At 37.2% G+C, this 62076-nt stretch overlaps 1 protein-coding gene across 1 annotated transcript; it reads left to right on the top strand.

Moving 5' to 3' along the window:
- Positions 1-2430: 2430 nt before the first annotated feature.
- On the top strand, positions 2431-58446 carry LOC129265141 (E3 ubiquitin-protein ligase UBR5-like). Its single transcript, XM_064104057.1, has 50 exons — positions 2431-2492; positions 4223-4267; positions 5165-5246; positions 5943-6025; positions 6405-6539; positions 6962-7199; positions 7701-7935; positions 9182-9396; positions 10343-10465; positions 11225-11335; positions 12231-12388; positions 13911-14022; positions 14631-15018; positions 16283-16413; positions 17865-17981; positions 18401-18512; positions 19086-19240; positions 20805-21002; positions 22334-22415; positions 23239-23367; positions 27810-27942; positions 28753-28922; positions 29490-29712; positions 30130-30436; positions 31107-31198; positions 32109-32255; positions 32736-32842; positions 33246-33369; positions 34297-34420; positions 35011-35168; positions 35640-35805; positions 36258-36437; positions 36995-37118; positions 40076-40225; positions 40559-40760; positions 41453-41586; positions 42723-42976; positions 45156-45903; positions 46358-46621; positions 47070-47928; positions 48119-48329; positions 48956-49211; positions 49474-49724; positions 50358-50488; positions 51160-51405; positions 51975-52059; positions 52689-52955; positions 53498-53651; positions 53948-54048; positions 54930-58446. The coding sequence occupies exons 1-50, from the start codon at positions 2431-2433 to the stop codon at positions 55140-55142; spliced, it is 9492 nt and encodes a 3163-aa protein (XP_063960127.1). The 3' UTR covers positions 55143-58446.
- The last annotated feature ends 3630 nt before the right edge of the window (positions 58447-62076 follow it).

Genomic DNA, 62076 nt, shown 5'->3' on the forward strand with positions numbered 1-62076 from the left:
TTTCATTCTCCTTTAAGTTCGTAGCGAATGAAATTAATATTCATTTATGGATGTGTCTACTGTGATTGTGGCTGCATAATATTTATGGCGATTGGAAAATCCACCTTGGGTCGGGAGAGGTACGTGATTCAATAGATTTCGATAGAAGTACACATTCAACAAAGTGGAATTGGCAATTCATTCACAGATATTCGTTTCAAGTACGAATTATTGAAGTTGATATGTGTGAACGTTTTAGAGGATATCGGATATGTATATCGTTTTTTCACGTCCACAATGAGTTGCTAGTATAATTTGAATATCGTTGGATGAATTTTTCAAGTTCACTTATGTCTTTATTGTTTTATATCGGAATTGTGTTTTTAATATATGAGTTATATCTTGGCAACGTCGTTAGCCTAATTATACTGCGAGTGGATGATATTTATGAAATGAGTTGGAATGTGAACGAGACGCCCCAAAGCCGATGGCACGTGATCTAATTAGTATTCACTTTCTGGGTTGAGCCAATCATTGTGCTTGAAAACGGGTTTCCCCGAATTCCCGCCCTTGGAACGTGTCCCACGTGTGTGACCTGTTAACCTGTTGTTTGAGTGCGAATCAGCTGATTTCGTGACCTCAAAAACTCTTCATGGTGTTGACGCTGGATGGGGGCTATAAAATTAAGAGGATCTTTCTCTTTTATTCATTTTTAATAAACTGTTCGTGATTTTCAAACTACACCTATAGTGATATTGTGATGCAATTTATTGAATCACGTACCTCGATCATCCCACTCATGGTGCAAGAAAATATTTTTTTAATTCACCAAAATATACATGTAAGAAAGATTATTCGGCCGTCATCATCGGTAGAAGTATAGACACGTCTATAAAAATGTATTCGCTTTGAATATTGACTTCTTCACCAATCCCACACACACGATCTCAACATCCCCTTGTTATTGTCCACGTCACGACCCCTCCCCTATCGCTCTCTCCCTTCGACCATCATACAACCCCACCCCTCTTCCTCTCTTTCACACACGCTGTATTTGTAGGCCTACATAATGTATTATGTAAAAATATAAATCTTATTTCCTGTCAATTAACCTATACTTTCAAAACATTTTAAATCGCAGTTAAGAAAAACAAATTCGTAATATTACAGTATAATGAATGACTAAAAATATTTCTCACGCTCGTGATGAGCACATTCATTATTTTATAGGTGAGTAACGAACAATACAAAGGAACACAGCAATAATTGACAGTGATAAAAGAATCTCGATTGGAAATTATTAGTATAAACATCATCAACAGAAGTCTTATGAGAGTTATAGTTTCAGTGAGTATCGAATAAACCAAACAAAAAACCATGCAAATTATATAAGTTGGGGACCCCGTCTCATGAATACCGATGCCCATTATTTGGAAGCCTCGGAAGAAAACTTCCGAGGCTTCCAAATAATACCTCCGTCACATTTGCTCTACGGCGAGTCGAAAACAGCCGTTTTATTCATTTTTATTCAAACCACGGTAACCACCTATATTCAGCTGGTACAAAAAATGTTTTCGACTCGCCGTACGGCCGCCGTAGAACAAATGTGACCGAGGTATAAAGTCGGAACAATCTTTGGATTTAGTAAGGGCGTGACGCAGCGCAAGCTCAAAGGGCTACGCATGCGGTCCGTAGATGCAAGCTCAAAGGGCTACGCATGCGGTCCGTAGATGCAGTCGGTCATTGACATAAGAAACAACACGCATTCACAAAATTAATCGCACTTTCTAAGGATGTAGCGATATCGATCTGAACATTGGAAAGTATGGAGTTAATTTATCGATGTAAATAGTCTATAAACTGTAAGTATAAAATGAGATTGACTTCAATTTTTAAGTTATCAGTAATTGCCTTTCTGCTTCAATCGCAATTCGCGCAACCGTTACGGCTGTGTGGTCGGAGAAGCATTAAATAGACTTAAAATGTGGTGCATTTAGCAGCAATCTAAGCTCGTCGATATTGATATTTTCGACAGCTACCGCGCTTTGCGCGGGAGGGGGGACACCCCCCTCCCGAACCCTCCCCCCCGTGCGTGCTTCGCACGCACCGAGGGCGCTGCGCGGCTTGCGTCGCTTCGCGCCGCCAAGCGTCAGAGTGAACCTGGCGAGAACGTTGTGTGTATTGCATTTCGTACTTGTGCTGACATCCCGCCCATAGGGTGGGAATTAGTGGGAATGTATGTGCAGTATTTGTAGTGCTTTTGCACCGAATTTGTCATTGGGAAACCCCCTCACTAGGCCATACCCATCATAATATAGCAAGTTCGATACTGAGGTGTGGCTTCTCAGGACTGATTCAGAGGATTCGCGTACAAGTTAACTATTATGACAATATGGGCGTATTTGTTAGTGCTTTTGGAATGGTTATTGGGCGTGGCTGTGATCACATACAATGTATAATGAGCAAACTGAGCTCACCCGACTCAGTGCGTCCAGCACAGCGCCTATAGAGACGTACGTGCACATCAGCCCAACACATCTGAATTGTGCGCGGTCGCCGCGGCTTAGTCGTCATTGTGTGTCATGAAAGAGATACGATCTTTGGAATTCGTTAATTTTAGCATAATTTTCATTTGATATCTTGCACTTTGTTTTCAAAAATCTAAGTTTACAGTCATGTACTTTTGATAATCGAATGTTTCAAATCAGTAATCATCATCTGGCGAACATTCGATTAGTGTAAAAAGTAACATTCGAGTGCCGATTGTTGGCAAACTGATCGAATGCTTCGATGGATCGAATTTTACTCCCAGGCCTATTACCCATTAACTATTTGTTAAATAATATTTTCATGATGTACATGTAATTCAATTTTTTGATATTGTCAAACAAAATTTTATTCCTATTTAAACATTAATTGGCTTTTGTAGCCTATCAGTGATCTGGTGAAGAGTCTCTCTTATTGTAAAATCTTAAAAAAGGGAATGAAAATATATTTAATTTGATGGAATACAAAAATAATGATTGAATGACATCTCGGACTCTTGCTTATAAATCACTGTTATATAACTGTTTTGTGGAAATAGGGAGTTTATAAAAAATGTATTTTTATTCACATCTGATTTTGATGAAATGTATGTTAAGGGCTATTCCACGGTTACCCACGTTACATTTGGAGACACCTTGACTCATACTTGGAGCTGTAACTCCATTATTATTGACAGGAACTAAACATCTCTTTATCACAACAAAGTACACAGTCTGACTATCCTTCGTACAAAAACAAAACGTGGGAAATTTTATTATGCTCCTGTCAAATCTTTGAAATGTGTCGGTTACTCATGTTACATTATTTGGACATGCATAAAATGAAAAGTCGACGTAAGTGAAAAGTGTCCTCATACAAGGCTTTTATGAAAGTTGATTATATCCATTTCAAAGAAGTATATTAGGGAGACAAACTTTGTATATAATTCAAAAATAAAGAGCACATGGTTTTTACTAGGGGTGCAGATAAAGTGGTTACTCACATTACGGTTACGTTACATTTTGTCCATGTATGGTCAACAACATAAATGTCACTAAAAATTCAATAATGTGTGTAAGATTCATGTTTCTGTTTCTGTAATAATATGAGTAGGATTTCAGACACCAGTTTGTGTTTAAAGGTAACATTCTGAATAAGTTTCCTCCTCTCTTTTTATACTTATTGGTCAGTATATTGGTAATGTATTCACTAAACTGTACGAGATCTGGCTTGGGCTGTGTAAATCAAAAAATGTAAAACAAATGCATTCCATTTCTTGCCTCAAGACCTCAACATCAATTAAAGAACCAGCAATAAGTATAAGTAAGGCAAACACAATTAAAATGTACAGTTCAGATGGGCAGTATATCGAATTTGAATTTTTAAGCTAATGTCCACCAACCTATGGAATTGCCCTTAAGCTTGTTGGATTTGTTCTCTCTTTGTTAAAATAAGCTTGTTATTTCCAACTTGGGTAAACTTCTTTTAAGTGTAAAAGTCTTTTTTTTTCATTTGGAAAAATACTAAGATATTTGACATGATTGCAAACTGTAACAAAATACATTTATACATAGCTCTAAATAAAAAATACACTGTATATGAAAAACTAATAGCCAAAACATTATGCCTGACTTATTGGAGACAATTAAAGAAAAGAGGGGATATAAGTGATTGCATTTTTAATGCTCTTTGTTTCTTATTTCTTTAAATTTAACAGATTGAGAGAGTTATCTGAGAAACTGTACAGGCAACCAGCACCATGGTAAGTGTCTGTGTGATCCCCTTTTCAGGGCTAAAATTAATCCAAGGCCAACAAGGATATTGCCTTTTGGATGCCCTTTTGATTGGCGTCGAAGCCCTTCTCATTGACATTGGCCTTAGATATTTTTGGTGCCCTTTTTTTCTCGGCTGCATAGCAGAGTGACGGAAAAAAAATTACATGTGGGCTGGGGCGATTTCGCCTCGGAAATGCTCACAAGAGCCCTGGAAATCCCCATTCCTTGCAATGTTAAAGCTTATCCAATGTTTGCAGATTTAGGCAGTAAGTTGTGAAAAGTAGCCTAAAAAACAACAACAAATTTTTGCCTGAGAATGAGACATGCATCGCTTTTCCAACATAATATTTCATTAGAGGAAAAAACAAAACAGTAAAATTGTCTCTGAGTTATGAATTTCAGACATAGGCCTACATAACATTTAGATTTTTAGCAAAATTTGTTGAAATTTGATAAAGTTCTGTAGACATTAATATTAATAATGAGTTTGATGCAGTGGTACTGATTAAAAAAAAGAAGCACAGAGAATAAATGGTATTCACATTGTGCACAGCTGTGTGGGGAATTGGTTGTTTGGATGCTTCTAGTGCTTCATAGAAATTGATGATATGTGATCATTTATTGTTTTTCCTTATAAGGCCACCAGAAAAAATTAATGGAATATCAAATCTCTCAAAGACCTTTTGACGAGAGTATGACAATAAAAAAAAAAAAAATTAGTTTCATGCCAATTTTCCCTTATCTATCAATCTGACAACTATTGAAAAGTTGGGCTCTACTGTTAGTACCATTTTATTATATTGGAGATGTCAAATAGCTGCCTGCCATGACTCAGTGTGATGAACAGTGATAAATGTGATCCATCCCATCTTTCATTTTTACAGTGCTTCAGGAGTTTTACCCCTGAAAAACCTTCCAGTGAAAAGCATAACTGTTGGACCAAATCATGCAGCTTTTCTTCTTGAGGTAAGACTGCGGTTTCATACAGCATTAAGGATTTGTCATTCTCTGTCAGTTACCATTATCACCTGCCAGACATTCATATTTCTCTGCCAATCAAAACCAAAGGCTTCACAGAAAGGATCAGATTTGATAACTTAGGGCTTGCTAGCTTGAATTGATTAATGATGATGATGATGATTGATGATGATGATGATAATGCTGCTGCTTCTAATGATTGTTTTACAAATGGTGATGATGATGTTATCAATGATGGTGATGTGTGGTGTAGGTGATAGTAAATTTGGCTATGAGGATGTTGGTGAGGGTATTGATGATAGTGATGATGCTGGTGGTGGTGGTAGTGATGATGATGATGAAGGTGATGATGGTATTGATGATGATATGGGAAAGGTTCATCGTGGTGAAGGATTGAGTAGAAGAAATAACCAGTTGTCTCATGATGTGTCAAACGTAGTCGGAAAGCGATTGTATGGATGATGATAGTAATAATATTGTTGATGATGATATTGATGATGAGGATATTGATGATAGTGATGATGATGGTGTACAAATAGCTGATAGTGATTTTGGCTGTGATGTTGGTGATAGTAGTGGCAGGGGTGATGATAAGGATGATGGCGTTATTGATGATGATGATGATGATTATATGTATTGGTCATGATACGTATTAACCTACAACTCTATAATTCCTTCACATAGGATGGTCGTGTATGTCGTATGGGATTCTCAATCAACCCTGAGAAAGTCGACAGTGGTCCAACTAAGAATGAAAGCTCCAAAAGGTAAGATCCCTTTCAGTATGATTGATTTCTATTCATATCAATGAGATATGTTTCCACTCAATTAATTGGGCAAATTATTCAATTGAATCGCATGTACCGGTAACCATAAATGTGATTAAGTTGTTTCTTTTACTGTTACAACAAATAATATCAATTGTTCAGTTGTATAATGTTTTTTTTTTAACCGTGTGCACACAGACAGTTTTACATACATGATGCTATTTTTAGTGTTGGGTAGGTGGGCTTTGATCAGGGAAAGCATATTATGCATGCATTTGTAAAATTCTTATTGATAGTTATGCATGCAAATTATATTACAGGGTGTATGAAAAGATGCCCCATGTAAGATATACTACTCATTTTGATTTTTTTTTTATAGCAGCAAGAAGAGCTGGGCCTCCTCTGCTCAGTTATCTTCCGCTCGTTCTTCATCATCATCATCATCGTCGAGGCCTACTAATCCTCTTAACCCTTGGCTCATCAATGCCGATGAACCTTCTGGAGTTTCGTCTAGGTGAGAAATTAAAATATTATTTTATATATTTTACGCATGGATAGAAAACCAATTCATGTAGAACTAAAAATTTACTTTAGGTAGACACTTTCAAGATATCTGTGACTGAAAAATCATCATTTAATTTCACTGCTTGAAGATCTTGATTGCACATGTAGCTCATGTAATATAAGGAATAGAATTGGGAGGTTGTTTCTGGTCACTTTATTTATTCACTTTGTGAAGCACTGAATGATGCTTTTCAGATGCAATTTTTCAGGGCTTGATATTTACAATACATCACAGACGCAGGTAATAAATGGGACCTTCCAGCGAAGATTTTTAAAAGTCAAATCAACGTTTACCAATACCTTTTGAGATGTATCCCTCTTGAACACTTGTTGAACATAATCTATGTCAAATTATATCTTTATTTTTTATAGTAAATGGTCCTCTAATTGCCGTACCCCATCCAATCGCACAACATCAAACAACAACTCCAGTGCTTCCCGTAATCGAGGGCGTGTCATCCGTGCTCACTCTCGAGGTCGTGGTGGGGTGATAGTGGGTACCAGGCCAGTTGTCCCAGCATCTGTTGTCCCTGAAGAACTGGTGTCCCAGGCACAGGTAGTCCTACAGGGCAAGAGCAGGTCGGTCATCATCAGGGAGCTCCAAAGGACTGTAAGTACTGTAGGACAAATTCTAATGCAACACAGAAAATGTGCTATACCCGTTAAAATTTCCAGAAGATAATTATCTTTCCTGGTCGATAGTACACATGAATTCCACTCTTTGTTGTGAATATTCTGTTCATTTTTTTTCTCTCCTACATGTTATTACATAGAGGAGCATTGCTGAAATTTGATTTTGAATTGATTACAGTATTTATAGAAATGTACAAATAATCCATCATTGTTGCATCTAATTTCAGTTACTTGGTTTAAAATATCTGATAAAATTTGACTAATTCCAGTTGCTTTACCTTAAATGTAGTCACTGTGGGGCGTTTTTTTTATGGTAAGTTTATTTGACAGTTTTATCCTGCAGCAGCCCTTGCATTGATATCATATTATTAAGCACTTTAGGAAACCTTGTTTTAATATCTTCATGTTAATGATGCATACATTTATATGTTCATCTATGATACAATTCATGCATTGTTCCCCCAATGTCTTTGAATAGAACCTGGATGTCAACCTGGCAGTCAACAACCTGTTGAGCCGTGATGATGAAGATGGTGAAGATCCTGAGGAGAATGACACCTATCTGTCTGGTGGTGATGACCTTGTCTCACTCTTGGATGGTGGTATCCACTCGGATCATCCAAGCGTCATCATTGATGCTGACGCCATGTTCTCGGAGGAGTTCTTGGGCCTACCGCCATCGAGGTCCAGAGCTAGAGGCTCCAGCAGTAGAGGTAACTTAATTGTTCTTATGTGGTAATTTTGCCGGGATCCGTGTTGTAAATATTTATTTTCTTATAGGTCCTAGGTCTTCCTCCATCAGAACAAGAGACTATGGCAGTAAAGGTACAAGAAAAAGATCAGTGTGTTCAGCACTTAACAACTGCAGGGAAAGACATTTCATAAAATATCTTCTGTCTTGTGTAAATTTTCACTGGTAAATTGTTGCAATGCAAGTTTGCTAATAAGGATCATTTATTCAAATCCAATGGTATATTGTCTCACCTGCATAGCAGAGTGAGACTATAGGCGCCGCTTTTCCGACGGCGACGGCGGCGGCGGCGTCAACACCAAATCTTAACCTGAGGTTAAGTTTTTGAAATGACAGCATAACTTAGAAAGTATATGGACCTAGTTCATGAAACTTGGCCATAAGGTTAATCAAGTATTACTGAACATCCTGCCTGAGTTTCATGTCACATGACCAAGGTCAAAGGTCATTTAGGGTCAATGAACTTAGACCATGTTGGGGGGAATCAACATCAAAATCTTAACCTAAGGTTAAGTTTTTGAAATGTCATCATAACTTAGAAAATATATGGACCTAGTTCATGAAACTTATACATAAGGTTAATCAAGTATCACTAAACATCCTGCATGAGTTTCACGTCACATGACCAAGGTCAAAGGTCATTTAGGGTCAACGAACTTTGGCCGAATTGGGGGTATCTGTTGAATTACCATCATAACTTTGAAAGTTTATGGATCTGATTCAGAAAACTTGGACATAATAGTAATCAAGTATTACTGAACACCCTGTGCAAGTTTCAGGTCACATGATCAAGGTCAAAGGTCATTTAGGGTCAATGAACTTTGGCCAAATTGGGGTATTTGTTGAATTACAGCCATAAATTTGAAAGTGTGTTGGTCTAGTTCATAAAACTTGGACATAAGAGTAATCAAGTATCACTGAACATCCTGTGCGAGTTTCAGGTCACATGATCAAGGTCAAAGGTCATGTAAGGTCAAAGAACTTTGGCCACGTTGGGGGTATTTGTTGAATTGCCATCATATCTCTATAAGTGTATTGGTCTAGTTCATAAAACGTGGAAATAAGAGTAACCAAGTATCACTGAACATCTTGTGCGAGTTATAGTAGTTTTCAAAATCAGCACTGCTGCTATATTGAATCGCGTGATGCAGGTGAGACGGCCAGAGGCATTCCACTTGTTTGCTTTTATCTTGCATATGTACATGTAGATCGTGATCGTGATGCTGAGCGAGATCCACTGCTGCGTAGCCGGGAGCGGCGCTGGCCCGAGATTGTACTCCGAGACACTGGATCAGGAGCTAGTAACATGAAGGCTGGTAGCTCTGAGGCAGCAGGAACATCAGATAGCAGACGTGGGGGAGCTGCAGGGCACAGCCAGAACCCTGTGGTTATTGGAGAGGATCTAGAATGGTGGTCAGAAAAGGTAGGATAGCTAATAGTATCTGACCTTCCCCCTCCCCTTTAAAAACTTATTTTAAAATTGACATTGCATCACATAAAAACAATGACAAATTGGAAGTAATTGAAATCAAAAACCTGTACTTACAGCAAGTAATGACTTCACAAGAAACTGAAGAAAGTGTTTGAAATTTTCACCATATCATGATAGATCTAGGTCTGGTTTAAAAACTATTTTAATATCCTGAGCATGTACATGTAAGCATCAGTTATTTGTGTCCTAAATCTGTCAGAGATGAAGCATGTTTTTTTAAATTTTCATATGCACTTATGACTTCACATTTTTTTAATGATATAACAAGGTATGTTTGAGCTTCACAAGTTCAAATTGTATTCATTCGTTTTTTCCCAAAGTAATGTAATTCAGAACTTGATATGTAAATGTGTTTATTAATTTCTCTTTGTATATATATATGTTTAATCGTTTTATGATTTCTGTATACAGTGTATACTGAATCATTTATTTTTATTATTATTTATTTATTTTTATTTTTATTTGTTTATTTTTTATTCATTTTATATATATATATATTGTTTATTTCTTTATTTTATCTTATTTTTTATTCATAAAATTTACTTATAAAAGGGGGCCTTCACCCTACAAGCTCTGCTTTTTAGTTGGTCTCCTTCCCTTTTCGATTTTCATGGTATTATTGTATTATAAAAAAATGATTTAAATGTTATATTTTGTAAATATGTATATTGAGCTATCATTGTAAATGTAAAAAGATTGAAAGAGAAAATAAATGAATTGAATTGAATTGATAGTAGTGTTCAATTAAGAATCAAATAATTAAAACTTGATTGATATTCTTCACTGCTATCTGTTGATAGTGGTAATTAATGAATTTAATTTGATCATGGAATGCATGCAATTAACATGCTTTACTGTTTTTATCTTGTATAATTAGGGTGAAGAAACACCTCGATTTGTAAGCATTGGTGCCATGTATTCTGAGCTGATAGCTGTGGGTCAGAATGGCCTTATGTACCAATGGAAGTGGTCGGATCCAGAACCATACAAGAATCCAGAGGTAAATCCATTCCCAGTTTTTCAAGAGACTTAATTTTTTTTTTTTCATTCCATATTACAATATATTTGATGAATTCAGTGTTACGTGGATAAAGTATCATTTAGAGATATTAAAGATACAATCATTCTTATAACCAGGGCCCGGTTCATAATAGTTTTTATTACTTGGAAGGTACAGGCAACTGTCATAAGCTACTGAAAATATACAACGTGAATGGACGGGAGCTTACTTGCAATAGAATTCCAGTATACATTCATTCTTGACCGAATCTTTAGTATTGCCATGTAACTTTGTACAAACCTACTTGACCCAAACTGAAAGGTTAACATGATTCAGACTGGATGGGGAGATAGGTGTTTCTATTTTGTTACGAACTAGCGTACATCCGAGTTCATCTGTCTCCACCCAAATTTGTCAAACGCGTTCAATAATAGTCTGTAACATGCATGAATCGTACATAGACTTCATTTGTAACAAACCCTACTTAAATCTCTTAAATAGAACTGTTGTCTGTCAGTATTTGGAAGAAACCAGGGTGGTGTTTCATGAAGCTGTTCGTAAAGTTACGCACAACTTTACACACGACTGAAACCTGTTCTTAGGCGCTAAATCAGTTACATAGGGATATCATTTAGCACAAGAAAGGGTCACTAGTCATGCGTAAAGTCATTCATAACTTACAAACAGCTTTATGAAACGGGGGCCCCAATTCAATGTCTTTGAGTCTTTTTTCCATTCCTCATTTATTTCTGTGAATAGAACACTGGAGTACATCATCCTAAGGTTCCATTCCTGGGTCTGGTAGGGGAGAAGATTTCCCAGATAGCCACCTGCTTTGAGAAATCAGCAATCCTGACCGAGTCTGGAAAGGTAAGGGATTCCAAGTATCATAGATTAACCTCTTTGAGACTGAGTATGCATATATGCAGGCTGGAGTCTATGGAAATGAAGTGTTATAGCAAACTCATTCAGTCTCCAAGAGTAAAATGTGTTTTTTATTACCTTCGTCAGTAAACAGTTGGTCTACTTCTCAGATAGTATAATACAGCAGTTGCTGCTTCCGTTTGGTCTCCTGTCAATTTGGTCTAATTGCCACTTGGTATAGACTACACTTTGTCTAATATCCACTTATCTAATTTTTATTTAGTCTAATGCCCAGTTGGTCTAAGCTCCACTCCGTCTATCCATTAGTTTTTACTTTCTTGAATAAAAAACTGGTTCAGAAGCAGTTCAACTAACCATAGACTAAGTGGTTTTTAGACCAAGTGGAAATCAGACTAATTGGAAAATGCGCTAAATATGGCTATTAGACCAGTTGGTTAGTAGACGAACTGGTTGTTGATGAAGTGGGATTAGACCAAACTAAAAGGAGAAGGAGAGGGTGCAGACCGATTGGCAACTTGCTGAAAATACGATCATGATGAGTCTATTCATAGAACACAAATAATATATTACTGAATCTGTGAAGATACTGAGAAAATAAGATATAGTATGTAGAATGATAACGCATTTGGGATAAGTCCGAAGACTTCAAACATGGAGGTTATTGTCAAATTCCCTGTACCCATCATCTCCAGTGATCTTGCGGAGAAGGGTCCCTCATAAATGGCATATTTGTAATTTGAAAATGTGAAATTCTCAGATTGAAATTATCTTAGAATTCCTCCCATCTTTCTTCAAAATATTCCATATCTGAGCAGAGATAAACTAGTAAAATTAAGCTGTTAGCTAGTTAGCTATTCACATATTTTCTTCTATCAAACAGGTTGCAACTATGATTGATGAGACCCTATCACCTATTGCATCTAGACTTGAACATCCAGCCACTGTGTATCAAGAGTTTGCTTGTGACAAAATTGTTTCCATCCATACCTGTGCTTTATACACCTGCACCTGGATGGAATCTGGACACATCTTCTGGTGGTAAGTCTATGGGCTCTTATCATGCACTTTATAATTTTGCATGATATTTTGCTTGCGATCATGATGAAGATGACAATTTGGTTTACAAGTACAATTTTATGGTATCAGAGCTTGATATTGTGTCAAAGCTCTTTGGAAATGTAATTTATTGTACCTTTTATTGACCTTTTAATGTCCTTTGCCTGTAACTGCATATTCTTAAAAGTTTGGACCCTGTAGTTGCAGCAAACCAGAATGCCATGATGAAGTCTTTAAAATCAAGGTTCATTGTCACCATATCATGGGAAATGCAGATCTGGGCCCCGTCTTACAAAGAGTTACGATTGATCCAATCAATCATAACTCTATGGAAATCCATCAGTGTCGTAATTTTTTCTACCAGAAATTTGCACAATGTCCTTGGTAAACAAAGAGAAGCACATTGAATTTTAAAGAAAACATGGAATGCATGAATATAAATCATAGTTCGAAAATATTTTGAACAAACATGCAGTGATAGATGTTGATGTTGCTGGCCATCCATGGTTGTGATTGATCAGATCAATCGCAACTTGGCCCCAGGTTTATTTTCATAAATGTAACCCTGAAAAAAAGGTCACCATTTGTGTTTGACCTAATGATGTCCTTTGCCTGTCACTACTTATTTTTCAGCCTGGTTAGTCCTAAAGACTGGGTTAACCCTAACTCTCCCGGGGTATTTTGATTCTTGTCCTTCCCGGGGGGGGGCCATTATGGCCCCCCCCTTAAGATCTCGACCGCCGATCGCGCGAGCGACGCAAAAATTTGCACGCTGGTAGTGTGCGATGTAATCTACAAGGCTGTATGGTAAAATTTTCCAAAATAATGAGATTTTATTTTATATGAATTAATTATGCAAATTTATGCATAAATCATACTTTTTGCTCTAATTCACTAAATAAAGCTTCTAGAATGCTAATTTTTGGTAAAAATATTCTTTGTAGCATTCTTAACAATCGCAATTAAAAAAAACTTCAGTTTGGAAATTAATTTCTTATGTATTTTATTGTTTTATGAATTTGTTATGTATTTCTTTGTTTTTTTACTTTTTGTTTTTTATTGTTTTTTCAATGGAAATTGTTCCAGACTTAATTCTGATCATAAACAAGGCTAAAATTAATTAAGTTTAATCAGTAAAAGTAGAAATAATGATACATTTATGAATTTTGGCTAAATACACAATTTGCATTGGATTTGTAAATGAAATCACGTTTATGAGCAATTTTGGGTCTGACATGCACTTACATAATGTTGCGTAATGTCGTAACCGTGTACTCGGGCGTCACAAATTTGGGCTCAAAATTTGCGCGAGACTTGAAAGTAAAAAGTCAGTGAGCGGCGAGGTCAAAAAATTTTGCGCAGCAGATATATCGCGAAAATTGTCGAGGGGGGGGGGCCATAATGGCCCCCCCCCCCCGGGAGAATTAGGGTTAACTCATGATTTTGGGTTTGTGGAAAACATTCAATTTGGTTGCAAATAATTTTTTTTCTTCTCTCTCTTCAGGGGTGTGCTCCCGTTAGCACTGAGGAGTAAGGTCTTGGAGAAGGCTAGAGATAGAGCCAGAGCGAAGAAACGTGAAGCTATGGCATCAGCTTTATTAACTGCTGGAACACAGGTAATTGCACTTCGTCCTTTCCCCATTCTCCATCTTTCCCTCTCCTTATCTTCCTTTCTAAATCATTGCTTGCTTTATATCATAATCTGCCATGGTCTCTGAAAACCCACCCACTATATTCCAAGTACATACATACATGTACAAACCCCCTTCTTCCTCTTTCTGGCTTTATCTTGATGTTCATTCTCTATCTGTTCTTTCTCTAATCATGTCTCTGTTCTTCTCTTTCTATATTTTGTGTTTGTTTATATCAGTATTATTGTGGCATTTTTTTTAAATTCTTCATGTGACGTAAAGATAATAGTTTGACTACACAGGCTTTGGTATTAAAGATTTGGTTGCTATTTTTTTTAAAATCAAAGTTAACATTTATTTTGTTTCTAATGATGGCTTGGGATTTTTCTTTTTACAATTACATTTTTCAAAATATTTTGCACGGTAACATAAGAAAGCATATATGCAATGATTATTATGAGTACTACAAGAAAGAAGGTTTTAGCCCTGGAAGATAGTGGGTAATAATTTTCTGACTCACAAGTTTCTTCACCCCTCAACCCAAACTGTCAGGATGTATTTATTCTTGTCTATGGTATTATTGGCTTTTGTAGGTTTGTTTACGTAGTTGCCCCATGTACCATTGTGGTGCATTGGCCTTCAACGTGAAGAGTGCCCCACCGCGCGTTGGTCAGTTGATGGACACTGCCTGGCACCTGACCGACACCTGCAGGTTCCGTATACGTCGTTCTTCCCTGGACCTGAGTGACGCTGCCACCACCGGTGGATCTTCTACTAGTGGCGCTTCCACCCTAGCTGGCCTCCCTCAGGCAAGCCGAGATACCAAGGATGAGACAAAGGGAGATGGGGGTAAAGCTGATGCTCGAGGGGATGCTAAGACTGATGCCAATAGGTTAGACGTGAAGCAAGAAATGGGACCGCCGCCTTCACCTGCTTCTACTAGCAGTGATGTATCCATCGTGTCAAGTCCTGCAGCTCATAGTAAGTTTCAAGAAATAATCTTCAATCCAATTTTTTATTATTCACTTTTTACTCACAACACTTTGGGTCTGTTTCATAAACTTGTTATGATAATAAGTTTAATTCTATAGTTTAAAACTAACATCTTTTGCTGTAATTGGCTGATAGTACATGTAAAGAAATTGTGCATTTGTTATTGTAATAGAACAAGTCTCTATGAAACAGGACCCTGATGACCGTTCCTCACATCACCTAAGCAATGGTTGATTTGTGATTTTATGTCATCAGAGATTAATTCTCTTATTTGCTGTTCTTTCTACCACCCCTTTCCATCCTCTCTCTATTCCAGGGTTGATTGAAAGAGGTTGGTTCTTGGAGCAGTAGATAAGGAGTTGCACCACTTCACCCAAATTCACATTTTGACTCGCGTGGAGTTGAATTTCTTTGTGAACTTTGGTTTTGCACGTGCAAACATTTCTGTTGTCAAGTTTTTCTCTACACTGTACCATGTTAGCATAATAACTTGAAAATAGTAATTAATTACATCTGTATACCTCATGAGTATTATACCAAGTGAGTCAGAACATGATTTATAAACTAAGAAAGTACCAATTTAATGAAAAACGAGTCATGATCGGAAAACTATTATTATATTTCCTGACAGTATATATTCTACCAAATAATTTGATCCCAGTTTTACGGGATGTACGTCTATGATTGGATGGTAAAAAAGTATTCATTATTATGATGTAGAATTTGATTGAAGGCATGTCTGAAGTGAACATAAGTAATTAATCCAGATGTTCTTGATGTCATAATACAACTTTAGTTGCAACAAACTTCATTGCAATTATGAGAATTTAATACTAAAAACAACATGCTGTATAGAGTTCATCTGGGAACTTTATTGGAATGATTTACAACAATTGTGAATATCTAACTACTGTAAAAAATAAACAAACGATCATTCAGAAAACATAAGCAAACAACCAAAACTTGTTAGTATCGGTACTTATTTTCTATGTATGTAGGAGTGACACATTAAAAATGTGAGCAAGATGTAACCCTATACCTGGGGGGCGTTTCATGAAAGGACTTGTCGGACGTTTTATCCGACAAGTCCCATTTTATCCGACAGTTACCATAGTAACAGTACCTCTCAGCCAATCAACATCAGAGAAAGATGTCAGATCTGACAACTTGTCGGATGAAAATGTTGATGAAACGCTCCCCAGAAAATCTTTTGGCAATGTATTCTACGTCTAAACCCCATTTCTGTCTTTAGGGAGAGGGTCAAAGCGCCCTTTGTCATCTCCAGCTAGAGAGGTAGAGAAGAATGATATAGAGGTTTGGGCTCTGACCGATGTTGTGTTTGTAGAGGATATACGCTCTGCTCCTATTGGAAAGGTGTTGAAGGTAAGAAGTGTATTGCAATGCAATCAGCTTATAATTAGAGCTTACATTATACAAATAATGAATTGTTTATTTTTACAGAGTGCAATGGACAGAATACTTCATGATTGCACGAATGAAAAAACATTTATTTGGTTTATATGACACCTAAAAATTTTGAAATTTATGAATTTTGATGCAAAACCTATGTTCAAAACATGGTCATGCATTGCGAGTTCGGTCTGGTGATTGTTACGTCATTACAACATGCGCACTGCAGCTGCAGTCTCGGTGCGCGCGTGCAATGGACAAAATCGTATGGATCCAAAATTGCACGGTTGATGACGTCATTGCAAAATGGGCTGAATGAATGATGCCAAACAACTTATCAAATCACAAGGATCTATCTAGGTATCATGTAAACATGTATTGTAGACACTGCATATCACAAATTGATGTAAGTGCCGATGCTCTAGTGCAGGATAATAATTATGTTAATTACTAATTTAGGATGACAGAAGCATGGGAAATGCTGTAAGGTGGCCTATGATTAGACGTTTTCATAGCATTGGTGACAATTATTTTGTATGTTCTGTCCATACTATGGACAAACAAGATTACCTTTGATAACTATACTTGGAAATGCCTTTTAGTGTTTGCTATGATCATCGTACGATGGACTTGTCTACAAATTTATGATGGTATAGTGAGTGGCTACAGGCTATGATAGCCTGTAGCCACTGGCCACTGGCTTGTCCATACTGTGGACAAACAAGATTACCTTTGATAACCATACTTGGAAATGCCTTTTAGTGTTTGCTATGATCATCGTACGATGGACTTGTCTACAAATTTATGATGGTATAGTGAGTGGCTACAGGCTATGATAGTTGCGTTTACAATATTTAGAGCCATCGTATGATTTCTTGTGTCGGATATCGTAGAGAGCCAGAGACAAAGCCATACAAATGCACTACAGAGATTGAACAACGTCCATAGATGCTGCAGTGATCGTGAATCCTTACGAAGATTTTATGATCGTTGTACGTCTAGGTAGATTTTACGATTAGCAGGATATGGTCACCCTACAATGACCTTAGATCAAATGTAAATGGGGCATAACTCACAAGTAAAAAATAATTTCCATGATAGACCTATTTCTTCACTTACAGTCCATTATCCCATTCCTTCTCATCAAACCATGAGACTAGATATCATAATGCGGAAATCTTTCATTGTATGAGTAACATGGAACAATTATATACCGCTTAATGCAAATGTTTAAGAAGCTGGCATATTATTAACCCACCTAGAGTAAGGTTTCCATTTTCAAGTGCTCATTAGCATTCAAGGAATTTCTCCAGAATAGGTACCCATTGGCTTTACTGGAGTGGAGAGTAGCGATTGTAGAGAAATGCTGCAATATTATATATATCAAATATTTATTTTTCATTTCATATTTTCTATCGGATCAGGTTGACGGTGCTTATGCTGCGGTCAAGTTTCCCTCTCTAGATTCTAGTGCTGAGTCTTCAGGGGATGTTGATTCCTTCCTACAAGACTGTAGACTGCTTCGCAAGGATGAACTCCAGGTAACACTTCAAGAACACTTTATTTAATGAATATGGTATTAGAACTTTTCATTCAATCGTCCATAAATTCCTGGAAACTGCAATTACAAAATGAGCTGATATCAAAAGATACAAAAGACTTGATAGGAAAATATTGTCTTAAGTGTGTGTTGCGACATAGGGTTTTGTCAAGAGGAATGCCCCCCCCTTTGGTTCAGAGTAGTAGAAACATACATGTAGTATTTATTTATTTGGTTTAATCAGTAACCTAAAAATTTCAAAGAAGGAGCTAGCAGTTTGATGATTGATATTGAATTCCCATATGTTACACCTGCATTTTCAAACTTAAAGAATATATTACAGTTTTCTGACAAATTGATAAAAGTTTTCCTTTTTTGTAGTTTTTCAGAAATTTAAAACAATAATTATTCTGATTTTAGATTGTCAAGCAGGGCTCGGGTCCAAAGGTGCCAGATTGTTTCCAGAGAACTCCAAAGAAACTCAACGTCCCTTCAAATGGACAAATTCTAGCTGTGTCCGTTGATTTCAGAGGTATGGTAAAAGCTTCAAATGATGATACTTATTTAGCCATGGAGCAAATATACAAACTTCAGATCATAATGATGATTCAGCTTCTATTCAGTTCCTCAATGACCAGTTAATATCCATTTAGTTCACCCATTGCCAAAAACTGGGAAAAAATGGAATCTGTACCCAATTAATTTATTCAGTCATACATCGTGTCTGTGGTACAAATAAAAAGTGAAGGAGTTACTCTTTCACATTCTGGTCAATGTAAGTTGTAATATTCAATGATTGTTTCATATTAGCAGCCTAAAGTAGGAATACTATACCTTGCCTTTGAATTGCACTGTTTAGATATCACATGGCAATTTTTTGTTTGCTTTGCTTTTATTTCTGTGTTCAAAATAATAAAATGTGTAATATGAAATGTGTATACAAATACAATATACAAAGTAATCCATAATAATGTTAACGGTACAGTCATGACACATCATGAATACAAAGTAACAATGTGAGCATAAACTTCTCTTTTACCTAAAAGACCACTTGTAATTAATGAACTTGTTGAAAATATCACCCGTTTTCTTTGTACTTTATTAGGTGTGCATGTCTTGGTCAAGGTGAGATCTGAGCTCTTGTACCAGCTGTATGAGCTGTGCTCCAGTCGCCCTACGACGGAGAGCCCCTTCCCTACCGATACCAATGCTTTCATGGGAAAGAGCATTGATAATATACGACTGCACAACCCGGGCAAGGTGAGGATGATAATTATGTTAATTTCAGTACCAGAAAAATATATAAACAAGGGTTGTGTGTTTGCGTTTAATTGTAGATTCCACAAGGGATGTTGATTCAGTTTAATCTTAAGAGGCATTGCAGATATTCAGATATCAGACATTCAAAATATTATAAGTTACACCTTGCTTGTTCACGTAATATGGGAGATATCTACGTTCTGGGTCCATATTTCATGAGGCCAGAGGCTGAATGGAATATTGAACCAGAACGTAGATATTTCCCCGTATTTCGTAAGAACAAGCATGTAACAATTTTATCTCTATTAGTGTCTCTTTATATTATTGCCGAATAGGAGAAATCAATAAAATAGAACTTAAAAAATTTTGCAAAACTATGCATTTTAAGAGTAATTTTTGAAAGGAAGTCATTCATGACATCTCTATGATCACAGTAAAAAAAATGCGCCTTTTGCCATTGAAATTGATGCGCAAATTGTAGTGTGCAGTGCGATTCTTGAATATATGGCCTCATATTACCTGGTTGAAATCAGCACATTGCATGCGTGTAACAATGAAAACAACAACAGCTAAACACCACTGGGTCACAAAGATCAAACAGGTAATAGGGGCTCATATTACCTGTTTGATCTTTGTGACCCAGTAAAATAGGTAAATACAGGTTTGTCTCACAAACAAATCGACCAATCAGATTACAGAATTCATGAGAAATATGGTCCACTAAAAGATAAATTATGCTGAAATAAAATCCCATATGCCTGTGTAATAGTAACAATTGTTTTTTTACATTACATTGTTTTATACTGCAGATAGTTAACAGATATGATATACAAGGGGTATTGCTGCTCAGTAACTTATGCATCTATGTCTCAAATTTACACAAATATTGATACATGTAAATAGGACTCCACATTCAAGAAAGCTCACACCTTGTTCCCTCTGGCTATTCACTTCTCATGTGACTGAAAGTAACATACTGAGACCTTCCTCAACCTAGTGACCATGACACCATTTTTTATCAAACAAAAATGGGGCAACACCTTTTATCCCATAGCAAAATTGCCTCTTTATCATGGGAAATCTAATCTGGGTATGTTACTTGAGTCCAAACATGTTTTGGTTAGAGGAGAATGGAACCCTTGAAACCAGCAAATTGTATAAAAATTGTATAAAAAACCCAGATCAGTGACAGTTGACAAAATGAGTAATCAATAAGAAAGTTATAAAGCGTTTGAATATTGGGATGTCTTAAGTAATGTAGATCCTCTTATATGATGTGACCAAGATGTGTGATGTCACTCATGAACATAGACATTTCCATTAAGTTTGTGCAAAAAGAAAGTGATGGGAGAAATCACCAAAGCTTATTTTGATCTCCTAGTTTATGCTTAAAATCAGAAAACGGTAATTTTGTGATAAAATTAGAATCGAAAAGATTCTTAGCTCTTTAATTTTCTGGTCGATTTCTTGCCAACCCTTTCATTGTTCTGCTTTTATTAGTAAAACCAACCCATTAGGGTGAACCTCCCTTTAATGTGATTCCAACCTTGTTTCATTCATTCAGGACTCTGTAACCTTACTCCAAGATGGGAACAACACCTTGTATCCGTTGGCTAAGACGGCTACTGTGACGATCAGGGATCCTAACTGGGTCGACCTTCCACCCATCCGTAGCCTGAGCATGGGCGTGCATCATCTCCCTCACCCCGGGCAGTCTACGAACATCAAGAGTAAAGCAGCTATCATGGTCATGGCTATAGAGGTATGTCAATACTTCTCACTCTCTCTTTCTGTTTCTATTCTTCAAAGGGAAAATACAGAGTTTTTGTCTCACCTGCATAGCAGAGTGAGACTATAGGCGCCGCTTTTCCGACGGCGACGGCGGCGGCGGCGGCGTCAACACCAAATCTTAACCTGAGGTTAAGTTTTTGAAATGACAGCATAACTTAGAAAGTATATGGACCTAGTTCATGAAACTTGGCCATAAGGTTAATCAAGTATTACTAAACATCCTGCCTGAGTTTCATGTCACATGACCAAGGTCAAAGGTCATTTAGGGTCAATGAACTTAGACCATGTTGGGGGAATCAACATCAAAATCTTAACCTAAGGTTAAGTTTTTGAAATGTCATCATAACTTAGAAAATATATGGACCTAGTTCATGAAACTTATACATAAGGTTAATCAGGTATCACTAAACATCCTGCACGAGTTTCACGTCACATGACCAAGGTCAAAGGTCATTTAGGGTCAATGAACTTTGGCCGAATTGGGGGTATCTGTTGAATTACCATCATAACTTTGAAAGTTTATGGATCTGATTCATGAAACTTGGACATAATAGCAATCAAGTATTACTGAACATCCTGTGCAAGTTTCAGGTCACATGATCAAGGTCAAAGGTCATTTAGGGTCAATGAACTTTGGCCAAATTGGGGTATTTGTTGAATTACAGCCATAAATTTGAAAGTGTGTTGGTCTAGTTCATAAAACTTGGACATAATAGTAATCAAGTATCACTGAACATCCTGTGCGAGTTTCAGGTCACATGATCAAGGTCAAAGGTCATGTAAGGTCAAAGAACTTTGGCCACGTTGGGGGTATTTGTTGAATTGCCATCATATCTCTATAAGTGTATTGGTCTAGTTCATAAAACGTGGAAATAAGAGTAACCAAGTATCACTGAACATCTTGTGCGAGTTATAGTAGTTTTCAAAATCAGCACTGCTGCTATATTGAATCGCGTGATGCAGGTGAGACGGCCAGAGGCATTCCACTTGTTTTTTTTAGTAGTTCATGTTCAAATGTATCATTAATCTCTCTATCGAAACTTTACTTGTCATTGGCATCTGAAATTTCGAACAGCATCTTGGTTTTGGCATAACAATCGACTGATATTTACTTCAAGCTGTTATTGTGTTTGATTTTTAGAAATGAATAATGAATAGAACATTTTCAATTTTTGATAAATGGAACATGTTTCAAGATAATCAAAGCTCATACTTAGCTAATTAATTTCCAAGAATTTACTTATTAATAAATAATTTTTTTAAAATCGTTAAGAATGTGATGTTTAATTTTTGCTTACACAGAACCAGCTGTTGATGCCCCATGTACTGAGGTGTGATTATGAAGCAGTCTCTCATTTCCTTAGCAATCTTCAGTTAGAACCAAGTAAGTGACATCTTAATCACATCAATTTGGCTTCAATATGAATCATTTTTGTTAATGAATGCTTTCTGTTTTTGTAAAGGATTGTTTTTCTTCTTGTGATTTCAGTTTGTCTCCACTTGTTGTTTCCCGTTTTTTTTTCAGCTTAAGCGGGTCCATGTTTATAAGATAATTTTATAATGGTGATGCACAGAATAGCTTTACAAGAAATGGAATAAGTAGCGTTCATCTTCCTTTTGGGATGTTGCCTTATCCCGGGGAGCGTTCCATGAAAGGACTTGTCATACGTTTTATGAGACATTTACCATGGGAACTGTGCTTCTCAGGCAGTCAAAATTAAGAAAACCTGTCAGATTTGACAACTTGGGCAAAAATTTCGATGAAATATTCCCCAGGGTTTCCTATTTGTTGTATGTGATTGGGCAATGAACACGTTATTAATGCTTGTTTCATTGCTGGCAGATGTGTATCATGCACGATCTGCTTTTCATAGATGGAGCCGTTTAGGGCCTGCTTGATCCTTCACAGTGATAAGATGTGTAGACTCTTGCCCCATTGCCCTTTACCACATCTTTCAGATATGTCATACAACAGCTACAGGCTGGCAATCATTACGAAGAGAGTAATTTAATTAAAAAAAAAAAAGACTTGTTATGATAACAAATGCACTATCTCTATAAAAAGTTTATTATCAGCCAATCAGACTGAATAATTTCAGGAGCTTTGAACTGTTATTGCAAGTTTATTATTGTAACAAGTTTTATGAAACAGACCCCTGTTTTAATGAGACGATGACCCTGACATGATTGTTATTCTTTTCCAATAGTTCCTGCGATCAAGGAGCAGAAGCTACAGCATCTTGTTGAGGAGAGGTGTGATGGAGGGAGAAACATCTTCCATGCCTGTGTCAGTCTATGCAGACCACTCTCAAATCAGACCAACAACTCATCAACGGGTGAGAGGGCATTTTATCCTAATAATGATAATGATAATGATATTAATAATATGCAACATTAATATAATATTAAGGATAGTATCTGTTGTTGGGCTAAACTCGCTAACATAATGCTCAAATTCCCCATTGGAATTGGAAAGTATTGTCAATCACTTGACATTAAAAACCACACTGTATGCGGGGATGGAAATGGCTTGATGCATATGAGGCGCCGAATGTACCAATATTATATAGAACAATTATTTGTTATATAATCATTATTTATTAAATAATAACTATTATTTATATATAATTTACATTTTATTTGTAAATAACTACTATTATATAAAATATCATTTCTAATTATTTATATATAATTCCAAGTAATACTTCATTATTTGTAAATAATAATAGTTCGACATTCCATTATTTATAAATAATGATTATTTGTTTTTCATTATTTATAAATAATGATTATTTGTTTTTCATTATTTATAAATAATGATTATTTGTTTTTCATTATTTATAAATAATGATTATTTGTTTTTCATTATTTACAAATAATGATTATTTGTTTTTCATTATTTATAAATAATGATTATTTGTTTTTCATTATTTATAAATAATGATTATTTGTTTTTTCATTATTTATAAATAATGATTATTTGTTTTTCATTATTTACAAATAATGATTATTTGTTTTTCATTATTTATAAATAATGATTATTTGTTTTTCATTATTTATAAATAATTTGTTGAGTTTTCCATTATTTATAAATAATGATTATTTGTTAAATAATGAAAACGTCTACTTCATTATTTATAAATAATTTTTTCGAGTGCACCATTATTCTCATTATTTATAAATAATCATTATTTAATGTTCGAGTTTTCCATTATTTATAAATAAAGATTATTTGTTAAATAATGAAATATCTACTTCATTATTTATAAATAATAATTTTGTTTCAATATCCCATTATTTATAAATAATCATTATTTATAAACAATTTTTACAGTTTGCCATTATATACAAATAATCATTATTTATATACAAATAACCATTATTTATTAAATAATGCCATTATTTATTAAATAATGCCATTATTTATTAAATAATGGAAAACTCGCTATAACATGCAAATGTGGGACCGCCCATGATATGAATATTCATGATGCGATTTCCTTTTTCGTGATTTTTCTTCACAAATTTTTGTCCATTTCCTCTTCATAATGACATTTCTTGAAGCAATTTTCTAGGGATATGGTCTGATTGTAATATTCTTCATTTTCTATATAACTTCGTCTTCGTAGAAATATCAAAAAGTGTAATTCTATACGATTTTTCCTACAGTTCACAATCCCCATAGGCGCGCGTGTATCGTAGGGACAACCGGTGAATCGACGGAGTGCTCTTCATCGAAATACTACGTTGGTTGGTCCCCGGAAGTGGCGGGCGGAATTTAGCCCGAATCCTCGATGGAAGTCGATCAAGTGCATATGAGCTGAGAGAGTGAAATATCAGCTTGTACAGGCCCTTCTACTTTTTATAAATATTTCTTGTTGCTTTTTTTGTTAAGTTAATTTTTCCTGGTGTAGCTAGAGATAAGTTTCAGTTCTAATAATGCACTTCAAATACATTTTGGAGTGTCTGTTTGAGGCGATTTCACCCTGGCCCCAAAATGCTCGCAACGACAGTACGGGGGCATGATGACCCCTAAATTTTTAAAAACTTATTTTTCTATTGAAAATTATCACAAAATTCACAAAAAGTGTGCACGAAAGCCTTCGTATTTCACTTTTAAAACTAAAAAAAGTGCCCAAATGACAAGCTTGGTCGCTTCGCTGTGTCGCTTTCAACTTGAGAACGTTTACGCGTCTGCTTCCCCCCCCCCGGCCCTCCTCCGAAAGAAATTCTGTATACGGCCATGCTCTAAAGAGCCTGGCACATTGATTTATGTATACTTCATTTTCATTATTTTTATCTCATTATCATCATGGCCTTATGCAGAATTTTTTCCAGGGGGGCCGGGGCCAGAGCATGACGCGCGTAAACTTTCTCAAAAAAATCTTGAAAGCGAGACAGCCACGGGACCAAGCCCAAATGACAAGCTTGGTCGCTTCGCTGTCTCGCTTTCAACTTGAGAACGTTTACGCGCGTCTGCCCCCACCCCCCAAAATAAATTCTGGTCGCGTCGCTGTCTCGCTTTCAAGATTTTTTTGAGAAACTTTACGCGCGTCCTAGCTGCATGCTCCCCCCCCCCCTGGTAAAAATTCTGTGTAAGACCATGATGATAATGTGATAAAAATAATGAAAATGAAAAGTACATATAAATCAATGTGCCATATGCTCTTTTGAGCATGGCCGTTCACAGAATTTCTTTCGGGGGGTGGGGGCAGACGCGCGTAAACGTTCTCAAGTTGAAAGCGAGACAGCGAAGCGACCAAGCTTGTCATTTGGGCACTTTTTTTAGTTTTAAAAGTGAAATACGAAGGCTTTCGTGCACACTTTTGGTGAATTTTGTGATAATTTTCAATAGAAAAATAAGTTTTTAAAAATTTAGGGGTCATCATGCCCCCGTACTGTCGTTGCGAGCATTTTGGGGCCAGGGTGAAATCGCCTCAAACAGACACTCCAAAATGTATTTGAAGTGCATTATTAGAACTGAAACTTATCTCTAGCTACACCAGGAAAAATTAACAAAAAGTCCTCTGTACAAAAAATCATGATAAAGCTGAAAATGTATTTGAAGTGCATTATTAGAACTGAAACTTATCTCTAGCTACACCAGGAAAAATTAACAAAAAGCGAGCATTTTGGGGCCAGGGTGAAATCGCCTCAAACAGACACTCCAAAATGTATTTGAAGTGCATTATTAGAACTGAAACTTATCTCTAGCTACACCAGGAAAAATTAACTTAACAAAAAAAGCAACAAGAAATATTTATAAAAAGTAGAAGGGCCTGTACAAGTACACTGATATTTCACTCTCTCAGCTCATATGCACTTGATCGACTTCCATCGAGGATTCGGGCTAAATTCCGCCCGCCACTTCCGGGGACCAACCAACGTAGTATTTCGATGAAGAGCACTCCGTCGATTCACCGGTTGTCCCTACGATACACGCGCGCCTATGGGGATTGTGAACTGTAGGAAAAATCGTATAGAATTACACTTTTTGATATTTCTACGAAGACGAAGTTATATAGAAAATGAAGAATATTACAATCAGACCATATCCCTAGAAAATTGCTTCAAGAAATGTCATTATGAAGAGGAAATGGACAAAAATTTGTGAAGAAAAATCACGAAAAAGGAAATCGCATCATGAATATTCATATCATGGGCGGTCCCACATTTGCATGTTATAGCGAGTTTTCCATTATTTAATAAATAATGGCATTATTTAATAAATAATGGCATTATTTAATAAATAATGGTTATTTGTATATAAATAATGATTATTTGTATATAATGGCAAACTGTAAAAATTGTTTATAAATAATGATTATTTATAAATAATGGGATATTGAAACAAAATTATTATTTATAAATAATGAAGTAGATATTTCATTATTTAACAAATAATCTTTATTTATAAATAATGGAAAACTCGAACATTAAATAATGATTATTTATAAATAATGAGAATAATGGTGCACTCGAAAAAATTATTTATAAATAATGAAGTAGACGTTTTCATTATTTAACAAATAATCATTATTTATAAATAATGGAAAACTCAACAAATTATTTATAAATAATGAAAAACAAATAATCATTATTTATAAATAATGAAAAACAAATAATCATTATTTGTAAATAATGAAAAACAAATAATCATTATTTATAAATAATGAAAAAACAAATAATCATTATTTATAAATAATGAAAAACAAATAATCATTATTTATAAATAATGAAAAACAAATAATCATTATTTGTAAATAATGAAAAACAAATAATCATTATTTATAAATAATGAAAAACAAATAATCATTATTTATAAATAATGAAAAACAAATAATCATTATTTATAAATAATGGAATGTCGAACTATTATTATTTACAAATAATGAAGTATTACTTGGAATTATATATAAATAATTAGAAATGATATTTTATATAATAGTAGTTATTTACAAATAAAATGTAAATTATATATAAATAATAGTTATTATTTAATAAATAATGATTATATAACAAATAATTGTTCTATATAATATTGGTACATTCGGCGCCTCATAGATGCAGACATTGACAATAGGGTAAAAATGATATGTAGCCTTTTTTTAAAGTATACAATGATTAGGATACCATTGAAGCCAGTCTTGAGCTTTTTCATTGCACTAATGAATATATGATAAGGAAAATTAAACAATTTAAAAAGAAATCATCAGACACTTTATTATGTCCTTCATGTTAATGGGGATGAATGAACTTTACCCTTTGACCTTAACAGAATCCAGCAGTCTGGCTACTTTGACCTCTGAAGTGAGCAGCCGTGCTAAGATGTTGTGTAATGCCCTCCACACTCTGAGCAACGCAATAGCGGGAGCAGCTATGGCTTCTGGTAGTGGTCCCAGTTCACATGGGTAAGTGAGTCGGGGGTTGGGGGCGGAGGGGGTGTTTGGTGTTTCTCAGTGCTGTAACTCTAACTTTCTCAAATATAACTGTGACTCGACTCAAGTGAGGGGTATTTTGATATTTTCCAGTGCTGTAACTCTAACTTTCTCAAATATAACACTCAAGCAGTACAGAGAGCGCACATATTTATTATGTGAATATTGTTAAGTTGAAGGGAAGGTGTATCATGCCTGTATGGTGAAGTGCATGACCTATGGTAGGGAGGCATGGGCAACAAAATCATCCAGCTTGGAGCAAGTTGAAGGCTGAGATAGATATACAGGGTTTCATGATGTGAGAGACAGAGAAACAAAGACCTCCTCCAGTCAATAGGCCTGGTAAAGATAGGACAGGTGATGAAAAGGTGCAGGTTGAGATGATATGGTCCTGTGGCTAGGAGAGGAGAGACCCATTGGCTCCAGAAAATGCTTATTTTCACAATTTCTGGGAAGATTTTATGTGGGGGATCTCGCAAGACACAGGGGTAAACAATCAAAGAAGACAGACAGTTGTCTGACATTTGCTGCATTGACCCAAATGATAGGACAGTTTGGAAGAGACCCTTCAAGGAAATGAATTGTCCCCATAAATTTGGAAAAACAGACTTTAATTATTGCTGATGAAGTAATCAAATGCATTTCCAGGAAATTTAAAAAAAGTAATCAAAGAATTTAAACAACATTGCTTACGATTGTTAACCTATACGACTTTCAAGCTCAGATTTTTTAAAGTCAAATCAACGTTAACAAATATTTCTATGTCTGTTATATGGATGTTAGAATTGGTATGCGTGATGCAATGAGTCGAGGTGGTAGCAGCAGCTCTGCCCAACCGGCTGGTCCTAGTGGTATACCTGGTGACGACGGGAGAGAGTCTGCTTCATCCCCACTCCCAACAGCACCAATACCTACACTTAGCTGGCCCCCAGAACCATCAGGACTGTATATGGGTAAGATCATCATATATCATCATTATATAATCTCTAACATCTGTGACCTTCGAGGTAATTAGATATTGGTTTATGATTTTTTTTTTTAACCTATGTAAGTATTTTAACCTGCCATCCATTGTGTATGGACCTGGTATCCTTAAGTATTTGTTTGCTACATTATCAAAGTCTTGAACTTGAATAAAGTCGTGATGAAACAGCATTATGATGATAATACAGTTCTTGTATAGCACACATCACATTATGATGTGACCTCTCTGTGCACTTCAAGTTGAATGGAATGTTATTGCCCCAGCTGATATAAGCCCTTTGCAGCGCACAAGCCTCTCAAGAAATGAATCCCACCAGGTATCCATTTACCTCATCCTGGCCTTGTAACCCAAAAGTTTATAGTTATAAATCGCTAATTTGAAAGAATCTGATTGGTTCATAGTGAGTTTACTGAGCAAAATGCATATGCAACTATGGTCTTGATAGGCCATTTCATTCAGGGATCAATTGCTAAAACTTTGTGTTACTTGGCTCTGGTTATATATTTTGTATTATTTGTATTGTATTATCCCTCAGACCAAGATGAGGATAACCTGAGCCTGGGAAGCACCTCGGCAACGGTCGGCGGGTCTTCCAGCTCCCTGGCTAGCAACCCGCCCTCCTTAGCAACCAGTATGTCTTACACCCAAGCTGTAGCCCTGACACCAGAGGAGCGTAGAAGCAACGCCCATAGCATCTTACGTCTGCTCTGTGAGGCAGCTGCTCTCACTGAAAGGCTACCTGACTTCTTGTCTGCAAAGTAAGAAATTTTGTTTCATTTATGGTCCACTTGCATGTATTTTATACCTCAGAAGTATGTTATTCCCATTCAACAGCCATTGCTACTGTATTGTTTGCTTGCTTTGTGGACTGAGATATTGTTTTAAATCTTCATTTGCCTTAAAAGTTGATTAGATGTGAAGCTAGATATCGATTAGAGTAATTTTATTGGTCTAGAATCAGGAACTGGAGATGAAGATAATGCTTGATTTTTCATTTCATCTTTAAAAACTTTGTTTACACAGGGAATCAAAGGCGTCTTTAGTACTCATTATGCAACAAGACATATTTCTTGTATTCAAGTGCATTGACTTGGGTTTTGAGCTGCTATCTATTTGATTTATGAGTCTTCTGTTTTGCCTTCTAATTCTGTTTTATGTCCTGTATCTCTCCCCAGGGACTCCCATGGCAATACCCCTTTCATGTCGGCTGTCAAGATCCGAGCTTACTCCGTAGCCCTGACCATTTTCGATACCACCGAGAACCTGGCGTCCCGCCGACGCCCCCTCGCTCGCACTCAGCCTGGCAGCCAGGGTGGGGGAGGGAGCCAGAAGAGGGAAGAGCAGCCAGCCAGTTTCAACAAGGAGCTGTTTGAATCAATGGTGTTCCCCCCTGGTAGCCACCCGGATTCCTCCCCTCTCTATGTGCTCTGCCATAATGATACGTGTAGCTTCACATGGACAGGGACAGAGCATATCAATCAGGTAGGTTATCTTGTCATTGGTGGTAACATTGTGGAGCAATGTGGCCTAGTGGTTTATTATTCGGACGTTGAAACAGATGGTTGTGGGTTCAAATGCCAGCCATGGTGGAATTTCGTTCAGCAAAAAATTGATCCACATTTTGCTGCACTCAACCCAGGTGACGTAATGGATACCTGGTTAGAGATTATTTCTTAAAACGCTGAGTGCGTAACAGTAGCTCAGCTGTAGCTATGGTTATTAGAAGGCACTGTAATGGAACTAATGTAAGCTCAAAAAGTTCTGCAATTCTATGGGGTGAAAGCAAAATTTGTCACTGATTTTTAACAGCTTTTGATTATATTAACAACCCCCTGGTTTGTTTTCCAAGAAATAGTAGTCTATCGCCCACATCAAATTACCATTGCCCAAGTCTTCTTATAGTGACATGAAAAAATGGAAATGTTTGATCAAGAATACATTGGCTATACCACTTCATTACCTTTGAGAGTGGTATCCACTTTGTTGGCACTGAAAAATATAATTGGGAAATGAAGTGGATATATTTCGTTTGTTTCTGTGTCTCTTGATTCCTTTCAAAACGCTTCTTGTTTTATTGATTGAACTGATCTCTTATTGTACATATATTTTAGTAGTAGTCATGAGGATAATGTCATTTCCCTTTCCCCCCTAGGACATCTTTGAGTGTAGGACATGTGGTCTCCTAGGACCACTCTGCTGCTGTACAGAATGTGCCAGGATCTGCCACAAAGGACACGACTGCAAGTAAGTTCTATGATGCCCAGGATATGATATGCTTGTTACATTTCATCAGTATAAATTTTTTTATTATAGTTGTTGCATTTACATGTAGATTGCACTGTTAATTATTCACTCACTTTGAGTAAAACTTTTACTGGTAGGTTAATTGAGCAAGTGGAACATTTCACTCTATCGGCTTTCCATGAGAAACCTTGATTCTAAATGATGTTCTTCATTTCTCCTCTTATGTTTCTCCTCCTTTTCCTTCCCTTATTCCATCTGTTTTCTATTTTTGTTCTTTGCTTTCTCCCTTTATTCCCCCCCCCATCTTCTTATCTAAGTCATCTCATTCCTCTATTATCATACACATTCATTTTTCTACTGTTTCTTAGTGCCAGTTTTTACCAATAAACTAATTTCTATTGTGTGTGTTGTGCGACCATTTGTGCTACCTGCCCTTATTATGGCAAGGGAAGGTGGACTAGGGACCCGTTTCATAAATACTAAAAATTTTGGTGATTTTGCATTATTGTGACCACCATGGGAACCTTGATATTGATTGGCTACTGAACCCTATAGCAGTTGCCATAATGGCAAAATTACAATAGATGTAACTCTTTATGAAACAGGCCCCTGGCCTATTGGAATCATCATTGCATGCACATTTTGCTCAGTAGACTGACTAGTAACCAATCAGAATTGCTCTTTCAAATTAGCAATTAATTGCTAACCTTTGTGTTACGGGGCATTGGTCATGATTCTTCACATTCCTTTTCTGTGAGTGAGAAAAAAAAGATTTAACAACATGCATGTTTGAAGTCAGAGGCTACACAAAACTTAACATAGCCATGGCTACACGTATTATCAGCATAAGATAGGCATTAAGTTTTTGTTTAGTGATTAAAATATTGCCCTTGGACCTATTTTGTTACAGATTGAAGCGTACGTCCCCTACGGCATACTGTGATTGTTGGGAGAAGTGTGAATGTAAAGCTCTTATTGCAGGACAGATCTTCACACGTATGGAGCTTCTTGACAGGCTTATCAATGAAACCAACTTGGTTACTATACCAAACAGCAGGTACAGCTTCTTTTCCTGTTCCCCTTTGTTCCCCCTCTAAACCCCATTCCTTTCATAAGTGTGTTAGTTTAGATCCAATTTATATGAAAATTTCAGCATTATGCTTGTTTGAATTTTCTCCATTTATTAAAATCTTGTTGTATACTTTAATACTTTAATTAAGTTTGCCCAAGGATACCTGTATAATGATTGATTGGCAGACATTTGCGATCCAAGATGCAGAAAATGTAGTTAAAATGAGATATGTTAGGAGACTTAGTAGCTCAGCAACAGATAATTCCAGACCACATTATGGACGAACCAATCATTAAAAGATTTTAGTCAGAAAAGTGTCATCCCTGGAAATAAATATGGCATTCCCTCCAGGTAGCCTATATTTTTTCAAGCAATAACACTATCTCACATGTGATATCTGTACTGGTGATTTTTGAAGGACAAACTGGTCTTCATGATAATGGTGAATGTCCTGTTATATTTCAGAGGGGATCACATTCTGCTATTCTTGGCTCAAACCGTGGCACGTCAGACGGTAGAACAGAGACAGTACCGCCAGTCCAGGAGCAGACTCTCTCGTAAGAATGAATCGGGTAAGTGCTCTATTTTCCTTCTTGGATACAAAAATTCTGGTTACCATGTCTAAATATGCTTGAGTAGATTACATTATCAAGCACTAATAAATGTGTGAGGAATATAGTTTGTTGAAACAAAACCTGAGGAATAATGATAGACTCCCTTTATTGTACACTGTTTTACAAGATTAGTATATGTAGATTACAATATTGACACATTTTGGAGACATGATATGAGTGCATGTTTTGTCTGTCTAATTGATTAAAGCAACACGACATACGTCACACTGGCCCAGCTAGGGTTTAGCAGTAAGACTAGGGACCATGAAATTCATTCACCCCCCTCCCTTCTGGTAGTTGGTCGTCCTGTACCCCTGTTTAATTTGTATTCACACTGTCATTGTTTGTTTGTTTGCTACAGACATTGATATGCCTGATCATAACCTGGAGCCACCACGATTCTGTCGTCATGCCCTTGAGAGTATCCTGCAGGAATGGCAAGCTGTTAGTGCTATGATACTCAATGGATGTCAAGATAAGAAAAAGTAAGTCACTTCCCCTCTCTCTTTCCTCCCCCTCTCCATCCCTACCATCTGGAATATCAGTCTCTATACGAAGAATTTTTTTATTTGCTTTCAGAATGTTTGCTTCTGTTCATGATTATGTCAATCTGTTAAGTGTTTCAAACTTTATGATGTGTTAAAAAGTAAGAGTAAATGTATAGCAATACGATATTGCAATTGATGTTACATGTAGGAATTGTGATTTATCTCGCCTGCGTCGTAGAGCAAGACCATAGGCACCGCTTTGCTGATGGCAACGGCGGGGTCAACATTGATATGTTAAACAGGGTTTCATTTTTTGAAATGTCATAGTATATGGATCTAGTTCATGAACTTGTACACAACGATAATCAAGTATCACTGATCATCTGGCATGAGTTTTAAGTTGCATGATGAAGGTCAAAGGTCATTTGAGGTCAAAGGTCATTTGGGGTCAATGATCTTGACGATGTTGGGGAATCGACACTGAAATCTTTATTAAGATAAAGTTTTTGAAGTTTTTTTTTTACTTTTTAAAATTAAAGTATTAAGGCCTATATCATGAAACATGGCTGTAAAGGTAATCAAGTATTACTGACCATCTGTCATGAGTTGCAGGCTACAGGTCATTTAAGATCATTTAAGATTTGCAGATACAAGTCCCTATTCAAAGAAAATTTGATATTATGGTTATCAGTTATTGGCGAATAGACAAATGTAATTTCAGGTCGCTAGAAAAGGGTGAAAGGTCAAGGGTAAAATGAAATGTTATCTGCTGCTACACTACATTGCATAATGCAGGTGAGAGTATCAGAGGTATTCCACTTGTTTATCTTAATATAACAGGGTCTCACTATTTGCCATGCTGTATTGGATTAACCCCCAACATCATTTCAAACTGATCTTTTTCATCTTGTGTATTTTTTACAGGGATTGTGGCGGGGGCATTGGTCACACCCCTATACCGGAGGACCAGGTGTATCTAATGCGTCAATCTGGTACTGTCAAGTTGGACTGGTTTACCCATATGCTCATTGTCAAGTGTACTTCTTCTGTGAGTATGAGTCTGTGTATCATTCTAGATCTAGTAGGTTTATGTAAACTTGACTTTGTGACATTATGAATTCTATACTGAAAAGTGAGCACAATAACGATCACCAATACATATAAACACATGTGGGACTATGTTACCAAGCAGAAATGCCATGCATATTTTGCTCCTTTCTCAGCAATTATGCATTTTCTAAACCATGTGGCTCATACATGTACATGTAGTTATATTTTCCATACACTTGTGTGGCCATTTCTTGATATTCTGTTCAGATTCTTTTATTTTTTAGATTGTTATCACACACAGTGTGCAAAGTTGTTCAAATTGGGAATAATTTGTTGTTTTGTAGCCATTTCATGCACTAAACCCTATAGAAAAATCTTATTGGACAGTAATCTATTTGGACAAAATTGCAATTCTCTAGCTATTAAAAAAAAAAAGGGCTACAGAACAGCTTTAAAAGCGAGAGGAACCGCTGCAAAATGGCTATAATATGACAAGTTTCTCACTGTGACAAAAGGCATTTATTTTGAACATTGGAGAAAATGTATACTATTGTTTAATTGTATGATCTCATCCCTTCTTTCTTCCAGGATCTCGACACCCTACTGACAACTTTGATTCGCCGTCTCCGCCATGCTCAATCTGCCACCAGTAAGGCCGAGGCAGCGGAGGTAGCCCGTAGGTTCATCCGATCCGTTGCTAGAGTCTTTGTTGTTCTCAGTATTGAGATGACCCCTGGCAAAAAGCTGTAAGTGCTTACTCCCATTCCCAGCATTTCTTGGTCTTGAGTGCTTTCCCAAAGCTTTTCTTCCAGTCTCTTGCAGATTGGTCATTTTGAATATGGTTTCATATTGATTTTTAAAAATGTAGTACATGTAGGAATAGTGTATCAATTTCAATTATCCATGTGCATTATGGATATCCATCAGATAAGAATTCCATTTGTAACTGGGTCAAGGCAAATATTAAAATTTTGGACTGGGGATAAATTTATAAAATCTTTATGGGGCTATTTTCTTAGCTTGCCAAAAAAAGTTGTCATCAAGTTGGTGTAGTCCTATCTCTTTTATGTTACACCCTCCATTGCCCTTTAACACAAAAGATACAATCAATTCTTAAATTGATAGTAACTTTAAGTCTATAGCAATCCATGTACAAAACTTTACAATCAGATGTAAAGATCAGTCATATCTCTTCATGTCACCCCCCCCCCTTCCAGGTCTGAGCCAGTGCAGCGTTGCAAGCGAGTGTTTCAGGCATTGATCCACCAGTCCATCACAGAGCTGTGTGAGATAGGAGATTCATTGATAGCACCTGTTAGGATGGGGGTAGCTAGACCCTCCTCACCGTTCCCTCTCTTCAACAGCCATGCTGATGCTATCCAGGTTGGTAGGATGCTATCATGCATTAGAATTCGATAATTATTTTTACTGCAAAATGCAATCTTATTAGAATAATGATAGATGATTTATGATGAATTCACTTTGTAGATGGGTTTGTAAGATTGGTTAGGATCATCCAATGGTAGCAAATTATACATCATTTTAAAGCTGATAATTTCCTTTTTCAGATGGGATCTTTAATATTTTTTTTCAAGTTAATATTCCTTAGAAAGTCATACAGGTGACTGTGCCCAAGTCAAATGTCTCTGGACCACAGAAGCCTGTTTGACTGAGGCGAAAATTGACTTAGATGATGTAATTTCCACATGTTTTTCATATTCTGGTCTGGCATAATGCCTCAAGTTAGACAATTTGACTTATGGAAAGTAGAATTATACAGAGGCTCCTGTAGTGTGGATTTCATCAATTTGAATTTCAATTATTTTCAACTACAGGGAAGTGAAGAACTGTTCTTTACGGAGCCACTACCCATGAGGTCTGCTTCCAGCAACCAGTCTAGTTCAAGCCACACCCATCACCACGCTCCTTCTCTGCGGACACACCCACACCGTATAACCCGTAATCGTACCATCGATGAAGATGATCAAGACATGGAGGTCGGAGAAGGCGAAGAGGTAAGGTCATCTGGGATTGATTCACAAATAGATTAATTTGAATAGTCACTCTTGAATTTCTTGTTGTGTGATCATCATACATTTACTGCATTGGCTGATGCCCAGGGGTGGTACGCTATTGGGTAATCATGATGTAAATAATTCTCTACTTATACAGTACACAAATCTGCTGCAAAGGCTCTCTGAGCACACAAATATCATTCAACAAGAACAATTTTGGTAGAATAAAACAGCAATATTACAAATTATAAATCTACATATACTTTAATAAACATTATAGAGAATAATTATTACTTTACTTGACTCCCTTGGCTGGTCTTTATGGATATGTTTGACTCTGCTCTCTGGTGGGTGTTTCATAAAGTTGTTCATAAGTTACGAGCAACTTTACGAACGACTGGTGACTCTTTCTTATGAACAAAATCAACTCAATAGAAATCTGTTACATATCACTTCCCACAAGAATTGATCACTGGCTATTTTGAAACACCCACCCAGTTCGTTATGTAAATTGAGATTAGGGTGATTCTTCATATATGTTATGTATTATTTTGTAGATTGACATGGTTGAAGGAGACATTGTGGTTGTATCCAGTGATGTACGTGAAAGGGATTCCGGCAGTGCCCCGCCCAGAGACCCTAGGGAACAACCAAGTCAAGACGATCAACAAGAAGATGATGGTAAGCTCATAGGCCCGAATTCACAAAGGTGGTTTTTAAAACCCTCGGTTGAACCCATGGTTTATGCAGATTTCCGGTATAAATTGTGCTTAATTTAGCGCGTATCGGGCGTGTGTATAAAAAAATGTCCAATGCTGATGCACGCTTTTGTCACATTGCGCCAAATTGATGCCTGTTACCATGGTAAGATTTTATTCATGAGTCCACTGTTTGAAGAGTGGACTCATTTATTCATAACAGTGGACTCATGAATAAAATAGCATGGATAACCACGGCAACAGGCATCAATTTGGCGCACTGTGACAAAAGCATGCATCAGCATTGGACATTTTTTAAATATACGCGGTAAAATAAGCGTAATTTATACAGGAAGCCTGCATAAACCATGGACTCAACGGTGGGTTTTAAAAACCATCTTTGTGAATTCGGGCCATTATGTTCCAACTGTGAATACCCTCTATCTATGAAAGACTAATTATCTTACAGCTTTACGTGTTAGCACCAACAACCTGTGAAATTTATTGTATTGTGGTCAGTGAATACTTTATTCGACGGCATCCTCTGTCTTCTTCATGAGTTTACAATGTGGTGTCAGATCTTAATTGTTTTTCCTTGCAAATTTGTATTTGATTTTGTTTCTTATTTCCCAGTTATTTATGATTGTTTGTATAGTTCATGATTTCATTGATTGAAAAAATGTATCAGATCAATAAAGAAGTGTATCCTTTGTCAGATGTTGATATGATTACTGGCTGAGTATGAAATAACTAAAGGCTGCCAAGAAGGGCCATCAGGGCTTCGAGCTTCTGCACTTCTCCCCCGTCCAGAACGAGGTGATTGGCCTTGTTGTCCTAGAGTACTCTGAAAGGGCAGGGAAGATCTTGACTTTCCGCCGGATCATTTGTAGGACAGAATTCCAGCGGGTTCTCACATCTTGGATGAGTCGGAGTTTCTAGAATAGGATTAACATGTGAAAAAATAATACTTTTAAAATTCATTTTTCATTTAGTATTCTATACGTATTATTAGGTATTACGTAAGTTACTCAAGTAATCAAATCGATCTCAAATTCTGAAAATAATTTATGAAGATCACATTAGCATTTACATAAGAAAATTTGAATTTGTCAAAAATAATATTAATGCCAGTTAATTGTATGCTGGATGTTGTTGATAATATAAATAAAATTATATCTACATTACATTTTCTTAAATGCATGTTCATCATCACAAATGCACAATATACAGTAAGCTATTTGGCTTACCTCGAGGTCTCGCTCCTCTTCCGCCGTCTTTAGCTGTGTGGTCTTCTCAGACTTTTTGAAGAGAGACACGATCTGGCGGCACTTTCCAATCAGACAGCTTGCCTCTGGGACTTGGATACCTTTTCCAACACAGAGGTCCAGGGTGTTTGCGAAGCACGCGATGTGTGGGAAGCCTGCCTTGGAGCACGCGCTAACTATATTCGCAGTGTTATCGGTAACGACAGTGGATAACTTGATGCCCCAGTCCTTGATCACCGCCTCCATCTCTGTCTTAAGGTTGTCAGCTGTGTGGGACTCAACCATGTGTCAAAAATATAAACACTGAACAGGGATTACGTTTAAGAACAGTGTTCTCTACGCAATATGTCTATCAGTCAAACAAGTGAAACTACATACAATTTGTGGTCCTACGATGAAATCTGCCTTCTCAAGTTCTTAGATTTAACATTTGAATTTTACAATTATGTAGCGTTCTTGCTTCTTCGACTCGCTGGCACTTGAAATATAAACATACTCATACATAATATGTAAGCCTACTAGTAGAAGCGACCAATATAAAAAGTGCTGAATAATTATAAGTGCATCGTAATGTAAAAGACCTTATGAGAATACAATTTTTACAATGTTTCTTGTCTGATGTTTCGGAAACTCATTTGCTTAACTAGGTTAGTTCAAACTCTATCTCTATGACCCGACTCTTTCTCTTGTTGCTGCTATGGCAACGGAGACATCAATTTAATACATCATACTATGATTAGAATAATTTCTTAACCTGTGAATAGGTCACTGAATGTGTATCTTGTGCATAGTCAATTATTGTGATTATCATGACATATTCAAGATTCATTGATTTCATTCATATTTGCAATTCCTAAAAAACATTCTAAAAAAATAATTTAACATAGACTACTAATTGGGATAATCATATCTTTTTGTTACTTTTTGAAACGGCCTGTAGTTGTCTTTTTCAGACGAGTGAGACGACAGAAACTCTTGAGTGCAGTCAGAGAGAATCACATTTGCGTACCATGATAGTTAATAATGATGCATCATGCCTTGCGTTCATGCCCATTCGCTCACTTGGTCTCTCGTTCATTTCGGAGGGCAGAGTCCCCTGCCTCAAGAAAGTCACTATGATTCCCAAATCCACCCGGGAACCAGAGACCTGTAGCTAGAGGCCAGCCCTCGTGCACATCCAGTGCTATCATTGATTAGCCGTATCCAGCCTAATGAATAACCAATCATTGCTGTCAAGTTCGTCAACGAATGAAACATTTGTGGTGCGTGAGACAGCCTCATACTCATAGCAACAACATCACGAACAGCTGGAGCAATTAGACCGTTATTAGTGGCCGGTTGAGCTGGGGTTTCACCATGTATATGTGCGAATTCGGAGGAACTACATTATAGCGGGTAGTATCGACAACGAGAGGAAGGTTATCGATATCGCTAAGTGGCAAAAAACAAGCGATTATCGACAGGACTAGCGATAAAAAGGTTATCGATAACAGCACTAGTATATATTGTGCTATCCGTGATTGCTGCCTGATCAGTTTTACATATTCAGATTGTCTGACCCTGTTGACTAGTTCAGGCTCCATTATCCAAATTTTGATGTAAAGACAACCAAGCTTCTGTAGGCAATGGGTTCAAAACTGATTCCTTGATATTTAATTTTATTTCTTATATGCAGCTGGTAATGAGAGTGACATGGACCTCGACCTTCTAGCAGAGAGTGACTATGATAGTGAGAGTAACCATAGCAACCAAGATCACGAAAGCAGCGCACAGGACTCCAGCCGTCGAGGTGGCGTCAATGCTCCTAATGCTGGATCCGATGCTGGTAGGTTAGATTCAAGTTTTGGGGATCTCAGTGGCCTGTATTCTGAACTCAGACTTCCACTTATACTATGATCTGTACCTTAAAAAAATATAGAGTTTATATAAACGCACCATGTCAAACATAAATAACATTCCTGTTCCCATAATTATACCATTTTGTAATACCATATCCTACAAAAGTCAAAATGGGTATATGGAATTGTGTTTTATAGCTGTCTGTGATCATTCTTCACAATGGAAATATATTCAACCCAATAGCACCAATTGTGCTCATTAATCCGGATGCCTTAAAAAGAAGTGTCCATTGGGTTAACATGTCAATTTTGTGTTTCAGGTGGTGGTCTAGCATCACTATTCTTCTCTGAAGATGAATCATCATCCAATGCCGATGAAGCCGAAGAGGAAGAAGAGGAGGACAGCGATAATGAATTCAATGAGATAGAAGAAGAGACTGTCGATCAGGCGTTCAACGAAGACTTGCTGGAGAGACCGGCTACAGCTAGTGCAAGTGGATCTCAGAACATTGAAGGAAACAGGTTAGAAAAAAATGATGCAATTCCTTTTTTATCTCTTTTCCTATTAAATAAAAAATTGAATATCTTGTTTTCCATTGCTCGTGAAGGTCTAAAGTCTGGTAAAACATCTGTATTCATTAACTGTCTCATTCAGAATTGTATTAAGTTATTTTGCATATATATGCATTAACTTTATAAAGATTTTTACGTAAGTTTTAGATTTTAAAGACCAGTTCATCTAATATAGATGATTTCATTCTGGTATTTTTACATTCTATGGTGTTTTATTGAAGGAATATATAAGGCTATTAGCAGCTATTAGAATTACACAAAATGATATAACTTTCGAGGTAAGCTGTAAGGAGGGCTAGGCAAGCTTTCTAAAAATTATTTTTAAAAGGATAATTTTGAATTAACAAGACAGTTGAGGTGGGCATCCAAGGCAGTCAACTTTACCCCCTTTGGTTAATACAAGCCCTGGTGCCCGTTTCATAAGGAGTTACAACTGTTATAACTTGTATGGCAACTAACATGGTAACATGGCTCAGCAGCCAATCAAAATCGAGCTTACCATGGTAGTTGCCATAATGGCCAAGTTACAACAGTTGTAACTCTTTATGAAACGGGCCCTGATGTGTTTGAAATGATTTCTTCCTATCTATTTGATTGTATTCAATATGAAATTGATCATTCATATTTTGTTTATGATTTAGATCTAGCCAGCCACCACACCCTCTCCAGTGGGCTTTCCGCAATCAACAGCCTCTGTCATCAAATAACTCCAGGACTAGTGGCTCTGGAGTGGTCAATGAGGTGCTAGGATCTGCCAGTAGCGCTCCTCCTGTTGGTGAGTCTGGCATTAACATCCCTGTGTGGGGCCGGTTTCATAAAGGCTTGTTCAGATTTGCCAAGTAGTACGATTTTTCCGTATTTAGTTTTTTTTTTTACAAAATCAAAATTTATTGAGAAAAATCATCTCTATATGTCTCTATTTCATAAAACGTACACAAATATGGTTATTAGATCAATGTAATTTCAGGAAACTTGTTTTTTTTTTCAATCATTTTGTAAAAACCAGGGTGAGATATACACAAGTTTCAATGTTTTTTTTTTCATCTGCAAGAGCAGTGCACATTTTAGCTTGCATGCTTGAGCGCCGTGATGGGCGAGTGCGCCAAGCATTTTATTATGAAATACTGATTTTTTTTTGGTCAAAATACTGACTTTGGGGGATAAGAATACTGAAAATACAAAATACAACTTGGCAGCTCTGCTTGTTATTATATAAAACAATTTCTCTAATAAGTTTACGATTACCCAATCAACTGGAAAGATTCGGTAGCTTTGAATTGTTGTTTCAAATTTGTCATCATAACAAGTTGTATGAAACAGGCCCCTGGTAATGGAATGCCTTTCTAAGTGTTAATTCTTCCTTACTTTGCAATTAAATACAGTCAAACCTGCTGTGATGTCCACCTGTCTGTTAAGACTACAATATTAGTTTCACTTGAATAGTTTTCCAATTGAAACATGTATTCCAAGTACCTGTCCATATAGACCTTGTCTCCCTTGAGTGGTCCTTTGCATACAGTTTTCACTGTCTTTGAGGGTAATATCTTACATATTTGCTTCCTGCCAACGTAGAAGTATAGAAAGGTAGTTATTAGGGTTAGAAATTGGAAAAGGTATCCTCAAAGAGGAAAATTCAATTCTTATCTCACAATGGAAGGAATTTCTAATTGTACATATTCTTCTTTGCTCTAAATTTGATGTATTGGTTCCTTAAGTTCATTTCTGTTAATTTGAAACCATGTTCTTATAAAGTTAGCTCTCAAAGGCTAGAAGTGGCATATGGGATTTTAATAGGAAGATTGCATTCTATTGCACCATCTATGGCCAGAGTTCGCAAGAACCAATTCAACTGGCAATTTTCAGAGACATTTATTTTATTTTATTTTATTTTGTTGTCATTTTCATTTCCAGTACCCACAGGTCTCATTTACATCGACCCCTCCAACTTGAGACGAACGACCATCTCCACGGCAGCAAACCCCACTCCACCTACCACCAACACGACTGAGACTGCTCCAACCACCACAGCAAGTCGACTAGCGAGGGCATTTGGCATCGTGCTCCGACAGGTGTCTGATCTAATGACCTCCTTACCCAACTACAAGGCTCCTGAACCACTTACGGAAACACTCGAGATTACCGCTGATAATGCCAAAGAGTTGCAGGTAAGGGAGTCAAGACCTGATGGTCAAAGAATTTTGAAAAGCATGAATGTAGCTGGTGCTTTATTATGATATTTGTTTTGTCTTTATTTTCCTTACTTCTGTACATTGGTTTGATAAAACATTCATAATTAAACCATTTTTTACAGCGCCTACTTAGCTTCATATATGCAAGCAAATGGGAGGCTAAATGTGCAACATTCTTACCGTTGCACACATACCGTCCAAAATGTACCATTGCTCTGCTCAGTAAAGAGGTGACGTCATAGTATGATTAGATTCAATGTGCTTTATACACGTAAGGCCTCTGAGCTAAAGGCGCAGTGCTGCTGCAATATTCTTCTTTCTTTCAATAATTTTTCTTTATTTTCATAGATAAACGCTGGAAAATATTGTTACATTTTTGTATTTTCGCTAACTTCTGTGGCGTTGTACAACACATATAGTGAATATTCTTATTTGTGCAATGGTGCTACTTTACGCATTTGGTGAAAGAAACACTCTACAGTGCGTATAAAAAAAAACGGGACAGATTTGAAAAGTCTTTAAAATTTTTGTTTCAAATTATGATGTCTATATTTTGGTGTTAATATGTGCTCTAAGGTCTTATCTTTCAAATGCTATTAAAAAAAATTAGTTTCGTTCATGAACACGGAATGTTTTTGTCTGGGGTTAAAAAGGAGGCTTGCGCCAAAATGGCATAAAATTATTAATATGATGATCAGACTTCTTGACCTTTTCATTATCTTTGCCATAATTTTCAAATCATGCGGTCAAAATTCATTTTCAGATCTATTTATTTGCTTGTATTGTTCTATTGTTGTTTCTTTTTAATATGCTCTCTGTTAACTTTGAATATTCCTTCTCCAAGCTAAAACAATTTTGTTTCAACCGAAGTATGGGAGAGCGTGGATTTTTTTTTCAAATCCTTTCATGGTGTGCTACAAATGTTATGATGCCTTTTGAACAGTGCCACACAGATGGGCGGGGGCTCGTAATGCTCCCCCCCCCCCTCAATTAAAAAAAAAATCATGACCAAGAAAAACAGTGGACAGGAAATAAAAGGAAAGATAGGAAGTAAAATATGATATTATTTTCTGAATATTATGTCAAAATCTATCACAAAATTTGATATTGTAATAAAAAGTGGAAATATTTGCGTGCTCACTTCGCTCGCTCACAACTTTTTAATACATATTACCCGATCTGCCATATCTAACTCCTTCAAAATTGACTCAATACACCATTGTCATTGAAAGACATGAATCCCTTCCTGTGTTTCCTGTCAAGCAATTAAACTTGGTCAAGGAATCAATGACCCCTTGAAAAATAGATTCATCTCTTTTAAAGGTACATAATTTGTTTCACATAATAAAAGGATTTGAATAATCACAAGTTTTACCCAATTAATAATGCAAATCTTCTTACTTGGGTTGACAAAAAATCTTTTTTTCTCAGTTACTTATGAAGGAAAATTAAAAGGTAAGAGAAGTTTAAATGAAAAAATAAATAATTCAAGTAAATAAATAAATTTGTAAATAAAATTTGACAGCATAATTCAAAAATTGTGGCACAGATAATCAAAAGGTCAAGAGGAAGTCTCCTGATTAGCAAGAAGTCTGATCATCATATTACTCATATTCTGCAATTCTGGCGCAAGCCTCTTTTTGAACCCCCAACAAAAACGTCCCTTGTTCGCTCAAGCATGAACAAATTTTTTTTTTTTAATTGCATTTCAAAGATAAGACCTTAGAGCACCTATTAACACCAAAATATAGACATCATAATTTGAAACAAAAATTTTATAGACTTTTCAAATCTGTCCCGTTTTTTTTTATACGCACTGTATTCAACTCAGCTTTGCTGCGTTGAATAGTGCATCTTTCTTACACCTCATACAAAATCTCATACCATTACACTCCTGCCTATTTGCTATTTGTATAGTTGTGGATTCACTGTTTTCTATACCGATATGTTTCCTGAAAACCTTTTATCATACTTCTGTACAATTTTCTTAGAGGTGTATTTGAGATAGTATGGGATATATCGCAGTTTTTGTTTCACATAAATTGAAATTGTTATAGATCATGACATTGCAGGATGATTCAATATCATTTTATTCAATTCAATATCAGTATCTTCATTTGATAAATTTGTCAAGTCTTGGTTGTTTTTTTTACAGAATTATGTGCAGTGCAGTCTGAAGCCCACATGGGACTGGCTGGTGTGTGTGATGAACAGTACAGAGGCTCAGCTACGATACGGCAAGGCATTGATGGGAGCTACTGATCCTTCGCACCCATCCCATCCAATGCGCAGTCAGTACATGCGGACCTTGAGGGGAGCAGCCCGCGATGCAGCAGCCAGGGAAGAGACGGCCTACCAGCACTCCTTGGAGAGCAGAAGACGAGGAACCCACAACAACACAGAGGAACACGGCTCCATGATGGACTACTTGACCTATGTGCTATCACTCATGAGATCGCATAACAGCGAACACTTGGGATCACTCCCAATGCTGGACATTGCTGCCATGAAGCACATTGCCTATGTTCTGGACTCCTGCATCTACTTCTTGCGTTGCTTTGAGCGCGAGCCACTCTCTGAACCCTCTCAGGCATCCTCAAGCAAGCGTTCCTGGTGCTTCTCCCAGGACGTTGATGGAGGCGAAACCAGCGATTCCAACATGGATGTTGACGGGGCAGAGGAAGATCGGTTGGCAACGTCAGGTCGCAAACATCCATTCTTTGTTCGATCGGATTCAACCACCTTCCTAGGTTGCCCACCACCTGATCCAATAGAGACCCCTCTCTCAGAAGCCCTACCCCTGGCTGATAGACCTCACCTACTGCAGCCAAGTGCCACCAAAGAACAGCTCTTCGGAATGCCTCAGAATCCAGTCCTTCCTACAGACTCTGAAGTAGCTTTAGGTGAGTTCACGGGCAGATTATGTAGTTATGTATATTTTGCTTGATGTTCCATTTATTTTTTTGTTAACTCTCATCAATATAAGGAAATCCTTTATAATTATTACTTCAACATCTTGATACTAACATCTCTCTTCTTTGCATTGGTAGAAGTTTTAGGTTAAATGTTTCATAGAGTACTATACGTATTCGTGACAGATATGTGTATACCCCTGGAAGTCGAGGAAAGCACCATCCATAAGCAACTTTAAATTAAAGCTAAAACACATATATTTCATTAATAAGTATTTTAAGAGTCTTATATAGCGAAGTAGTATATACTTTAGTAAATAGTTTTTGCGCTCTATAAATCTAATCGACATATGTTCAGCTAATATTTGCGGAAGTGCATCAGTCTTGAGGAAAATGCTGCACATGTTTCATCATATTTCTGATAAACTTTTTCATTGATTCATAGGCCACAACCAATCGGTGACAGTACACCAATCTTTCTTGGAGATCCTACCCACACAGATGAGTGTGTCCCAGCGTCAGGTCTTGGGTCAGCCAGGCATGGATGATGACCAAGAAGAGGAAGAAGATGAAGAAGATGGGATAGAAGAAAGTGAGGATGGAGCTGCAGCTGGACCGTCCACTCTGCCATCCGATGGGCCACCAGCCCCTCAGGCTCAAGGTGAAGGGGAGAGAACAGAGACTCAAGAATCCTCCTCGGTAACATCAGGTAAGAAGATATTGTGAAATTGTATAAATTTTGGATGTATGTGCATTTCAAATTTTAATAACATGGTATAGATCAATCTAGTTATGGATTTAGAAATTAAGTATAGTCCCACATTTAGAATTTCATGGTGTTGACTGAGTGTAACACCATTAAACAATCTTTCAGAGTCGTAAAAGAAGTATATACAGTGTATTCTTCATTTCCTTGATAGTTTTCCAACTAAATCAGAACAATTTTATGGAAAAATGTAAGATGATGTTAAGTGTGAAATTTCAGCAACCTTAGGTGAAGGGTTTGTCAAAATAGGTAAAAGTTTATGCTTAACAGTCATTTAAACAGCGTTTGAATGTTTTGACTTGGCCCTAGGCTATTCTTAGTCCCTTTTTTTTTTTAACTCAATGAACTTATTTTGAAAAACAAATGTGGAATGTCTAAACTTCTGTTACAGGTGCAGTTTCAGCAGCCACAGGATCAACACTACCTGTAAGCCAGAGCTTAGGAGAAAGCAGTGACCTGTATCAGCCATCAGGACCATCATTTTCATCAAGCAGCTTCTCTGGTCAACCGTCGGATTACAGTCAATCCAGTGCCGCATCGGCAAGTGCTGCATCAGCAGCAAAGCCCATCTCCCAAGATCAGCCTAGGAACTTGAGTGGAGTGATCCAGGGTTCTTCTGCTCAAGGAAGTCCTGGACCGTCACATGGAAGTGAAAGTGAAGGTGGTGACTCTGTGCCAAGTGCTTTAGATGTTGCAGGAAGCAGTAGCAGCCAGGCATCCTCAGCAGGACCTTCTGGTGTTACCACTGCAGGAGGTGCTTCTGCAACAGTTGTAAGCGTGATTCGTACTACTGGATCAGTAGATAAATCTGCAGGAGATCCTCAAGCTCATAGCTCAGGAAGTAGAGAACCATTGGTCAATCAGCCAGGGCCAGTAAGGGTGTCTGAGATACCTCTTCCTCCAGACCCTGTAAGGGACAGCAGTGATGAATTCTCTGGTGCTAGTAGGAATGTTAGTTTGGGTGCTCTCTTCCATGTTGGAGGAGAAGAATCCGTACAAGCTAGTCCAATGAACCTATCTGAATCTGCCCATAGTGGACAGGCTGCAGAACCTTCGGCTTTAGAGTTGTCCAATCATGAGACCGGTGAAAGGAGTCGTCCGACATCAGCTACAAGAGACCTTGATGGAGCCGATCCTGAAGATGGAGGAAGAAGGAAATCTTCAGGAAGAGGAGGTCCAACAACAATCACTGTTGACAGAGCTGATATACAACCTGTTAGCGACATTGATCAAGTCATTAGACTCACAAGGTACAGATATTAATGCTTGTAGGTTTACCATAATTGATAAGATAATTATAGGACAGTTGCCGTATGTGCCATATTCTGAAACATCTAACATACCATTAATAGATCATAACGTTTGTTAAAGTAACCCATCTCCACAGAAAATAGTAGTAACCCAAGTTTCTTTTTATTGACAATGATTTCATTAATGTAGGCCGCTGTCTCCGCTGCTGTCAGCGGACATGTTACTTGGTAGATGGCGTCTGTGTCTCGAGCTCTTTGGCCACGTCTTCCTCGAGGATGTTGGGGCTGAGCCAGGGTCTGTCCTCAGTGAGCTAGGAGGGTTTGAAGTCAAGGAATCTCGCTTCAGAAGGGAGATGGAGAAACTCCGCAACAACCACACATCCAAGGATCTCACGTTAGAGGTATGCCCATTATGGAATGTCCTTATTTCTTAAAGATCAAAACTGATTTCATGAGAATGTCTGTAAAACGAAGATTAATTGTTACTCTATCATCGTAGATCTAGATCTGGTAAAGTTATGTAAACTGAATTTTGTGAAATCATATCTAAGCTGAAATATCATCACTTTATATATAAGCACATGTGGGCCAGTGACCCAGTGTATTATCATTGCTTGTAAGAAGACACGACATCTGGCTTGAATGGCTAATTTCTCAGCAATTACGCAATTTCTTCCGGAATCACTTGGCACATATTTTGTTTTTATAACACATACATGTACACATTGTTGGTCATTTTATTGGATTTTGTACAAATTAAATTTCGACTTTGTTACTGTAACTGTCATGTAACTTTAACCCATGTGTTGCATAATTCTGTATGCGTATAGACTTTGCTTAGTGTTCAGATGGTTGCCTGTACTAACCTTTTTCAATGAAAAATAAAGTGCATCACAGATATGATGATGATGAAACTGCAATAGGTGTTGCAGAGTATGTTAAGTAAATAATTTAACCCAATGATAATTAATTTTCGTTTGAGTATATGCAGTGTGACTTAAGATACACTTTCATTGTTGATATTCAGGTGGAGCGCTCTCGTGACCTGCTTATACAGCAGACCATGCGCCAGCTGAACACTCACTTCAACCGCAGGAGCAGTAGCAACCTTGCTGGCCTGCCACTTGCTGTACACCGGGTGAAGGTGACCTTCAAGGATGAACCAGGTGAAGGTAGTGGGGTAGCAAGGAGTTTCTATACAGCCATTGCAGAAGCTCTGATGTCTCAGGAAAGATTACCCAATCTAGATGATTGCCAGGGCTCCAACAAGGGACCGCAATACAGTAAGTTTCTCTTTTTAAGTGTTTGTAGTTTTCAATGTGGTGAAGTGGATTTATTTTGAGTATAGTGGAAAATGGTTGTTCGTTGAATGTATAGTTTTGTTGGACTGAACTTTGACATATTCGGGTACCTGTTTTAGTATAAAATTCTTATCTTATCTCCCTTATCTCTGCTTTGCACAGTATTATGTGGGCAGTATTATATGTCACACCTGTTTTCATCCCTATTCATATTATTGATACATCAATTTTATGATCTGATTAGGTCTAATCCAGAGGCTTCGAAGCAGGGAGAGGGAGAGGGAACGTCAGCGCCGCTCTGAACTGCGGACAGGCAGTGGACGAATGGCCCAGAGTTTGGACCGTGATAGGAACACCCTGTCCTATGATGCAAGGCCATTCTACCCTCGGGATAGTGCCAATTCTGATGACCGCAGTGCTGACTATGAGCCGCTTCCACCATCCAAGCAGGCTCTAGGTGAAAGGCTTTTCCCAAGGGTTTATGCTCTACAACCAGTGAGTTCATTGCCTTTTATCTTTACATGCAAATAGATCCTTAGCTTGATAGGCACTGCCCTGTATTTTGTGAAGATTATTCATTGCAGTTTGTAGTTTGCTTGCTTGCCTATCTGTATATTGAATGAAGGTGTTACGAAGATTAGCTCCCATTCTCTTGTTTTGTTCATTGTGAAAGGTGGTAGAATATACAAGAATAGAGATGACGTGCACATAAAATTGGCATTTCTTTTCATACATACTTCTATTCAACCATCACAATGTATTGGTAGTGTAAAAGTGTGTACGAATAAATATTCTTTGACTTACACTAATATTCTAAGAAAGCACTTAACAATAAAGGTTCAGCAAACCAAATGGAGTGTTGAGAGTGAGTCCAAGAGTGTTAACATCCATGGTACCTGTATATGATGAATTTTCTTCAAAAACATTCCCTATATTTTTCTCAAATTTCTACACTAATGACAGTCCCCTTTTCCAATACTGTTTATTGTAAACGACACATTTGTTGAGTCTGAAATTCATATTTGTTTATGTTTTGTTTGTGAAAGAATTTGTCAATTTGACATTCTGGCTGTATTTTTTTAGCTTTGATATCTCAACTTACTATCAAACATGTATCGTTCTATACAGTCCTTGGCCAGTATGATCACAGGGATGCTATTGGAGCTACCACCGGCTAGACTGCTACTGTTACTTGCCAGCGAGGAATCTCTCAGGGAACGGGTGGAGGAAGCTGTCGATATCATTCTCTCTCGTGGAAGGTAACACTTTTCCTTCTCCCTATAACTTATGATTGATCATTAAAATTATTTTTTTATGATTGATTGATTGCACTTGAGTATCAGTGTAATTAGTCGTGAAAATTTGTTGTATGAAGAATGGAGTTAGGCGTTTTGTACTATTTCCTATTGGAAAGTCTTGGTAACACTTGTTTTTGTCCCCATATCTGAGTGATTGATCATGGGACCGATTTTTATGATTGCACATAATATGTAATCGATCATAAAAGTCAGTTGCATGGTCAGTGCAACTAGGCTTTTCTGTTCCTTTTTTTTTTAATCTTGCAATCGCCGCACCTTTAATTGATAGTGCTGCTAAATTATTTTACCTCAGTAGTTGAAAGATGCTGATACTTGCGGAGTCAGATGTCTTTTAATGTTCTACAGATATTTAATGGTGGAACAAAAATGCTTTAAATCATGTTCATTGTCGTCCTAATCATCATCATCATAATCATCATCGTCATCGCCATTATCACCATCATCATCAAGAGATATAAGAAAGCTACATTAAACATAATTTAATTGGTTTAATATCCATCGTTAAAAAGAATGTTAAAAAGTAGGTAAAACTCCCAACATGAAAATTTTTTTGGAAAGTAATCTATTGAATATTGATAATCTATTATCCATTCCTTGTCCTTACGCCACAGCCGGGACGACCCTACAGACAGCAGCCGTCTAGACCTTGACATCTTTGGTCTTGGAGAGAGAGAGAAGAGCAAGAATGAGAGCAGCGGATCAACATCTTCGGCCATGGCGATAGAGACAGAGGACTGTGACGATGCCGATCGTGATGGTGAGGCATTGTTCTTTCAGCCCGGCAAGAGGGGTTTCTACTCCCCAAGACCGGGCAAGAACTCTGGGGAGAGACTCAATGTCTTCAGAAATGTCGGCAGGTACGTCATCGTTTGCTCTCAATGCAAGAAATGCAAGCAGACACTTATTCATTTCTAGATATTGCCGTTATTGGTTTAGAGTTCATTTCATTCGTTCCTGATATTTTAATCCTATTGAGATGGAGAGTGTTTTGAGCTTTGTGGACTTGAATAATTTGGTCTTTTTTAGCTGAGCTCAGATATGAGACCTCTGTGTCTGTTTATCAGGTATGTGTATTTACATGTACACAGTTGTAATTTATTAGTATCAGTGCTAGCATTTTAACCTGTTTGTATAATTTGTCTTGGTCCTGTTACATAAATCTTAGTGATTGATCATAAACAGCAATTAATGCAATCAATCATGGAAATCAGCTCCACAAACAATCACTAAACTCTATGTTACATGGCTTTTGAGTCTTGATTTTAATTCAGTTCAGTATTCATTGTCCACATTGAAAATTCACTTTGTTTAAATGTCGATACATAATATTCATATATCATTGGTAACTATGCTTAGAGCTATCCTTTGTTCTATATAGAAGCAAAACATTTGTATATCATTTTGTGTTTTCTACTTTATATACCAGGATATTGGGCTTCTGCTTGCTTCAAAACGAGCTGTGTCCCTTGACCCTCAACCGACATGTCATCAAGTTTCTCCTTGGAAGAAAGGTTAGTCCGTATGTTATGAGGTCACCTTGCATTCTTTGTCATTCCCTTCTCAAAGTTTGTAGTAATAGGTGTACTACACTTAAATTATACTAAAAACAAAAATGTGTGATGAATATTTCTGAAAAAGAAAAGGAGTTGTCAGGTGGATAACGTTTTGTATCTGACCTGAACATACTTGGGGAAAACTTAGCTCATGAATATCCAGTCAGCTATCCTTAATATGTGAGTTTGCTTTAAGTCCATTACTTCTTTATTCTTTTGGGTTACACTTCAAGTAAATCAAAGGTATTTTGAGACCTGAATGTACTTGGGGAAAAAGTAAGCTAATGAATATCCAGTCAGCTGTTCTTGCTCTGACCACTATGTCCAAACAATGGTGAAAATCAATTGTATGATCAATTCTAGTTTTTGTATCAGTTTAGCATGAGTCTCTATTTACTAATTATGTAATTTTGCCTCCGACGAAGATTCTGCTAGGATCGAAAGCTTAGGCCCCTTTTTGACTTTCTAATTTACTCCATTGGCTCTCTTTTATTAGATAAGCAGTTTTCAGCAGCTTCTTTTTGCCATTACTTATGTAATAGTGAGACTGTCCAGTTTCTTTCATGATGCAATACCCTCCTTTTCAGATTGGTTGGCATGACCTGGCTTTCTTTGACTCAACCCTCTATGAGGGTCTACGCCAGCTACTCCTGGATGCAGAACGAGGTCACGCTGCAAGCATCGCTGCCATGGAGCTGACATTCTCCATCCAGCTGAGTAAGGAGGAAGGAGGTCAGACGGTCGATCTTATCCCAGGAGGGAGCAGGGTCAGCGTCAATACGGACAACATCTTCGAGTATGTCAGGCATTACGCAGAGTACAAGATGGTAACTGTGGCTCACAAGTGTCTCACGGTAAGTTTATCCTACAACTCAAATGGTTCAAAGATATTTGATCCTGCCACAATTCCTCCTGCTGAAAATATACATGTTAACCCTAGCCAGGCCAGGCTTTTTTTGTGTGTTAGCTGACCGTAATTTTCAGTAGCATATCACTTACTGTTATTTTTTGTATGAAGGAGAGCAGTGGTAAACTGACCACCTAGATTCGATATCAGGTGCTTGTTTCATGAAGAACTATGGAAACTATATCGTAAATGTGATTTGCTGCAGAGCCCTGTTACCATAATGACAAAGTTACCATAATTATCAGTCTTTATGAAGCAGACCCCTGGCCAAATACCCTTGAGGAATGCATTTGTTCTTTCTCTACCAGTTGCATGTGGGAGAGGTGCTCACTCTATAGTGATGTCACAGTGTGGACAAGTTGCACAGGTTTCTGCCAGATGAACATTTCTCTATTGAAATAAAAAGAAAAGTGTGTCAAGAATATCGTATGAAACTTATCTTTCTTTGTTTCAATCTACTATCCGACCCCCACCCCACTCTCCATGCAGTCTATGAGGCAAGGACTGTTTGATGTCTTGCCACGTAATTCAATGGATGGCCTCACTGCTGAGGACTTCCGGTTACTGGTCAATGGATGCGGCCAAGTCAACGTCCAGATGTTGATCAGCTACACTACATTCAATGATGAGACAGGCAAGCTAGGTGAGTGCCCCCATCGCATTATCTCTTTTTTTCGGATTAAGACTCATAGTAGATGAAAAGTGATATTTTGTGTCCATATGAATCTACTACAATGCATAGCAAAGTTCAGGATTAAAAAAAAAATAAAGACCCTTTTATTTCCATCATGAAATTTTCAAAGAATCATTGGCCATTCCTGGCAGAATTCACTGTGTCCTATAATCATAATTACCATGGATTTATTTCAATACAGAGCAATATATCCTCTAGGTATAAAGTGGACTAAAGCTCCTATTTTTCTTTTTTTTAATCCTTAGGTGATGGTCACAGTAATGAAGGCAATGACAAGCTGTCTACCTTCAAACTATGGTTCTGGAGTATTGTAGAAAAGATGTCAACTCAACAAAAACAAGATTTGGTGAGTAAACATGGAGACACTTATCCACCGGTTTCCATTGCTAAGAAGACATTCTACTTTATCCCCTCTTCACCCTGGGGGATTTTTCACATTGTACAAACCTGCCAACCTATACGATTTAGTTGTATTTGTTAAGCTTTTTGAGGTGGAAGAGTGTTCAAATTGTTAAATATTGGACGGAAAAATAGCACTGATTCACTTTGAGCACACTGTAGCAGTGCAGTACACACTTACATATGCACGTGCCATCATGTGAAAATTCTATTTAGCACGTAGAGATCGTAGAGATCTTGAAGCACGCCCGGGGGCTGGGAATTACAGGAACCATACACACCCACATACCACACTCAAATCCATTATCAAATCAAGGCAAACCGGAAGTTGCAGTTGTCTTTAAATACATGTATGTACAAAATCAATGCAGTTGACTTTTTCCCTAGTTTATTTTTTGCTTTGTCATGTTGAAGATACAATCAAATAGTTTTAGAAATACCTCCTACTTTGCTATTTGATCTCTGATGATTATCGCTTCTCTGGTAAAAATATGATTAGTCACATGAAGCCCTCTTGACCACTTTATGAGCAACAAATTTTCAAGAAGGGATATAACAAGTCTATATTTGGTTATTCTCTTCGATATTCCATTGTTATTCTTACAGAATTCAGTGATTATACTTTTATATGTATATTGCATATTTAGTGTAATGATAACATCAGACATTTAGGTGTACACAAAATATAAGTTTTATAGCTGCTAATATTTAACATCAATATGTGATACCTTGTACACCCCCACCCCCCCCCCCACCCCCAGTGAAAACCTTTCTCAGTTGATATCAGTGTAACTTTGAATATTTTTGTTCTTTTCTCAAACCTTACAGGTGTATTTTTGGACCTCCAGCCCCAGTCTACCAGCTAGCGCAGAAGGTTTCCAGCCCCTCCCTACCATCACAGTACGCCCACCCGATGATAACCACCTCCCAACCGCCAACACCTGCATCAGCCGTCTGTACATCCCACTCTACAGCTCAAAGGCTATCCTCAAGAAGAAGCTGTTACTTGCTATTAAGACCAAGGCCTTTGGTTTCGTCTAGATCCTTAAGGATGCCCTATGCTGTGAAGTCTCCCTTTGAATAATCAGAGCCTTGCTCTTAGAGCCTTTGATTTTTGCCTTTATGAACCCAAAGAAGCTGTTATTTGCTTTCAAAACCAAGGTGTTTGGTTTTGTTTAGGATGCCTACATTTTGAAGTCACCCTTTGGATAATCAGAGCCTTGCTCTTGAAGCATTTGATTTTGGTCTTATGAAACTGAAGAAACTGATACTTGCTATCAGGATCATTGCGTTTGGTTTCGTCTAGATCCTGTGGGATGCCTTATGATGTGAAGTCGCCCTTTGAATACTCAGAGCCTTGCTCTGGAAGCATTTGATTTTAGTCTTATGAAAACCTGAAGAAGTAGTCACTTGCTATCAGGACAGAGGCCTTTTTGGTTTTGTGTAGATCCTTTAAGATAGCCTATGCTAGGAAGCTCAGAGATACGCTCTTGAAGCATTTGATTTTAGTCTAATAAATTTATGAACCTGCAGGAGAAGCTTTTAATTGCTAACAAAATCCAGGGCTAGTGACATTGTGACGACCTGTAAGGTGTCTGAGGTTGTTTAATGGCTCTTTGAACAACCGTAGCCCTCCTTTACCAGCATTATGACCGTCTTATTCCATCATAATCTGTCTGCTTCTACAAAGCCCTGGAGGAAAGGACTCATCTAGACCAATGCCAGACATGCTGTCTCATGCCTTAGGTGTTAGGGACTTGTGCTCATCCCCCAAATATCTTTCTCATACCTGTATCACAGCCTAACCTCATATATACATTATACACAATCCTGGTGATCTCTCATGCCTAGTTACGATTCCATGCCTAATACCTTTACGCATCAATGGTCTTTGAACTCAGCATGTCTGCAGTGCGAGCAATGTGCCTAGATCTTTAAGTACCATCTTTACTCTGACATATATATATATATTACCCCATCAGAAGCCTAGCTATTTTGGTTTGTCAAAATTGTTCTTTAAGAAAGTGATGCTACGCCTACTATTCCTAAGAGGCTGATTGAGATTCAGTTATCAAGAACAAGATCTAAATTGCTTATCTATTTTCTGCTAGCCTATGTAAACCATTTTAGAAAAATCTGTCAGGCCCATTACTGGCATGAGTGTAGTCCTGAGATAGTGGTCTGATTCTTTCCTCAAAAACACAGATGTCATGAATATTCCCTTCGGTAAGCATCGGACGTGGGCATTTTATCTTGCCTCTTGCTTCCGGCTCTTGTACTGACCAAGAATGCTACATGTATTGTACACTTGTTCAGGATTACCGTAGGAGAGCATCGTTCAAGATGAATTTGAGGATGAAGATGCATTGGTGATGAATTACTGAGAGCAATGAGAACAATCCTCGACTTCATGGCATGTCCTATGCTTCATCCGGTTTTTAGTTCTAAAACTCCTGACTACTGAATTTTTAAATTCACATAGGCTACATGTACGTACAGGGACTTCCCTGTTTCAATAGCCAATGGGTTGATACTGTATGCTAGTCAATAACATCTTTAGACCGGCATGTCAATAACATCTTTAGATTGAAATTTCTTCAGTAAGAACATCGCAACTTCATGCTGATGAGGATGAAGATGCTGGTGTGAATGAACATTGATTGGTTCCAACTAACACCTGTACATGAACCATTATTGCCACTAGTGTCATGGCTTTCGGCGCACCAAGCCAATCTGCAGCCTTGCTCCAGTTGGGGAATTTACCTTTACAAGTTCATCTGATCCCTATGCATGCATGGGGTATCTTTGGGATACCCCATTTCATTGATTCAGTATTCAAATTCAACTCGAGATTCAGTTCATCCATTGTGCAAGGTTGATATGCTATCGCTAATCTAGCAATGAGTGTGAGTGTGCTCTGCGGAATGTACTACAGAAGAAAGTGAAAGCGTGTGTCCTCGTAAACTTTGTTCTTTGATATGGAGTACTGTTCATGCATCAAAATTAGATGGTGTAGCAAAGCAAGATAGATGAACATGAGCTTGGAAGTGTAGTTTGGGAAGGATGGTGGGGTAGAAATCTGTGGATGATCAAAAGAGGACACTGACAAGTAGAGCTAGAGTTGAAGGAAATTTACAATGTTTTGTCTTTGAGTTAAGATGCAGTAGAAATTGTTGAATATTACAAAGATGCAAAATAACTTGAGTCATGTAGACAAGATGTCTGTATCTCGTATGGTTCTGAATTACCTTGTTTTTTTTTTTAAATATATTTTAAATGGCACTGATTTTTGTTGTGCTTATTTTATGTAATGAGCGGACAGCTCAAAATTATGTTTTCTTTTATTTTTTTATTTTTATTTCAATCCAGGACCCCTTTGCATTAAATTGAAGTTACTATTAGTGTAACTATGCCATCCAGTGGTCTCCTTCATCCTTCATTTTGATTGTCTGCTGGGTATTGTAACCATGGTAGTTAACGTTGGATGATATTTACGGTAGTAGTAATTTTTATACAATGGAGCCTAGACCTTCCTTGATGAGGTAATTGTAAAATTGGACAGACATTAAAAAGCTTTGATCAGCATTACTATCAAATATGTATCAGATTCAAGTCATTTTGATCCCAGCAGGAATTCAGAGTGACCAGTATGATGCAAATATGGAAATATGTAACAAGTATAATTTGAATATACCGGTATTGATAATGTAGGAATGGCCCAGATAACCAAAAATACTATCCCTGTGTGTTAATTCCATATATGTGATTGCGAGCAATTTGCATACATGTAGTTGGTGTTAGAGAGGACATGTTACGGATCTGTTGATATTTGATTATGATTAGCGAGATTGTGCAAGATTCGTTGGTATTAAAAAGTAATAATAATGTACTGTGAAATCATTCATGTGTGAGCATGTGTTTGTGCTTGTCTGGGCCAATGATATGTAAGACTTGATTGGCAAGTGTAACAATATTTCAAATCATGGAAAGTTTGTTTTGCTCCAAATGTCTCTTAATTTTCTTTACATGTTTTTAATGTATGGCCAGTTTGAGCTTTTATATACAAATTTCTTTTCTCCCGCAAGCTGTGTACCATACTTTTTATTTTCCACTGCACTCCTACATTCTGCAGTATAGTGACAAAGAAAGAAAGAAATTTGATGTTTTATTTAAAACTGCATTTCATGTCAGAAAAAAAGAATATGTTGTAAAAAAAAAGTGCTGTAGTAAGAGTAGATAGACTAGAACTAAGTAGTTTAGATTTGATGCAGAGTTGATGTAGCCACTGTCAAGATTAAGAAAGATTCAATGGAACAGATTAAAGGCAACTTTAACACCTCAAAAATGTGTTTATTTTGCTTTACTTTGTACGTGAAGGCCATCTAGAGAGGTTAGATTGATTTGGTAGAGAACCTGAAAATTTCAGTGTGTATGTGATATGTACAGCGGTAAGAGAGCGGGCTTATTTGTAGTCTTTGGCTGTACAGTATAGTTGATTCCTTGCTTTGGCGCTATATCATGGATACAGACGGCCAGTGTCCCCGCTGTCGAGCAAGCTACATGTACCGCAGGTCGCGCAAATTATGGAACACCCTTTTAGAGTGTGGCAAAGGAATTTTTCCCTTTTTTCACATTGTTAAGTAGTGAGGGGCCAATGCCTGTATATTGATGACATTTATTCGAAATACCTCAGAAATGGTTAAATGCACGTAAAACAAACATTGAATCTCATGTGTCGGTATGAATACAAAGAATCATTCAATTGTGAAAACCCAATGAGATTTCAGTTCATGTAATTACATGTAGGAGTGTGATCCAAAGCATCATATACTTTTAGTATTGATATGTTATCATTTAAAAATATTCATCAGTCAACGTGAGTGGAAATACCAAATGTCTCAAATTGGTATTTTCATTATGTCAAACAATCTTATCTTAATTACACTTTTGGGGCAAATGTGAAAATGTAGAATGATTTTTTGTCAATGGACAGCGGGATTTAAACCTCGTGGCTTACAGACATGCTTATTCACTGGTTCAGAGAGAGAGGGGGGGGGGGGGAGAAAAGAGACAGAGAAGATGAGAAGGAATGTTTCACCACTTTAACCCTAATACTCCGGGGGGGGGGGGGGGCATTTTGTTCCCTCCCCCTGTAGAATTTCTTTCGGTACATGTAGATTTTTTAGATTTTATTTCCGTTCAACGATTTTTTCAAAATATAATCAAAGTAACAATACATATTCAATATAATCGATAATACAGACAAATCAATGAAATTTCGTAACAAATGTTGAATATAAATTAAACAAAACTACAATTTGTTGCAGTAATATTATCAATGAAAAGAAACAAGAAATGAACGGAGGGACTTGCCTAACGCCTCAATTTTTCGAAACAAAATTTCATTACTTTTTTTTCTGATCCTTCCTGCACATTTTGATACCACATTTAAGGCAATAGGACCTACCGTCCGGGTGTCAGATTACATGTACCTTTACTGAACACATGTCACAGAAATTTTGCTATTTCTCTATATGACTGTGCATAACCCTATGGACAAAATCAGGAGCTTTTCCAATTTATGTAAATACTTTTCTAGTGTCATCATTATTTCAAATAGTGTAAATATTTACCACACCCTCACACACACCCACATACTATTTTTTGTTTAGCTTGAAGATACAGTGGTACATAAAGAAACTGCAATGTTTGATACAAAGTATTTTTGAGCAATATAAAAAGAAATGTGGTAGTAATTTTGTTGAATAGCAAAGAATGCTCGAGGAAAAACAAAGAAATGCATAATAAAATTGAAAAACAATAAAATACATATAAATAATTAACACAACCTATCTTTCTTTCTGGAATTGATTAGGGAGTTATGAAAGATATTTGTACCAAAAATTACTATTTCTGGGGCTTTATTAAGTGAGAAATACAAATATCTATGATTTCTCTCATAAATTAGCATTAATTACATGTAATAAAAAAAAAAAAACTTTCATAAATTTAGCTGTAGAACGTTGTAGATTACATAATTCTTGACCCTTGTGCAAAATTTTGAGACAATCTGGCGACCCATGGCCGAGATCTCAAGGGGGGGGGGGGGGCCTTCCCGGTAATAACAAGCTTTGAAATACCCTGGGAGTATTTAGGGTTAGGTAGTCGGAAGTAAATGGGGCTGTTACACCTGGCACTTTAAAGGCTACTGCAGACCTCATGATCGGGCTACCACCCAACTTTGGAATAAAACAATGAGAAGATTAAATCATAAAACAAAATTTTGAATTTATCATTAGAACTTTCATTAATAAAAATATATAGTTATTTCTCCCCCTTCATAAAGTCACATGTTCAACCCTAATTGTGCCGTTTCAGACCACAGAATTAAAGGAAAGAAAATTGCACTCGTCGCCATCGCAGGTAAATGCTCAAGGGAACACCATTATGGCAGCAATCACACAATCGTGGGCAACACGCTTGAGGAGCTTTCCCCTTTCTTCTAGTTCAGTTTTTCATACCAGGCTTTTACGGGGGGGGGGTCGATTTTACCCCCCTCCCCCAATCTTGGCCGCTGAAAGCGCGACCGCCTTGAAAATTTGCATGCATGTAGAGCCCGATGTAAACTATGAAACTGCACATTTAAATTTTGCCCCAAAAATAAATATTTTTTAAAAATTAATTGGTAATGCACATAAGTGTATGATTTGCCCTAAATGTGTTTATTTTGTGTGTGTTTTGCCTTTAACTCACTTCGAATATGTGTAGCCAGTAGAATGCAAATTTTTGGTGAAAATATTAATTTTGACTAGTATAACAAATATCTACAAACAAATTACCAAAACATCATTGATTTCTTAACCCATGTGCACTTGTTTTGTTTAAGGAATTCCATACCGTGTTCGCTCCAGACGGGCTCCAGATGATCATCTAGTGTAACACCAGAGAAAGACAGATCTAAACGGGGTATACATGCAAGTCACACTTAACACTATCTGAAACACACTACATGTAGGTGTGACCGGCCCATTTTCTGTTATTACTTGCCCATGCTCGGTCTGTTTAATTTAAGTACAATGAAATAAACTGCACCTTGAAGCATTTCCTTTCCTAAGAGCTTTCTCAATTTATTCATTTCATGACAGAATACTAGGCCTTGCCAATACAATTATTGGAATTTACAGTGACTGCTCACGGTAAAACACAAAAATCATGAACACCTCGACTAACATTGCTTTATAGAACCTGAAATGCACGTTACATGTACATTCTATTGTATCACCTCATGAAATGTATCTTTACAATGAAACTGGAATGATGAATTATATATGAGTGACACACAGATGGTCTGATGTGAAATATTGGAGTCACGAGGCAAGCACTTCACTGTTGTGTCAACTCTGAGCTTCCTGCCGCCAGCCTTGTGAAGATAATTAATTTACAAATGTATTTCAAATCAACATACCAATTTTTCCCAAGCAACCTTTAGAAGCCTTGTGCACACACGATGCACAGACATGTATCTGCCAACACAACAGGGGCGGATCCAGGATTTTCCAAGGGGGGGGGGCACATTTTCCCGCAAAGAAAATTTGACCCCAAAAAAAACCACATAAAAACAAGGTTTTCACCTAAAAAATAAGGACATTTCATCCACGAAAAAATTTGACAAGCAAAAAAAAAGGTCTTCACTTTGAAAGGGAGGGGGGCACACTTGTGTTTTAACAGCATTTTTACATTACAAATTTTAATTGTGCCTCTCAAAAGGGGGAGGGGGGCACAGGCTGACTGTGCCCCCCCCCCCCCCCCGATCCACCAGTGCAACAAGGCTTATTTTCATTCAGAATACAAAGGCCTGTTCATCAATAGAATAAAGCACCTGACAAAATACATGAAGTATTGTGTAGAACTTTAGAGGAATCTCATAAGAGTGACAATTTATGTTGCCAAGGCAGGAGACACTTGTTTGACAATC

This window comes from Lytechinus pictus, chromosome 1 (genome assembly GCF_037042905.1).
Source record: "Lytechinus pictus isolate F3 Inbred chromosome 1, Lp3.0, whole genome shotgun sequence".
NCBI lineage: Eukaryota > Metazoa > Echinodermata > Echinoidea > Temnopleuroida > Toxopneustidae > Lytechinus > Lytechinus pictus.

Bases quoted from the DNA above. Each gene is read 5' to 3' on its own strand.
- LOC129265141 (XM_064104057.1), top strand. From the start codon at position 2,431: ATGTATAATGAGCAAACTGAGCTCACCCGACTCAGTGCGTCCAGCACA. The intron at 7,200-7,700 runs GTAAGTACTGTA...GTCTTTGAATAG, and splicing joins TCAGGGAGCTCCAAAGGACT to AACCTGGATGTCAACCTGGC. The intron at 29,713-30,129 runs GTAAGAAATTTT...ATCTCTCCCCAG, and splicing joins CCTGACTTCTTGTCTGCAAA to GGACTCCCATGGCAATACCC.